Source organism: Lactuca virosa, chromosome 5, assembly GCF_052849685.1.
Source record: "Lactuca virosa cultivar CGN04683 chromosome 5, Lactuca_virosa_CGN04683_v6, whole genome shotgun sequence".
Taxonomy (NCBI): Eukaryota; Viridiplantae; Streptophyta; class Magnoliopsida; order Asterales; family Asteraceae; genus Lactuca; species Lactuca virosa.
In genome coordinates, this window is record NC_136430.1 from 330,610,184 (window position 1) to 330,682,272 (window position 72,089).

The 72,089-nt window shown below is 36.3% G+C and overlaps 1 protein-coding gene and 1 long non-coding RNA gene across 9 annotated transcripts; one reads left to right on the top strand and one right to left on the bottom strand.

Annotated features, from left to right (window-relative positions):
* Window positions 1-3,043: 3,043 nt before the first annotated feature.
* On the bottom strand, window positions 3,044-35,211 carry LOC145115529 (uncharacterized). 8 transcript variants are annotated; one of them, XR_013711597.1, is made up of 6 exons: window positions 35,142-35,211; window positions 34,719-34,792; window positions 33,548-33,616; window positions 29,473-29,562; window positions 28,920-28,957; window positions 3,044-3,233 (listed from the first exon to the last, which is right to left on the bottom strand). It is a non-coding gene; the product is annotated as an uncharacterized LOC145115529 (long non-coding RNA). The 8 variants fall into 8 exon arrangements; XR_013711595.1 differs by having other exon boundaries at window positions 29,473-29,580; XR_013711596.1 differs by having other exon boundaries at window positions 33,548-33,619.
* On the top strand, window positions 29,548-31,892 carry CYP707A4 (cytochrome P450, family 707, subfamily A, polypeptide 4). The gene is made up of 9 exons (XM_079051821.1): window positions 29,548-29,845; window positions 29,955-30,276; window positions 30,347-30,496; window positions 30,590-30,838; window positions 30,963-31,052; window positions 31,135-31,213; window positions 31,322-31,428; window positions 31,550-31,668; window positions 31,754-31,892. Exons 1-9 carry the CDS (start codon window positions 29,646-29,648, stop codon window positions 31,845-31,847), a joined length of 1,410 nt encoding a protein of 469 aa, XP_078907947.1. The 5' UTR covers window positions 29,548-29,645; the 3' UTR covers window positions 31,848-31,892.
* Window positions 35,212-72,089: the final 36,878 nt, after the last annotated feature.

The following is a 72,089-nucleotide window of genomic DNA, read 5'->3' on the forward strand; positions in this document are numbered from 1 at the left end:
AGCTGCTCCCCTTTTACTCATTTACGTCTTTACAACCTTAAGTATCTTGTTAAGGGTTGTGGTTTCTTTAATGCTATCTTACTTGTCGTTTCCAAAAAAAACTACCAACTTTTAATAGAAACAAAATTTTTCCAATGTGATGCCTTTTATAAATTAAATTACATAACAATTAATTCACAAAAAGCATGATGTCCAACGTATACATATAATCGATTGTCTTTACCCTCTTTACTAAAATCTGAGCACTATCATATTCTTCTATTTAATCATTTTACTTGATAGATTTTTTACTCTTTTTTACTAATTCTTAACTAAACTAATAACTTACAATAAATTCTAAAAAGAAAACAAGAAAAACATGACAAAAAGGCTTAGAATTTATGAAATGAGGTCGTTTTAAAATCATGTAAGGAATCGTGTTTGAGGTAATAAGAATTAATAAATATAACTCACATTATAATCTCGTTTAACTTGTTCTATTAAATTCAAACACGATTTTATAGATATTTTCGGGTTATTCAAGTTCTTTGGTAGACATTCGATAGACAATTTTTAGCTATTCAAGCTTTTGTCGGGGTTTTATTTATGTATATGTCGAGTTATTCAAGTTCTATGGTCGACATTCAGACATTAATATGACTTTTATTTATGTATTTTTTAGAAAAAAATAAAAATAAATCTGGAATAGAAGAGTAAAAACTGAAGAAAAAAAACCTAAAAACATGGGCAATTAATGTGAAAAGAGCAGATTTGGAGGATGAGAAGGGTAATGATACAGTGTTATCAAAAGAAGTCTCTGGAGGGTACATCGGTTGAAATAGACGATTCGGGAAAACAAGGGTCCCGCATCGCACGATAGTGCTTGTTGTACAACCTCAGTTTATGGTGCCTAATGTCTTGATGTGACAAAAATCACCATTCGATCTTATCATATTCGAATCTTCTATGTTTACATCCGTCGATTACATCTGGTCCCTCCCGCACGACCACGTGAATTCTCCTGCACCCTCATTATCCTTGAAAAGTCTGATACCAACACTACAGATTTTCTAGTTGCTACTTGCTAGTAGGGACGAGCAAAAGGACCGAACCGGCCGGAACCGGTCCGAGTCGGACCCGACCCGGAAACCGGCTTCGGTCAAAATCAAGAACCGAACCGGCCCGGCGGTTCTACCGGTTCCTACCGGTTCTTGTCGTGTCTTAAAATGTTGGAACCGGTCCTCGAAAAATAGCATCATACGGTTCCGGTTTTTGCCGGTGCTACCGGTTCCGGTTATATCGGTTCCGGTTCCTACCGGTTCCCGGTTCCAAAAATCCACAAAAATAACGTCCCGGTCCCAGCCCGACCGGTTCCATCGGGTTCCGGTTCCGGTGCCGGTTCCGGTTCCGGTACCGGTTCCGGCCGGTTCCCCGGTCCATATGCTCATCCCTACTTGCTAGTTACTAACCAAGAATTCGATTTTCATAACAATTGTGTCACACACACACACACACACACACACACATATATATATATATATATATATATATATATATATATATATATATATATATATATATATATATATATATATATATGTTCAGGTTCATTTGAGACCATGCTAATTTTGTGAGACCGTGAGACCAAATCTAAAAATAATTTTAAAATGCAAAATAAAAGGAAAAATCCGAAAAAAAAATTAATTATTATTTTCGTCACTTTAATTACCTAAAAAAAATAAAAAAAATTACCGTTTTTTTTGAAAAAATACGTGAAATATTCTAATAAAATATTACACTGTAAATATTCTAATGTGATTTTTAGAATGTTAGAATATTCTACTAGATTTGTCAGATATGCAGAATATTCTAATATCCTACTAGAATATGTAAAAAAATGTATTTATTATTTATTTATTATTTATTTTTTTTGGTATTTTTTTTGGAAAATATAAATTCCAAAAATAATATTTGAAATTTTTTTTTTGAAAATTTTCAATTATTTTGCATTTTAAAAATGTTTTTTTTATCTACCAAATGAGTGGCTAGGATTGCGTCTCACGGTCTCACAAAATTAGGCCGTCTCACATGAACGTAACCATATATATATATATATATATATATATATATATATATATATATATATATATATATATATATATATATATATATAGAGAGAGAGAGAGAGAGAGAGAGAGAGAGAGAATCGAATGAAGACTCTTATTTTGGTGAGGACAACTTAAAAAAATTAAAAAAAAATACAAATCCTAAAATCGAGCATACTACTATATCGGAGAGAAAAAAAAATTGGAAAAAACTTTTTGGAAAAAACTATGCTAGGTTATTATAGATTTTTTTTATTCTTCTCATTTTGTCAGAATGTTGTCAGAATGTTTATTGAGTCGTATTCTGTAAGAATGAAAATGAGTGAAAAACGATGCATGAAAACAAAAATGAATAAGAATTAGTGAGAATGCATGAAAATTATTATTATTACTAAGCACGAGTCACGAATAACCGTCTGACAATTTTGAGCCATTGGATCTCTTCAACTTTTGATCTCAGCCGCATAAACTCCCTATTTTACAGTTATTTTTACAGTTTCTTTGCTTCCTCCGCTTCTTCTTCCCCACGTTCGGCTAACCCCCTTCTCCTTCAACTGCTCACCTTCCGTTTTATTGGCGATCCATGGCAGTTCGTCGTCGCCCCATGTTCTCAACCATCGGCGGTTGTCTCCTTTAACAAGCATTCAATCGGTTAATCAGTCTCCTTCAAAGAGTGATTCGGTTATGGCTTCAACCTCCTCCGATTACGTCTTTAACCCCCACTTCTCCTTAATCCCTAAATATCAGGTAGCTGTGGTAATGGAGGAGAAATTGGTTGTTCTGTTGGTTGATCAATAATGGAGGAGAAATTGGCTTCTTTGAATGTATTCGATATTCGATATTCCATCACTTCAAATCTATCTATTGGTTGATCAATAATGGAGGAGAAATTGGTTGTTCTGTTAGAAGATTGAAACATCCCAAAATACGACCCAAAAATTTTTGTTTTAATATTACTAAAATCACATCATCGAATGTCATACATACTAAGAACCATAGAGTGAGTAACTCAAAAGTCAAGTAACTGTGTCAAAACAAATACTGTATCAATCATATCGAAATATCTGAATAAAACTCCCAGGATAAAACTGAAACTGTGGTGTGTGCCATGCCATCATCCCGAGCTCTTCCCTTTACTTGCGGAAGTACCTGAAACCAAAAACTGAAACTGTAAGCACAAAGCTTAGTGAGTTCCCCCAATCTACCACATACCATACAATAACATATAAAACAACTACTGGGCCTTGCCCACTACATCGGACCGAAGTCCGGAAACTGCATCAGACCGAAGTCCGGAACTAACCAGGGCCTTGCCCTCTGCATCGGACCGAAGTCCGGAAACTGCATCGGACCGAAGTCCGGAACTAACCAGGGCCTTGCCCTCTGCATCGGACCGAAGTCCAGAAACTGCATCGGACCGAAGTCCGGAAACTGACTGAACATAGCATAGCATAATCATAACTACTAACATAGCACATATACTGCATACTGCATCGGACCGAAGTCCGGAACACATAACACAAAGACATGCTTGAATCACAAAGACATCAAGCACACTGGACTACTGCATCGGACCGAAGTCCGGACTACTGCTAACTAAACGGGCCGGCATTGTGGTCGTAGACCCGTTCCTATTGGAAGGAAACTCACCTCGTAACGCTGGCTGCCGAGATGCTAAATCTAAAACTGCCTGACCGCTGCTCCGGAACTCCCCGGCTACAAATCCCATAAACACTAAATCAAATACTGATAACAAATCTCAGGGCAAAATGACTGTTTCACCCCTGGTCAAAGTCAACTTCCTGGTTAAAGTCAACTTCCTGGTTGACCGGACTCGCCGAGTCAGGGCATAGACTCGCCGAGTCCCTTCTTTACTAACACTGACTTTAACTCACCGAGTCCCTTTCCTACTCACTGACTCACCCTGGACTTACAAGTCGAAGAAAAACGGGGACTCGCGACTCGACTTGTCGAGTACTCGCCGAGTTCTGTCGTGCAGATTCCATACAGTTGAATTCTAAACCATTCCAGAGCATATAACTTGTAGATCTGAGCCCCTGGAACCATCTGAACACGTAAAGTTGCTAACTTCACGTGTATCTAAGAAGGAATGAAGCTATTTCAGTCAAACACTACTTTTCTCAGGAAAACTCATCCAACTCGCCGAGTTGTATGAACAACTCGTCGAGTCTGAGGCAATCTCCATCGGACTCGCCGAGTTGCTCATCCAACTCGAAGAGTTCACGGCTATCTTCATATGACTCGCCGAGTCAACCTTGAGACTCGCCGAGTCCATTCAGTCCAAATTCCATACATCCTGATTTGAGCCATTCAGCGGCTCCAAATCGCAGATCCAAGTTCCTAGGCCATGCTTATCACGTAAAGTTGCAAACTTTACGTGCATGCATGGCTTTAAAAGCTTCAAATGCCAAATCTAAGCTCTTAATGGGGTTCCAAGCTCAAAAGGGACCTCAATCATGACCACAACTGAAACTTTACACTTCTAGAATGCAATAAGGGTCCAGATCTGAAGTATAACCCGACCATAAGGCTTCTTCACAAAGGATTTGGGATTTTTGGGCTAAAAAGTAACAATTTGGGGACCAACAAGATCTACTAGATCAATAAGCAAGATGGAGACTTTATTACCAGAAAATATGGCCACAAATGAGTGTGTTCTGGATCTACTTCCCCTTCCTTGAACTCTTCAACCTTCTCCTTCTTCTACTTGCTCCAAAGTGCACCAAAAGTTCCTTCACAAGGCAACAAACACTCACACACTCTTTAAGGGGGCTAGGGTTTGGTAAGAAATGCTCTGAGGGTGATGGAGGCGAATTTGGGGCGCAATAAGATGTTTAAATAGGGTGCAAACCCTTAAAATTAGGGCTTCATCCAGACAGGCGGACTCGCCGAGTCCCAGCATGTGGACTCGTCGAGTAGCCGGCTCATCTTGCGTGGGCATTCCAACCCGATGGTTGTGGGCCGAGAGTATTCCATCCCGGGGATGATTGGACTCGTAGCAGGTGGGTATTCCAACCCGATGGTTGTGGGCCTGGGGTATTCCAACCCGATGGTTGATTGGACCCATAGTATGTTGGCATTCCAACCCGATGGATGAGGGGCCTGGGGTATTCCATCCCGACGGATGATTGGACCCATAGTATGTTGTTTGTTATTGTATGTGTATTGTTGTGTGTATGGGTATTTTGGGGGTAATTCACTAAGCTTTCGGGCTTACAATTTCAGTTTATTGTTTCAGGTTCAGCGGATGACCGTGGGAAGGCGAAGGCGTGACCGTACACTTCCTCGATTTATGATTATGATTTCTGGGAACTCTGATGTTTAAACTATTTTGAAAACAAATTGTAATAACCGAATGGTTTTATATGATTTAAAAAGTTTTAAATTGGCTCGAATTTTTGGGATGTTACAAGTTGGTATCAGAACCTTGGTTTGAGTGAATTGGAGGAATACTCGTGTGAATCCAGTCTCAAATCAAGGAAACATTTTCAAAATGGGTTTTAAATGGTTTTCAAAATAAGTAAAAGAGGATGCGAAGTGTACGATCAACCGGGGCCAGTAAGTAGACCCCAAAATACCATGTAGTTATTTGATATTGTGATATGTTAGAACAACATGCTAGTACTAGGTTAGGGATCTTCAGGAATTGCATGATAGAATTGCCTGATTACATGATGCCTGATAGCCTAGAGTTTTCCTTATATGAAATTGACATGATTACTGTAGTTGCTTAGTGTATGCATCACGACTGTACATAATTAAGATCTTATAGCCTGAGAATGTTTTGTTTAGCCTTATTTCCTGTTCTTGTATGATGAAGGGCTTAGGGTAGGATCAGGTATTCGAAAGTCTATAGGGTCCAGCGTTATGTATGGCTAGCATACACTAGTGCTGCAGGGTTGGTGGAAGTTTCATGGATGGGTGGGTAGTGAGAGGCTGGGAGGCCAATTATGAGATATTTAGCATTCCTCTAGGAGTGAGGGTTGAGCACTTGCTATGTATATGTATATTGTTAGGGCGTTGTGGTGATACTTGAGACAAATATGGGTAGGTGTGGAAGGTAGTATGGGCTCGTACTACTGAAAGCACAGGACCCATACGCGTAGCAAGGAAGTCACAACCCCTAGGGTTTTTGGTTAGGAGTTGGTTCCCGGATTGTTATGAGGAGTATCTGATATCTTTTCGGCATGTTTTTCAGCATGGTGATTAAACGACGATTCGTGACTGGATCCGGGTCAGGATCAGGAGAGGCGGACATGAGGCGCCGACAGCGCCCGAGACTATCGGCCAGATGAGATGGATGACAGGATCCGGGAGTTCCTGCATGATGAGGTTGCTGGTATGTTCCGGGCTTAGTTGCCGGAGATGTTTGGGTCTATCAAGACCGCTATGGTAGAGTATTTCGATGATCGCTATGCAACCCTCACTGAGGCGGCTGCCGCCGCAGCCACAACAGCTGTATCAGCGACAAGGGTTGGGAGCCGGGCGAGCTTTTCAGTACCGGAACTTCGATAACATGAAGCCCCCGACATTTGATGGTACTCAGGATCCGATCTTATCCATGAGGTGGCTATCCGACATGGAAGGATGTTTCTTCACATGTTCATGTCCTGCTGACCAGAAGGTCAGGTGTGCTCTGAACCTGTTGAGGTCCGGAGCAAAGGATTGGTGGAGGTTGATTACTGGATCATATTCGGATGAGCAGCACTCTGCGGTTACTTAGGATCGATTTCGGGATATGTTCCGTACCCGTTACGTCCCGCGGGTTGAGCGGGAGAGGGTAGCGCAGGAGTTCTTGGATCTGCGATAGGATGCAGAGTCAGTGACGGAGATCACTCGCAAATTTACTGAGAGGGCGATGTTTTGCCCTGAGTTAGCTTCGGAGATGGCTCAGATGACCCAATATCTGAGCATGCTCAATACGGACATCAGACAGTTCGTGTCCATGTAGAGATGTGATACCTTGCTAGAGTTACAGGAGGCCGCCAGGCGGCGAGAGTTGGAGATTGAGCTTCAGCTGAGAGAGCATAGACAGGCCCCGAGGCAGTCACAGCCTGCGCCGAAACGGTTTAGGGCCACTGATTACAGACAGGGGAGTCAGAGGGGTCGTACTTGTGGAAAGTGCGGCAAGGTACATGATGGGGTTTGCCGATCTTCTTCAGGATGCCACAAGTGTGGCAAGGAGGGTTACATCGCGAAGGATTGTAGGCAGCAGACTCCAGGGGATGGTGTCAGAATTTGTTACCATTGTGAGCAGGTGGGCCATATGAAGGCCCAGTGTCCCCTACTAGCTGCCAGGCCGGTGCAGGCTCCAGCGCCGACCACCCTGAGGATTACTGGTGGGGGTCAGGGTAGAGCAGAGCCTCCGAAGGCTCAAGGACGCGCCTTCCAGCTTAAAGCCGAGGAGGCCAGAGCAGTACCTGAGGTGGCGACCGGTATGTCTTTTCTCCTATCCATTTGTTTATGATTGTATTATGAGCTTTCGTTTTCTTTATGCATAAGTTATTAGGACATAGGAGAGGTTAAGGAGAATTTATTGTCAAGGGATTATAGATGGTTAGGATCCGAAGATGCATTCGAGGTTAAGGAGTTAGGGTAGATATCGCCAGCCTAAGACGAGTAGTGTATTCGGAAATTCAAAGGTCATCAGCGGGAATTCAGATTCTCTTGAAGTTCGTTACTTCGTATCGGGAGGATTGCCTTGCATGGGTTAACCCCTCTAAGGTTAAAATGGTAATACTCGGTTGGGACGGTTAAGTCGCATATCAGCTTCGCCACCAGTGGGTAGTGGTTAGTGCTCTAAGTGGGGGAGAATCAGGAATTCTCGGATGGGGCATTATCTATGGAAGATATTGTCTGTTGCGGTTCGGAGGATGGTTTCCAAAGTGGTTGGGTTGAGGCGGTCCATTCATGCTGAAGACTTTGTATGGGTTATATAATCGGGTACTGAATATATGTTATGCGTTGGCAATCAGTAAGTCTGTTTTCTGGTGGCGAGTAAGATGTATAGTGATAATAACCCATGGAATCGTATGTTATGCGCTTGCTAGTTATCACCTTTAGAATGCTCTTAGGAGCTGTCAATGGTTATGAAGGAGAGTTTGGAAACTCGGGAGTAGGAACTTATTCTATAAGTGGATGGTGTAGGGTGAGGTTTCAGTACTGTGTCGCATGTCGGTGTTGAAAAGGACATAGATTAGGCCCTCTTGGGCAATGGAGGAGGTGAGTATCTCCAGGATGGAGTGTTGGGCAACTGAAGTGACGACAACGGTGTCGATAGGTTATCGGGAGCATTCCAGTCATGAGCTGAGGGCCGGAGAGGGCATACTAGACTCATGTTGTGGGCTCAGAGGCAATCCAGACCTATGTTGAGGACCATGTGAGGGTATTCCGGTCATAGGCTGTGGGCATAGAGATTGTGTTGGTTAGGTCTCTGGTAGGAGCGCGTTCGGATTGGATGTATTGTTGAGATTCGGGAGAGTTGTACTCGATTGTGTCGAATCAGAGGATTGTGGATGAGACGCAAGGATAGATCCGGGTTATGTATTCAGTGGTATTCCAATCTAGGGTATTCCATCCTGAGGATGACTGGACCCTATGATTGATTGGACCTGATATGTTTGGTATTCCAACCCGAGGGTTGAATGGGCCAAACATGTGTGGGGATACGAGGGTATTCCATCCTAGGGATGACTGGACCCGTCGTAGGCATGCCTGGTATTCTAGCCCGAGGCTGATTGGGCCAGGCATGAGTGTTCGTGTTTATTAGTGGATTGGTTTGGTATGATATTTTGGGAGCTGAAGGACGCATTATTCTGTCAGCACAAAGGGGTTCGCTTCAGGAAGAGGGAAAGTTGGGTTTCCGATACTTTGGATCATCAGGATTTTGTTAGGTTGGCAAAGTGGCATGTAGGATAGACCTTTTGAAAGGTTCGGTTAGATTCACATCTCTTTTCACGTTTGGCAGCTGCAAAGGCGCATATTGGATGAGTAGGCGGTTGTATCGCTGGATGATGTTCAAGTCGGAGAGCACTTGAATTATGTAGGGAAACCAGTGGCAACATCGGAAAGAATCCGAGTAGACGTAGGAGCCAGAGTCCAAGATGCGGGAGCATTATCGTGAATGGTTCGCCGCAGCAGGCTTCGAGGACGAAGCCTAGTTTAAGCGTGGGAGAGTTGTAACATCCCATTTTTCCAGTAGCTCCAAATTCATCCCTCGAATTTTAATTAGGTCATTTTGGCCCTTGATTTAGAAGGAAGTGGCAAAAGGAGGCCCTAGTGGCAAAATGGTAAGTTTGGAGACTTAAATAGCACGTCGGGCGTACATATGGTACGCTAAGCGTACTAGGGTGCGCCCTAGTACGCTGGCGTACGTGTGCCAGAATGGAACCCTAACTTTTAGGGTTTGTGGAGTATTTAAGCACCTTATGGTCCATACCCTCTCATCTCTTTTAGCCTCCACACCTCCCTCAGCCGTCTTGAGAGAACCCTAGCCTCCTAGTGACCATTCTTGAGCTTATAAGTGTGTTTTGGTGCCTTCAAGAAGGAGCTTGTGCATCAAGGAGCCAAGGAGGGAAGATTGGCTTGTGGATCTTGGTTCATCATCTGTTTTGGAAGCTCCAGAAGGTAAAAAGCTTGGAACTTTATGCTTGTATGAGATAGATCTAGTCATTCTAGCTTTATGGAAGCATTCTTGTCCTAAAAGTCCCAAGATGGTGCATGTTATGTTTTGGACGAAATGGGCTGTCCTTTCAGACCCTTGTTGAGGTCTTAAGTGGTAAAAATGAGGTCCCAATGGCTTAAGATGTCCCATGCATGTAGTAGAAAGGTCTTAATGGATTAAGAGCTTTCTGGACGTCCTAAGTGATAAAGTTCGAGACTTTATGGTTCCCAGACACTTTTGGTCGATGGATCTGAAATATGGACTTAATTGCTTAAGCCATTAAGCATATAGGAGAGTTTTGGTTTAGTCGCGAGTACGCCCCGCGTAAATCTAGTACGCCCAGCGTACTGGGTCAACCACCCCAATGGTGGTCAACATCGAGAGAGTACACCCAGCGTACCAGAGGAGTACGCCCCGCGTACTTCCTCTGTTGGGCTTGTGTCATTTGGGCTTCGGGTTTTTGGTTGTGTTTGGACTAGATGGGTTTGGGCTTTGCTGGACTCTCTAAATAATTGGATTTGGGCCAAGTTTTGATAATGGATCTTGGATTGAGGCCCAATTAGGGAGTTGGGCCCAATTTGGTAAATTGGGCCAATAATGGGCTTTACATAAGGACTTTCAAGTCAAGGACTTGGTATTGGACTTTGAACCAATAAAGAGAATATACTTAATGAGTTGTGTGGATCCTTAGTCAAGATTGTTATGTTGTTCAATCACTTGGTTTTATTATATGGATAGTTCGGGATCATTGGTGAGGCGGCGATTCAGGAGTTCGACTCTTCAGTTCGGATCTGACATTGCGAGGTGAGTTATCCTCGGTGTACTCAAGGGTCTAAGGCACCAAGGCTGGCCCTTTGATTTGTTATTTGGAATTGATATTGTTATGCTATGTTAGATCGGTATCCTGGTAGATAGAATGGTTATATATTGTTATTCTATGTTAGATCGGTATCCTGGTAGATAGGATGGTTATATGTTGGTATGTTATGTTAGATCGGTATCCTGGTAGATAGGATGGTTATATGTTGGTATGCTATGTTAGATCGGTATCCTGGTAGATAGGATGGTTATATGTTGGTATGCTCTGTTAGATCGGTATCCTGGTAGATAGGATGTGATTATGCTTAGAGACCTGTAGTTGGTCTAACTGTTTGTATGTTGGTAGGAGATTACCTGTTATATGTGCACATGATTGATTGGTGGTTGAGGGTATTCCATCCCGAGGATGATAGGACCCTAGTATGTTGTCTCTATAATCTTTTATATGATTATCTGATATAGGTGCATATGTTTGATTGGTTATGGGCATTCCAACCCGATGGTTGTGGGCCGTGAGTATTCCATCTTGAGGATGATTGGACTCATAGTATGTGGACATTCCAACCCGATGGTTGTGGGTCTGGGGTATTCCATCCCGATGGATGATTGGACCCATAGTATCTGTGATATATGTATTGTGTCTGGGCATTCCAACCCGCTGGTTGTGGGCCGAGAGTATTCCATCCCGGGGATGATTGGACTCGTAGCAGGTGGGTATTCCAACCCGATGGTTGTCGGTCTGGGGTATTCCAACCCGATGGTTGATTGTACCCATAGTATGTTGGCATTCCAACCCGATGGTTGAGGGGCCTGGGGTATTCCATCCCGACGGATGATTGGACCCATAGTATGTTGTTTGTTATTGTATGTGTATTGTTGTGTGTATGGGTATTTTGGGGGTAACTCACTAAGCTTTCGGGCTTACAGTTTCAGTTTATTGTTTCAGGTTCAGCGGATGACCGCAGGAAGGCGAAGGTGTGACCATACACTTCCTCGATTTATGATTATGATTTTTGGGAACTCTGATGTTTAAACTATTTTGAAAATAAATTGTAATAACTGAATGATTTTATATGATTTAAAAAGTTTTAAATTGGCTCGAATTATTGGGATGTTACAATGTAGACCATAGGAATGTTAAGTTTCTCCTGTTCCATGGCATGTGAGTAAAGATCTTAGTATGAATGTCACTTTATGGGACATAATTCAGCCAATTGGGGCTAATATGATAACAGATTGACTTATAGGTTTGACATTTGGACAAAAAAATCCAAGTTTTCTTTCATTGACATTTAGGTTCTGCATTAAGCATAAAGGTTATTATTGTATTTTTTGGTTATTGTCAACTATTCTAGGATTTGCCAAGCATGTGTGATGTTACGAGATAATGGTTGGCACGAGAATTAAGGAGTTCCTTAGATGTTTTTAGATGTGTAGATTTACCATTGTACAATGCTAATATGAGAACATATTGACCTATACCTTTGACATTTGGACAAAAATCCATGTTTTCTTTCATTAACAATTAGGTTCTCCATTAAGTACATATTATAACAAGGGTATATTTGGTTTTTTTACAAATACGTTTATTGAGTGAAACAAAAATATCCTATTTTTTCTCAAATGACAAATGGTGTTTCTGTAAAGTACAGTTACTAGCAATTAACAGGGGTATTTTTTTTGTAAAAAATAGCATTGTAATTTAGGAAAATGTAATTTTAATCATCATGTAGTTTAAAAAGTTAAGCATTTCTAAACATTAATCATCATGTCATTTTGAAGTTATTTAAAGTTGTGAAAAATAGTATTGTACTTTATGCAAATTTAATTCTAACAATCACTTAATTTTATGGTTATCAGCTTATGGTCTCTCCACCTTCACAAACTCATGTTATCATTCTAACACCACATTATTAGGAACCGGGAAAAATTGTCCAAAATGATGTAAATATAAAAAAACATTCTGAATGTTGACCTAATAGGCTATGATCATCATATAAGTTACGCAAATTTTTATTCAACTTTAACTGCATCATTTGATTATGTTGATTTTACTATATAACTGTTTATATTTTGTTTGAGTTTGCATTTTTTTGTATTTGGTTGATTTCTGTATAAAGGAAATATGGAACCGTACAAATATTGTACATATCTGCTTATTCACCCATGCTTATATATATATATATATATATATATATATATATATATATATATATATATATATATATATATATATATATTATTACAAATGCAGGCAACCATTGATGAAGATGCAATTTGTTTATCGTTTGGTTAGCGATTTACGTCTTAATATAACAAATAGGTGGAAAGTGCATGTAATTGTTTCCCGATTTACTATTTGTTTAAAGATTCTGTTTTGTCTAACTGTTCGTTATTTTTAGAATTGTTGCATCCATGCAACCATTCCTCATAGATTGATATACTCATTTAATAACAAAATCAAAGAAGGAGGTGTCTACAAGATACATAACTTTGAAGTTCTTACATACGATACTTTTTATCGGCCACTACAGAAGGATACATACATTAAGTTCATGCCTGCTACATTAGTTTCAGATTCTCACCTTTCATCATAGTTGTTCCAACGATATTCTTTCAATTTCATTCCTTTCTGCAAGCTTTGTTCACGCGTTAATGATTCTAAATATCTATGAGGTTAACATTGAATTATTTCTTTTTCTTATTCAAAGATATACATGTTTCTAACATATACCTATTTTTAGACGTTATGGGACGTGTTTGTGAGTGGGGTTTTAGAGAAAAAATAGTTCAAAAAGGTCGTGTGTATGATTCAGACATGCGTAAAATTGTCATATCCGATTAAACGTATGTTCTATAAAACAATTAATTCCAATAATTTAGTTTATAAGATTATATATTAATTATGTTGTTTTTTTTAAAATAACATGTAGGGGTATGAAAGTTAATGTCACAGTATGGGGAAAACTTGCTACACAGTACAATGATGAAGACATAAGAAGCTATAAGGATAATGTAGTTGTCATTCTCACTTCTTGCTAAGTTTCTCTTTTCAGATGTATTTCAACCTTCCGGTCAAGGAGATTGAGTTTTTCAAGCTTATGTAATTACTTACATATTTTCATGAAATTTAAGCATAATATAACATGTCGATCAATTTATCTTACACGTCATGTTGTTGTTTTGTAGTGTATCACAACCGGTACGCTTTATTTCAGAGCAAAATAAAATTGAGGACTTCGTTGTGACTAACTTATCAAATGTTTATAGTTACTTACAAGATGGTGTTGTTGAGGTATTTTATTATACATATCTATAACTAAACTTCCATGTGATTTGCGAATTGACTTTTGGTTTTCCTTTGTAAAGGGAACACAATATACTATTGAGGGAACCATCGTCGATATAGATATGTTTAATGATTGGAAATTTGTCCAATGTGGAACATGTCGTAAGAAGGTTACTATGCGTGATGGTCGCTATTATTGTTTTAGTTGTCAGAAAAATGTTGATAACCCTCGTCAATCGTAAGTATTTTTTATTCAAATACTTTTTATATGTTATTCTTATCAACATTTTGTATATAGGTATAAACTGGTTGTGCGAATAATTGATAAAGGAGAAGAGATTATGTGTGTTGTTTTCAATGAAGCTGCTACTTCTCTTATTAGTTTTACTGTTGATGAATTGGTTAATAAGAGTTTATTAGAGGTTTGATTCTATATACATTTTTTTCTTTTATATACATAATTATATTAACTGTGTGTGTGTGTGTATATATATATATATATATATATATATATATATATATATATGTGTGTGTGTGTGTGTGTGTGTGTGTGTGTGTGTGGTGTGGGGGGAGGGGGGTGGGTTATATATATTAATATGTTTGTCATGTTTTCTTAGGGTGCCGGTGATCCTAATTGGGTGAAAGATTTTCTTCTCGGAAGCTTATGTGGTCATAAGGTCATTTTCACTATTAAGGTTGACAAATTCAACATGGTGCCAAATTACGTGCATCGTTTTGCTGTAACTAAATATTACAGTGACAAAAAGCATAATGATAAGGGATATAAGCTTTCTCCCACGATCGAGAAAAGTACGGTGGTTATAACAAATGAGGAAGATCATTATATAGTCGAAGATGAATATGAAAGTTTGTCTAAAATCACTGAATATGAATGGGAGCTCTTAGACCAAGCGTTATGGGGACCATGTAGTCATTTTATACCATCAACAATATCAACAATGGTAATTATTATTTCATATTGTGCTAAGTTATGTAAAAGTTATAGTTTATATGTATTAAACTTGATTTGTATTAATATACATAGGATACTTGTGATACTGAAGAAAATGATGGTGTTAATAAATGTATATCTGATGTCAATGATGCAGAAGCAGAAGAAGATGAAAGTGATAATATAGGGGTTAATTTATATTACTTATATAAAGTTAGATTGTGTTTATTTGGTATGTTTCTTATTAATGTGATTGTTATTTACAATTAGGTTGGTCATGATAATATTGAAGATCATATTTGTAACACGCATGTCTCTATCTATACTTTACAAGATGGTGAAGAGATTCAAGTAAGTTACATCATATTTTTTAAATTTTCTATTTTTCTTACGATATGGAAATAATTTTTCTTCAATTGTTATTGTTAGCTATTCTGTTACAAAAGTTTACTTCTCATGATTCTTATTGTCATGTTGGTATTTTTACAATTAGGCGTCTTTTGATGATATTGAAGGTGATTCTTCTGAAAAATCGTGTATCGGATCCTCAATAAGACCAAAGAAGCGTCGTCGACTTCCATGCTTGTGTGACGAGTCAACAGATGATGATATACCTAACCGACTTTAAAGTAATTAGCTAATAGATTTCACTTTTGTTTGTTTTTAACTTAATTTGATTTAATTATGTGTTAATCGATTGCTATTCTTTTTGTTTAATTGTCTTTTAATGCATTTTTCATTAATATGTTATTTATTTGGTAGATTTGTCATTATATTGTACAGTGCATGGTAACAAATTACATAATGATGATATAGAACAAACTTATATATATTAGTAAAATAATAATTATTTTTTATTAAACCGGTCAACTGTCCACCAGACGGGTATTAAACTAGTTACAATAGTTGTGAAGATGTCTGCATATTGCATAGAGGTAGGAATGTGAAGAACTCGAACATGACCAAGACAAACTTTTTCACGCACAAAGTCGATATCAATTTCCACATGTTTGGTGTGCTGGTGTTGGACTGGGTTTTGTGACAGATAGACAACATATACATTGTCACATTAAACAATCGTTGCTTTGTTTAGTGGAACATGAAGCTCAAGTAAGAGATTACGTAGTTAGGTAGTCTCAGAAACAACATTAGCAACACCACGGTATTCGGCCTCTACACTCGAGCGCAAAATCGTTGGTTGGCGCTTCGAGGACCAAGACACAAGGTTGTTGCCAAGAAAAACACAATAACCAGAAGTGGATTGGCGTGAGTCAGGACAACCGCCCCAGTCAGCATCAAAGTAGGCAGTAAGTGTGTTAGATGAAGATGCAGCCAACCGAAGACCATAGTCTATGGTACCCTGTAGATACCGAAAAATCTTCTTCATGAACTGAAAATGGGGCTCGCGCGGAGCATGCATGAATAAATAAACTTGTTGGAAAACATAGGCAATGTCGGGGCATGTAAAACTTAGGTACTGGAGAGCGACGACAAGAGTACGATAGAGAGTGCCATCAGCGAGTAGTGCACCGTCAGTGGCACTGAGTTTGGTGGACGTATCCACTGGTGTAGTGCACGACTTACATGAGGCCATATTAGCTCGTTGAAGGATGTCACGAGTGTAAGAAGCATGCGACAAAAAAAAACCATGCTTATCACGAGTAGCCGTGATACCCAGAAAATGGTGAAGCGCCCCAAGATCAGTCATAGCAAATTCCTGAGACAAAGAAGTGATAATGTTGCGAAGAACGTCAGGGTCAGAAGCTATGAAAATTATGTCATCGACGTACAGTAATAAATAAGCACGATGACAACCGTGTTGGTAAACAAATAACGAAGAATCACAAATGCTACTCCTGAAACCCCAAGAAGTAATGAACGAAGCAAAACGAGTGTACCAAGCACGCAGAGCCTGTTTAAGTCCATACAAAGATTTCTGGAGATGGCAACCCTGATTTGCTATCAATAAAACCAGGGGGCTGGTACATAAAAACCGTCTTATGGAGATTGCCATGGAGAAATGCGTTTTTGACGTCTAACTGATGTATCAACCAACCCTGTGAGACTGCGAGACTAAGAACAGTGCGTATAGTAGCTCGCTTTACGACAGGATTGAATGTTCTAAACAGTCAACACCTATTGTTTGTGATTTCCCATTGACCAGAAGTCGTGCTTTATAGCGGTCAAGTGTTCCATCTTGTAACATCCCGATGATAAGGTACTTCTAGAATTCCAATCAATCTTTAAAAGAATTAGTGAGAATGCATGAAAATTACAATAGTTGTGTAAGGTTAAACGTATTCACGTTACTAAACAACATATTCTCTTAGTAATTCTCATAGAATAACACTGTCCACACGTCCGTACAATAGTTGACCATCCACATTATAACCTAGCCCTATATATATATATATATATATATATATATATATATATATATATATATATATATATATATATATATATTAAGGCCATTTCCAACCGACCTCTAAACCCCTTTTACTTTTATGATTTGCATATATAGTTTAAGGCCATATCCAACCGACCTCTAAACCCTTTTTACTTTTATGATTTGCATGCCAATTTCAATCCAACCGTTCTTCAAAATCATCTTTATTTTTATGTTGTTCCATTTTAACATTATATATGAAATAATATGATTAGAATCCAACATTTTAAAGGTTGATTGAAATTTAAATATTATTTTGATGTTAAACACACATCATTGTTTAACATCGAAATAGTATCTGAATTCCAATCAATCTTTAAAATGATGAATTTTAGACTTTTATATTTGACATTTATGTGGTTCGAGAAGCTCTAATAGTTATATACTTATATTTTGATAGATATTAAATGATAAAAAGTACTCTACTTCAAAAAAAACTTATATCCAATTGTTATGTTATAAAAAAAAGTTTGTAAAATAGAACTTATGCATTAAATATATATATCTTATATTTTGAAAAAAAAATCAAAAGGGTATGGATTCTTCTATGGGATATATGCATAAATACACAACCAATTATACATGAATAGATAAAAACCTTTATATTATTTTTATGTTTAAAAAAACCTTTAATATTATTATTTACGTTTCAAATAAAACCATATTGTAAAATTTTAAGAGAAATAATCAACTAAAAATATGATATAACATACGTATCCCTTATATTTTATTGATTGTATGTAAAAACATATCAAAACCTACATTTATTTTGATTACTTTTGTTTGATTGTGTTCTCCATATAGATTTATACGATTGATTTTTTCCTCCTTTACTAATTGTTTCTATCATAATTAATATCAATGTCTTAGTAAAAAACAAAAATGTAAGCAACATCAGATTTATAGTTGTCAATTTCTCTTAAGAGCCCCATATTTTAGTCTTTTTCAAATGGTAACTATTAATATAAATGTTTTTTTATATATACATGTATAATTAGTTGTCCTTTTCTACCTATACCCCTTATATTTAAATTGATTAGATCATGTGTGATGTCAAGAATTCATTAGCTACTAGTGGAACATATCCGTTGTTTCCATTTTTAGTTAAAAGGCTTTAATAATTTAAGCATTTAATTCATGGTGATTGGGATTGCTTCTTAAATTAAATATATTACGACAAAACAAGTTTTTAAAAAAATGTTCCGATTATTTTTGTGATAACAAAAAGTTTTATAATTATAAAATGACCAAAAATAACATGAAAATGGGGAGGAAGAAAAAACAGAACGAGATAGTTCATTAAGGGTAGTATTGACATTTATCTCAAAAAATCACACGTTCAATAAGTCATAAATAAACTATTTCTTAAAAACTCATTTTTTATGGTATTAAAAAGTTGTTTTCAAAAAACATTTTTAAGGCCTTCCAGAATACTTGTCTTAACAGAGGTTCATGGTCACGATGGCAGGCTACCACGACCGTTGCACACGTCGTTGTGTGGTGGATTGTGGTCACCACCACATTTGACAACAACCAATTGTCATTCTTCTTCTCTCCCGCAACTTCTTATTCTCTCTTATTTTTTTTCCTCTTCTTCAATGGGGAGTATATCAACACCAGATGTGGTGGTTTTTGGTGGCGTTACTTCTTGAGGTGGAAGGAAACCACGACCATGGTCGTGGTGCCCATACCAGCTCACCTAAGCTTGCTAAACATTTGTTTGATTTATTGGCTTAGCAAAAACCAATAAGTCAATAAATTGTTTTGAAAAACAATCCCAGACACCCCTAAACAAATTATATACGACTGTTTGTTTTTTTATTTTATTATTATTATTTTTATTTTCTTAGAAGATAATAGCTTGATGAGTTAAAATCTAACTTAATGTAATAAGACATTAACCTTTTATATATTTGTTATTCTTTCTTTGTTCCACTCAACTATTTTTATATTAAAATTAATAAATATTATGAAATTTATTTTTTGAAATGTAAGGTAAAATATCATTTAGTATCATTTCATACATTTTATTCACTCGGGACAAAAAAACTTACTTTACTTTTACACCACTTTATCCGAATAAATGTCATTATTCATTAATCATTAAATACTTTATTTGATTTGTTTTTGTTTTTGTTTTTTTTTAAACAGCCAATGCATTAGAAAAAACACACACACCACCCACACCTAGCAAGCCGCAAGGCGGAGCAAAACAGGAACAAATACTTTATTTTTTATTTGATGGGGAGAAAGAAAAAGAAAAAGAAAAGGAACAACCTAGTTGGATATCAATCAATGCATTAGTCAATTTGATTCACTATCAATTAAGTAAGACCTAACGTTATTGATGATTACCACGGGAATACTTTTACTTATTTAGGAAAAAATTACAAATTATTGTGCAAATATCTTACACGTAGTTTCAATTTTCAAGAACTTGACAAATACATATGCATAGAACTGATTTAGGCAGTATATTCATAAATCAATCGGTGATATAGTGATATATTCATGTGTCATGTTCTTGAAATAAGTTTGTAGAAAAGGATTAAGTTATCATTACATGAAGTACAATATTGATATTTGTCAGTTTCAAATTGCACATGACTTGATTATAATCTAGATAAAAGTCTAAACTCCACTGAAGTTATTATTAAATCCATATACTTTTTCTTTATTATTAATAATTAATAAAAACATATATCTATACAAAAACACTTTTTCCTTAAAGATTTACACTTTAACCATATAGGAGAGAAATTAAGAAATCCACAAATAGCAGTATTCCCATTTCGTGAGGTCAAAAGTAAAAATAGAGTTGCAAAAATTGATCAATCTATCGATTCAACCTGAAATCAATCAAAATTAATAGGCTGAGTTGAGATTTTCAGTCCATTTAAGTTAAATGAGTCAATTTGTCTAACCAATTTAATTAAATAGGTTGAATTAGGTAAAAATTATCAACATGTTTTCAACCCGTCAAACCATGTAACTTTAATATATATTTTATTTCATATTTTCAGTATTAATTTATTAATTATAATGTTTTATTAGGGAGGAGGGAGTCATTCCCTCCCAACCCAGTGAACCCACTGTCACATCAATTTTTGTGAATCTTTTTTCTTCATCTTTTCGAACTCACAACACACGAAAATCCTAACTTTCTCAACCCACTCAATTAAAAAAAAATACAAAACAATCAAGCTAAAATCTTAATTAGCAATAGAGTTACCGCCGATACCACTTCCTCTTCAGCGGGTTGTTTAATTGGTTTCACTAACCCACTTCATCCTCTCTCTCTACTTTCTCTCTCTCATTTTTTCTTGTACCATATGTTTTAAAACTTGTACCTTAGTTGTTTTGTATTTTTTTAATTGAGTGGGTTGAGAAAGATAGGATTTTCGTGTGTTGTGGGTTCGGAAAGATGAAGAAAAAGGAGAGACAAAAATTGATGTGACAGTGGGTTCAGTGGGTTGGGAGGGAATGACTCCCTCCTCCCTTATTAGTATTTATGTTTATAAAAAAAGGCTAAATTGCAAGAAAATCACTATATTATCATAAAATTTCGGTTTTGACACCAAGTTGTTTTTTTTCTCAATTATGTCACTATATTTACAATTTTGTTGTAATATCCACCAAATGACCAGTTATTCATGTTCTCCCGGTAACCATTTTTCCCGAATAACAATAAAGTCACTAAGTTTACCATGGCCTTCCATACAAGTGCAACGGGCTACCCCCATGGTCTTCCATACAAGTGTCACGGGCTACCCTCGAGGTCTTTCAGTCAAGCAAACATATAGACAACTGTCATTTTGCATGTCAAGTAATGGGCTGACATTGGTGCCTTCGACCAATTGATATAGTGAGAAGACTCACCTCGGTCTGCTAATAAATACTAACTGCTCGGCTACTGATCCGGGAAATCCCACATTGGACATAAACAAATTACTCTAATTAGGAATGGGTTACAATCATGACTATGAGTCTAAAATTCCAATCCAATTCCTGAGGTCGAGGTCCCCCTCTTCACCTTACCCTTAACGAGCTTAACCAATCTTGGCCCAAACACAATAATGGGCCCTAAGGCCCAACTCATAACACTTAAGGCCCACAAAACAAGTCCAAAAACAGCCCTAAACTCCTAGGGCCCAAGATGAAGCCCAATACCAAAGGCCCAAACGTCTACAACCCACTGCTGAGTACACGGGGCGTACTCAAATTGTACGCTAAGCGTACACGCTTAAAGGCTTGTACGCGGCGCGTACGAGCTTGTAAGCCCAACATACTCCCCCTGATTGACCAACTTCACGTTTTGGCTCTTAATCGATTAAAACATTAGCCCAAAACTCAGACCTGACCTCCTTGAAGTGGTTTATCACGTAAAGTTGCCAACTTTACGTGCATGCACGACTTAATGAGGGCCTAGAGCTCAAAAGAGCTTAATGAATGACTTAATACTTGCATGGGGGGTCACAAACACCAAAACGTTTGCACCTTTAAGCTTAAGGAACCCACCAAACATCCAGATCTACAAGATTTAGCATCTCAAATGGTCTTAACTCCTCAAGACCAACCCAAAGGGACCAAAAAGCACCATAACAAGCTAAAGAAGTAGATCTAAGCAAATGATAGGCAATGTATGAACTTTATAGCTTCAAAAGTTTCCTAAAATGATGTAGATACAAGATCTTGAAGCTCCACCACGTCCAAGGCTTGCACACAAAGTTTTTCTTCTTGCAAACACACCAAAAAGGGCCACTAAAGTCACTTTCAAGCTCAAAGATCACACTCCAAAGCAAACTAGGGTTTTAGGAACGTTTAGAGGTGTGGAGGCTGATAATGGTGAGGGTCCAAAGGTTATAAATGTGCCTAAATAGTGGTCATGCCCGAAAAATTAGGGTTTTGCTTTTGGTTACGTACGCCCCGCGTACGTGGTTCAAGTCCGCGATCACTCCACCCCATGTACGCTAAGCATACATATATGTACGCCCAGCGTACGGAGGTACCTCTTTTGCAATAAAAACCATGACCCAAGGACTAAAAGATAACATACTTGAAACCGAGTTTTACATGTGATATGGAAGCCACGTAAAATTTTATATGATAGGATTGAATTTCAAATATAGGGTTTGCATCGAACTCAATTTCACATATCTTTTTAGGTCATCCAGTGATTCAAAGTCACCTAAAAGTCAACGAAAAAGGAGTACTCACCCTTTTAGGAGACACATTTTATTATAATGTTTAATGTTTAGTTCTTGTCAGAGTATTTCTTCACAACTGACATATGAAGGTCACTATAGTGGTTAAAATTCACTTAAAAGTTAGTGAAAAGAGCGTACTCACCCTTTCAGGAGATATTATTAGGGTTTACAAGCTCGATTTATACAATAAGTAAATGAAGACCCCTATAATGTCGATCCAATAGATGCTTAGTGAGTCTGAACTACTAAATTGGTCTTATAAGGATCTTCATTTACTTGATGTACAAATCGAGCTTCTAAACCATAATAACATCTCCTGAACGGGTGAGTATGCCCTTTTCACGGACTTGTAAGTGAATTTGAACTATTGGACCAACTATTTATGTTTTGTACAAATCGAGCTTCTAAACCACAATAACATCTCCTGAATCGGGTAATTGGTTGATATTGCAAACAAAATTCTAAATGTAATGACATAATTGAGAGAAAAAAAACTCGGTGTCAAAATCAAATTTTTACGGTAATATAGACTTTCTTGCAGTTTGAAACTAGATGTCAAAATCAAAATTTTGGTAAACTTAGTGACTTTATTGCAATTCGGGAAAAGTGATTACTTTTGTGGTAATAAAATGTTTTTTTTGTTTTTTGCAATTTGCCCTTAAAAAATGCAATCATAATTTTTTTTGTGCCGACAACACTAATTATTCTGCAAAATACTTCGAAATAAACATTTTGAATGGTTACTTTAACAGTTTATTTGTATTTATGAATTGGGATTATACTTTTTTCATACCAAAAGGATGTAATGTTTGGATAATTTTTATTTTATTTTAAATGAATTAATTCAGGTTTAACTAATTTATTTAATAGTTTGGATTGAAAAATACCTACATATCAATCCAATAAAAACTTATTTATCTAAAAGATTAGATTGGGTTAAAAGTATCAACCCAGTCAAATAAAAATGTCAGATTGAATTGAAATCTTGAACCCAATTAAAAAAAATTGAACCAAACCAACCCAACCTATTTATTGAAAGTTCTAAGTAAACGTGTGTTCGGATTTGGACCGTTATCACTCCATTAGAAAGTCATTAGTCATTACCATATCTTGATCACTTTGTACTTTGTAGTTGTTCCTCTTTCACTTTTTGTATTTTTTTTTAGTGTGAATTGAATTTGTAATTTCTTTTGTCAGCTAAAATAAAACTTAATATCATATGAAAATAAACTTATATAACAAAAAAGAGAAATTAAATATCTTTCAATTTTTGTTCCTATTTATCTTCCTAACCATTTGAAATTATGACAAATATATATATATATATATATATATATATATATATATATATATATATATATATATATATATATATATATTCAAAATATGACACTTGCTACCATTTCATATGGATAAAAAAAAATAGAAGAATATTTAATTTCTCACCAAAAAGAACATATACCAAGCATATTTCCGTTATACACCAAAGATAAGGTTTGGTACAAAGATAAAGTACCAAATCCTGTTAGAAAACCGACATTCCATTTAGGACAACAAAATCTAACCAAAACCAAAATACGGTCGTCTTTTTAAAACTAATAATAACAATAATAATAATATGAATACATATGCTTTAAAAAATTCAAGAACATATATTTTAAGAGCACGTATTCTAAATAACCTTCTTATTGTAATAGATAAATAAAACGTATTGTAAAAACTCACATTGGACCACTAGAAGTGTTGATAGTTACTGTTAGACCAGAGGGAGTGGGGTGCGGCCAGTGCCGCACTTTGGTGCCACGTGTGCAGGAACACCGCCCCCCATTGCGGTAAGGGTGCGGTAGAGAGTGCATTGTAGCCTTGGAACGGAGCACTCCTTGGGTAATTGTGATTGGATGGCTTTCTTACCTTTGGAACACAACCAATGAAAATTTTTATTTATTAAAAAAAAACCCAAGTGTAGCACCACTCCTTGAGTGTGGTATGAAACCATACGTTTGTGGTAAAGGGTGAGGTGGCGTCTACGTGACAGTGAAGAGAGTGCAACTTTTGTGGCACGATTCCCTCCGGCCTTAGTGAGTAAATCCACATTCTCCATACATAGGGCACTCAAACATAAAGGACATATTTAATGTTGAATAAAATGAATCAAAAGCATGCAATTTCTATGGTGATGATATGGAATCTATGACCATGATGATGATGATGATGATGATAATTCATGGTGTGGATACTATAACAAGTTAGAAAAAGGCGCAATTTTGGGTGGGCAGTAAATGCGAAAGTGGTCCTAATCCTGATGTCTCTTTCATATTCATGATGTCACACTGACAACATGTATGGATATTATGATTTATGAAATTATCATGGTCGGCTGAAATTTTTTTGATTACTCAAAAGTCGGTTGAAATATGATAGAACCAAATTAAATTTGATGTGAGCAAATACATGTGCAAATTAAAATCTTTCTAGTCGATGAACTTTTTGGGAGAAAAATCAAGAATTTGAGCTTAAAAGTTAAAACAATTATTCCAAGGGGGCCCTACAACTACCTTTAATACCATGCGGTAGTAAATGCGAATGGTTTTCAAACCACACAACTCTTCTCTCCTATTGTATTCCCAGTTTTTGTTTCCAAGAATTTATTGATGTTTTTTGCTTATTTGAGGCCAACTTAGATGCTCTAGTCGTTTTACATGCTATAGGAGGCAACTATTACTGGAGTTTTTAACCATAATGGGATAGTTAGAAAAAATATTTACCATTTTAGTGTCTTTTCAAAAATATTTACCAAAATGGTATTTTTCTTAATTTCTTTACTTTTTAGTTTTCTTTTCAGTTTTTTTTATTTATTTTATTTTAAATATCTTATTTTTTTCTCTTTTATTCACCTTATTATTTTTTTATATATATTTTCTAAATGACAGCTTTTATTTTAGCTTTCTAACCTTTTTTTTACTGTTTTAATAACAGTTTTTTTAATATTTTTTTTTCTATTTTTTTTTCCTTTTTTTTAAATATTTTTTTTTCTGATACAACCCTTTTACCATTAAATTTTCGCCATCAAAAATTAAAAATACAATATATTTTAAGGTGCAAAAACTCCAACATTCACGTACAATATTTTTAAGGTAAAAAAACAAACAAAACCTCAACATTGTTTGTTAAAAAAAACACCACAAAATAACTCCAACATTGTTTATTACAAAAAGAAAAAAAAACATCACAATTAGCTTGAATTTCAACCGGTAACAAATCCTTACCAGTAAAAAAAAAAAGATAATAACCACAATAAATACCATAAAAATATTTTTTAAAGTACCTTGGTATAGACGGATATTGTTTTAGATTATTCCCCGGTTGCCTACAAATTCCACAAAAATTGACATTTCTTCTTTCTTTAATATCCATACCGAAAACGATGTCCGTGTATGCCAAGGTAGTTTAAAAAAAATACTTTTATTGTATTTGTTGTGGTTATTTCTTTTTTTTTTTTTATTTTTTTTACAGGTAAAGATTTGTTACCGGTTCAAATTCAAGCTAATTGTGATGTTTTTTTTTTCTTTTTGTAATAAACAATGTTGGAGTTTATTTTGTGGTGGTTTTTTTTGTAATAAACTATTTTGAGTTTTTACACCTTAAAATATATTGTATTTTTAATTTTTGATGACGAAAATTTGATGATAAAAAGGTTGTATAAGAAAAATGTATATTTAAAAAAAATAGAAAAAAAAAGATTAAAAAAACTGTTATTTAAAAAAGCAGTAAAAAAAATAAAAAAAAACTAAAATAAAAGCTGTCATTTATATATATATATATATATATATATATATATATATATATATATATATAAACAATAAAAAGGTGGAATAAAAGAGAAAAAAAGATATTTAAAATAAAAAAACTGAAAAGAAAACTAAAAAGTAAAGAAAATAAGAAAAAACCATTTTGGTAAATATTTTTGAAATGACACTAAAATGGTAAATATTTTTTCCAACTATCCCATTATGGTTAAAAACTCCTATTACTGAATAGAGCTCATTAAAGAAGCAATCAATAATGCATGCAGAAGATAATGGCATTGGACCTTTAGCATGCATATATATAAAAGTAAAACTCATTCTCTTTTGGAATCTTCTCTTTTGGAATAGTACTTGCCAAAATATTAATCATCTTTTCTTACTTAAAGGATCTATCTTTAATATAACTATACGATGAGCATCATTCATAGTTATTTATTTATAGAACTAATCCGAACTCACGTGGTGGATAATATTTCTTGCACCTGAATCTGTTGTACGGAATGGAATTATGAAAACAAAGATATATACCCAATTAATTAAGAAGTTTATGAATTGGTATTTGTTTTCACCATTAAATTTATTTTATGAGTAACGTCCTGATTCAGAAAGTAAACGGGACCAGTGGGACTTCTAGATCAGCATGTTCAAAAGGAAACCCATACTCACTTCGCTACCTAGTACCTACTGCAATTTTTTATTTTCTTTTCACATGAATCATTGATAAAACAGACTGGATTTCAAGTTTAATATAGCTTGATTATTGCAAAAATAGAAAAAAGAATTGATAGCTACATTCACATATATATATATATATATATATATATATATATATATATATATATATATATATATATATATATTACGGCTATGTTTATGGTTGATTAGCACCATAAACTAGTTCAAAATCAATAATACACAAAAAAGGAAAATTTTAAAAAATATATATATTCGGTAGGTTGCCCAGTGATTCACATATGGCAGCCATTCTTTGTTAGTTGTATATATATTTTTTAAAATTTATCTTATTATAAATTAAACTTTATATATATATATATATATATATATATATATATATATATATATATATATATATATATATAGGGGCGTAGCTACCCATTGCTAAGGTAGGTCCTAGGACCTACCTTTTTTCTTTTTTAATACAACAATTATATATAAAAAAACATAAGGAACTACCTTATTTTTGCCAAAAGACTTATATTTTCATACATTTTTCCGTTTTATTAATATAAGGAACCACTTTAATTTTGGTTCTAGATTCGCCACTGTATGTATATATATATATATATATATATATATATATATATATATATATATATATATATATATATATATATATATATATATATATATATGTGTGTGTGTGTGTAACAAATCAATGAATAACACTCTTAAACCATAGAACCAATTTCATCCATAAAATTCTATTACAAATAGTGGACATGCATGCACATGAATATAAAAAAAATAAAAAATAAAATAAAACTCATTTTTTTATTTTTTAGTTTTTATGATTAATAGACATCCATACTGAATAAAAAAAAAAAAAGCTAGTTCAAATGCAAAATGTTAATCTCAAATGTGTATAATTAAAGTGTTTGACAACTACAATGTGAATCTCGTCATCTGATATTGATATGTGGATTATAGTAAATTTACATGTGAATTTGTGATAAATTCACTTGCAAATCTTGCAAAGCTAATTTATAAATAATCAAAATTTTGAAATAGCATAAAATTACAAATGAATATACTTCTATTCATATGTAAATACGAATATTTATTCAAATTTGGATGTGAATGCAAGTGGTGCATTCGTAAATTTCACTAAATGATTTCATGAATGATCAAAGTGTTAAATAACAACTCAGATTCACAGTGTGAACGCTAAAAACTGAATAATATATAGTTCAGATTCACAATATATATATATATATATATATATATATATATATATATAAAAGACAAAAAAAAATTATAAATTTTGGTATATTTACTTTTTTTTCAATAAAAAATATGAACTAATTTTTTTTTTTTAAAACACGTTTCTTTTGTTATAATCTGATGCATGTGTCTTCAACATCTAAATGTACAATCCTTCTTTTGGCCCTTATTAATCTTTTTCTCTCTACCGCCAACATTGGTTTCTTGATTCTATGGTTTAAAAAATCATTAAAGTCAATTGTGTGTGTGTGAGTACAACCGCATCGCAACTAAAATTAACAACAAAAACCGCAACCGATAAACCGCAACCGCAATAAAAACCAATGGTGAGGTTTTCTGTTTTACAAAAACCGCACATTTGTTGTGCGGTGCGGTTTTTAGTTTTCAAAAACCGCACCACACCGCATATATTATATACAATTTTTTTTATTAATTATTAATATATTAAATATTAAAAATAAAATAAGTTTCATGGATGAAAGCAAGATAAAATTTTAGAAGACAAAAGTGTTGGTTTCTGTTATGTTTAATTTTAGAAAATGTTTGAACTCTTAAAATCGTTTGAATTCTAAATTGCGGTTAAAAACCACACAAATAACCACATCAAATCTATGCGGTTAATAACCGAAACTCAAAAAAAAAAAAAAAAAAAAAAACCGCACCGCACCGCAAAAATTATCGCATCGAAACGCACCGCGCTCACCCCTAAAAGAAAGATAAAATTTTAAAAGAAACATAAAAATAAATATAATTTTATGTCCATAATTTTATATTTATTTTTATGTTTAAAATGAGCGGTTTAATTAGTTTGTTTTGAAATGAAATAGTTTCAATATATTTGTTATTATCTTAAATAGTATAAAGATTAATTGTTAAAAATAATTTGTTGAATAAAAGGCTTGGGTTGTGAAGGACGTATTATAAAACTGAAATCAGGTTGTTGTTAATGATTACACATGTGGACGAGAGAACATAATTTTTGAATGAAAGGTGGTGTGGAGTTGCCGATTTTTATACACTAACGGTATATACTATATACTTTTGAGGAAAAGACAAAAAGTCAATATGGATTTTGAACTAAAAAATAAGTTGAATTTAGAGAGGATAGTTGACCTTACTATTGGGTCCGTATATAAAAAGGTAACGTGTATATATATGATAGTTTGGATATTAAAAAAACGAGTGGCATGGAAAATACGTAAAATATATCTGGAATTTACCTCTTTTTGGTTGATCTGCCTCTATATAAACCCCATCACCCTTTTGCCCTCCCACTAAAAGGCTCTTCTTCTCCAGCAACACCAAGCATCCTACATCCGATATTCTCCCTTCATTAACCCAATAAACCAAACAAAATCAGAGAGAGAGAGATAGAGAGGTGTATTAAATATTAATGAAGCTTTTCACTACTATTTTTTATTTAATTATGTTTCTAGCTTCTCTTTTATCATACTGTTTATTCAAAAAAGATAAAAGGAGGCACAAGCAAACAGCCAGGCTTCCTCCAGGTTCAATGGGGTGGCCTTGCATTGGTGAAACTCTCCAAATGTATTCACAAGACCCCAATATATTTTTCGCCTCAAAGCAGAAAAGGTTTCGTATATCATATATCATATATCACATGCATATATATATCACACGTACGCATGCAGAAATAAATAAAAAATATGATATATAATGTTGTTTGATTTCCCATGATCAGGTATGGAGATATATTCAAAACCCGAATACTTGGGTACCCTTGTGTCATGCTAGCAAGCCCTGAAGCAGCTCGTTTTGTGCTAGTGACTCACCCTCACTTATTCAAACCCACATACCCAAAAAGTAAAGAAAACTTAATCGGACCTTCAGCCCTGTTTTTTCATCAGGGGAATTATCATGCTCGCATGAGAAAGTTAGTTCAAACCTCATTTTCTCCAGAAGCATCTAGAAAGTTGATCAAGGATATTGAAAATATCGCCATTTCTAGCCTTGAATCATGGTCAAACGGTCAAGTCATTAACACCTTCCTCCAGATGAAAAAGGTACGTATATGAGTATATCATTTTTAATTACATATATATAAGTATTTATAATTTTATATATTCTCTACAGTTTGCTTTTGAGGTAGGAGTTTTGTCAATCTTTGGTCAGTTGGAGAAGAAATATACACAAGAGTTGAAGGAGAATTATAGCATATTAGAAAAAGGTTACAATTGTTTCCCAACAAGCCTTCCAGGAACCGCATATCATAAAGCTTTAATGGTAAATATGATAAATAAAAATAAGAAAAGAATTTTATGATTTTTCATGTGTTATATAAATTATTATTTTATTGATTGATGTGAAAATGTGAAGGCAAGAAGAAGACTGAATCGGATTATTGGTGAGATTGTCCAAGAAAGGAAGGAGAAGAAATGGGTAGCAAGCAATCTCTTGGGACAACTCTTGAACTTCAGGGACGAAATGGGAAATACATTAAGTGATGAACAAATAGCAGATAATATTATCGGGGTACTTTTTGCAGCTCAAGATACAACTGCTAGTGTCCTAACATGGATACTCAAATATCTTCACGATGATCCAAAACTTCTAGATTTTGTTAAGGTGAGATTTATCTGATTATAGCAATGTACTTTTTCAATAATTTTAACAGATATTTATAACTCTGTTTTATAGAATGAGAATGAACTTACTGAAGAATTTCTACTGGTGGAATACATAATGGCAGGCAGAGCAGAAGGCACTATGTGAATCTGAAAATGGAGAGGAACGGGGGTTGACTTGGTCAAAGACAAGACAAATGCCTCTAACATATAGAGTATGGAGTTATAAAACTTGGATTTTCATTTTAATTTGTATAGTATATAAGTTAAATCTTAATTAATGGTAATCAATTTCAGGTAATACTAGAGACTCTGAGGAAGGCAAGTATTATATCTTTTACTTTTAGGGAGGCGACAGTTGATGTTGAATACGAAGGTGAGTGAAAAAAAGATTATTTTTCAAATTTAAAGATTAGACATATTTAGCAAGTGATTTTAATTAATTAATGTGTGATGATGTAACTAATTGTAAATAAACAAACAGGATATCTTATCCCAAAAGGTTGGAAAGTGATGCCGTTGTTCCGGAACATTCATCACAATCCTGAATTTTTCACGGATCCTGGAATATTTGATCCCTTTAGATTTGAGGTATGGAATGCAACACCTGCCCAAAGTTACAGTTTCAGTCCCTGTTGATTAAACCATTTACACAAAAGTTGATAATGATTTTTAGGAGTTTTATTTAATCTCTTTATTTCTGTTTTTGCAGAATCCTCCAAAACCTAATACATACATGCCATTTGGCAATGGAATACATGCATGTCCAGGAAATGAACTTGCAAAAGTTGAGATGCTTGTTTTACTTCACCACATGCTTACAAAGTATAGGTATATATTATATATGATGATGTTAATATGTTGAATAATTATGGAGGGTATTTTGGTAATTTGACCATGTTATGTTAAATAACAGATGGGAATTGGTGGGTTCAACAAACTTTATACAGTATAGTCCATTTCCAATTCCAGAACACGGGCTTCAAGCTAGATTCAAGAAAGAAATTTGACAGTTAATAATGTCTAGTGCATACTGCATGCCCTACTTTTTTACAGGGCTTAGCTACATGTATTTAATACTTTCTGTATATCACATTTGTATTGTATATATATATATATATATATATATATATATATATATATATATATATATATATATATATATATATATATATATATAACAGATGCATCTTTACTTATTATCATTGTGCCTATATGTATGTAACAATAAAGAGAGCTTTAATAAAGAAGATAAATATTTGCTTCCTCTCTTAACCAAATCTTCATACTTACTTTTAATCACCTATCTATTTTGGATTGTTAGAAGAGCATGGTGGGAATAATTGTTAACATTTAGCTTCTAATGTGATTTTACTATCACAACACAGATATTATAACCCATACAGTAACTATTATTAACATAAGCATCCAACTTCTATAACAAAACAATGTTGGATGTTGTAAACTTTACAACATTCAATATTGTTTTGTTATAGAAGTTGGATGCTTATGTTGATAATAGTTACTGTAATCATAATTAGAGGTAATCACGAACGTGACAAAAAAGGGAGGTGTTAGAAAAGCACATGATCATTTGTTTAGGAGACTATCAAAAATAACCACCCATTTCTCAGAATGAGTTATACAAAATTAGCTAATTACTTTTCTGGTCATTTTCAACAAAAAAAAATATCCAATTATATTACGAAATTATTAATATTTTGTGAAAATATGAAAAAAAATCAAAATATGAGCAATTTCACAATAAAACTTTGAGAAATTATTAATATTTAAAAAAAAATACCTATTATTTTGCAAAATAAATAGCAAATGGGGACCATTCATAAAGTAATTTTACAAATTAAAGTAATTTCATAAAACCCATTTTACGAAATAGGTGGTTATTTTGTGATAGTTTCCCAAAATATGGTCATTTTGTGTTCTAAAGCCTCCATTTTTGTCATCTTAGTGATTACCCCTCATGTTCAATATATTAACTTTTACAACTTCCAACTAAAATGACCAAAAAAGGTGATGGCCGGGTCGACCCAACATATCATGAACCATCCGGAAATTTGACCCATTTTGGCTCATTACCCACCCACCCACCCAACCCAATAATGGAAAAATGCTAGCAAAATACAAACTGAAATGGAATATTACATCCAACTATTTGGCAAAATTTTCTTGCTAAGGGAGCTACAAAGAAGAATTCACATTTGCTACAAGAATCACAAGAGTAGATACATAAAGGCATGTTTCAAAATTATTGAGCTCCATCACTATTATCAATAATTGAGATTTGTCAACATGTTGAAAGGTCCTTAGTCGTTGGTAGATGCATATAACATTATGAGTGATGGCCTACCATCATGGGCTTCATGGTAAAGTGTTTATAATGACATTATATGATACTCCCCTACTCAACAACTACATTGGAAAGAAAGCTATAGGTAAATTACTAAATTAATGTTGCAAAACATAGATGTTTCTAGGTTTCTAGCTTTAAAATATGAAGCATTGTGCAAGTTTTCAAGAAAATAAATCAAATCAATGCAATGTTTTCAAGAAATCACATTGATATGATTGTGATTATCAAGGAAATGATATTGACCATACGATACTAAACAATGACTATACGATAGAGTTTTTAACAATTACGCACATTACTTTCAATAGAAAAACACAACTCATACATCTATCAGCTTACCTGTTTGTATGAAGGAAGGCATTGAAGCATCAAATCAGAAACGATTTCGTCCCTGAAATGGAGGTTAGCCTCCTTGATCATATAAGGCCAAAAAAAGATTACATTAATCAACCTCATTAGTCATTTCTCAAGGACCTCAAGCTTTCAGGAATCTTCTAAACATTGAATACACCATATATTCAAGACTAATATGTCTAATCAAGATAAGGAGATACGGAAATAGCATGCCATATCTAATCTCATCACCTTGGAAGGACCACAAATAGAACATTTATTATTCTTCATGTGAACTACTGTTCTATAGTACGATCTAAGATCTTTTTCCAACATCTAAAACAGTATTTTCAATTTCTAAGTTCAAAAGTGTTAGCCTATTTTAAGCTCAAAACTTCAACAGGAGGCATATGTTATGTGATAACATATTAGTTTAATATCAGTTATGAGTTATGTGACAACATGAAGTAGAATTAATGGTTCCACCATGGTTTTAAAGTTGATTTTGAGTTACTAAGTTGCTTTGAAATTTGGGTGTTACATTTCCATTACAATCATCAGCCTTTAACAAAAACATTCCACATCCACTAAAATACTAAAACTGTTAAGGTAAATTTTGTAACATGATTTGTTATGGCAATAAACTACAAGCAACAAAATGAGATATGCTTTGCAAAAAGCAAAACAAAAACATTAACCTCTCCTAAGTCATGACTTTTGCTTGCCAAATTGCTTAATCTTTCAGTTTTATGTGCATATCAATAACTTTCAACTAACACAATCGCTCTAATCGGTTTTAAAGTTAACTAAGGCACTAATATTGATTTTGTACTAAGAAAACTACTAGCTTACATTCCACAAATCATGAGTGTAATATATAACGGAATGCATTACACATTCAACAGAATTCATGCGATTGATCATTTTAGATGTTAACCTATTGACTATAAGCGATTATGTCAGATTTCCGGAGACAAAATTTCATTCTGCAATTTTAAAATAATAAAAGGCACAAACTAAATGCGATTATAATTTCAAACCCAAATGTATTTCGTGAATCAATTTTAGGTCCTATTTTAGCATCTGAATACCATATGATATCATTGATCACTACGATCATCTGGAAGCGATAATCAGTTGTACGAAATCAGGTGGGAGAGTGCGTGAAAGAGCTTACGATGTGTTGATCAAATTGGCGGCAAACTTCTGAAGCTACAGAATCATCGTACCCCCCTCTGACCTGATTTGAAGCTACAAAATAAAAATACCTTCGCAAATCAGTTTCAAAAAAATAAATAAAATAAAATAAAATACCAGGTCGGGTTCTATTTTAACTTTACGGCCCACACCACACAGATCCAGTCCGACTCCGACCATAGGTTTTTGTTACTATTAATTTATTAGGTTTTTGACGTTTTTTTACAATCATAATATCATAAATTCATTATAGGCCTATTTTGGTAATTCCAAAATAACAAGTTTTTGCTTTAGTATTTGTACATTTTGCTAAGATGGAAGGAATAAGAAAGGTAGTTGACCAATGGTAAAAATATTTGATCGATGGTTGATATGGTGTGGAAGAGATTGAAATGATTCATACCCTCTACCCTTCTGAGAATCAAGTATTTTTGTTATTTTTGTTTGCTAAAGGAACCACAAGTATACATATATAGAGAGAGGCATGTTTCAAAATTATTGAACACCATCAATATATTATCAATAATTGAAAGGTCCTTAGCAGGTGCAACATTATTTTTGATGGCCTACCACCATGGGCTTCATGGTAAAGTAACTAATAATGACATTGTATATTACTCCCCCAGTCAACAACTCCATTTGAAAGAAAGCTATAGATTTGCAAAACATAGATGCTTCTAGATTTAAATATGAAACATAATTATGCAAGTTGTTAAGAATTAAAATCAATCAAATCAATGCAACGTTTTATGGAAACCACATAATATGGTTGTAACCGTCAAGTAAAATACCAATCAATGACTATACAGTAGAGTTTATAACAATTACACACGTTCGTTTAGACAGAAAAACACGGGTCATACATCTATTATCAGATTAATTACCTTTTCGTCTTAAAGAAGGCATTTCTATCGAATCATAAACAATTTCATCCCTGAAATGGAGGTTAGCCTCATTGGTCATATCAGGTCAAGAAAATATTACATTAAAATCAACCTCATTAGTCATTTTTCAAGGACCCAAGCATTCAAGAATCATCTAACCATGTGAATATTTAAAACCAATATGTCTAATCGAGATGAATAAATGGTACACCGTATCTAACCTTACTTCCCTTTAAGGACCACAAATAGAATATGATATGAGATAGATGTATCATGTCTTTGTAATGAACACATAAGATTGACAATATGAGCTAACCAGGATTTGTATAGCATCATTGCACTTATCAGATCCATCTAAGTAAGTTTAAAATCCATTATCCATCCCATAAAAAGAAGGGAAAACTGAAATTCGATATTAGAAATTCAGAGTAATTTTAATCCATTTTTAAGTTAAATTTTTGAAACTAACAAACCAAGGCGTTGTTGTTGATCTCATAATTCCAAAATTGCTAGCTTTGAATCAACAAATCACGAGTGTAATACATTTTTGAATGCATTAATTATCCATCTGAATTCATGTCATGAAAAAAAGTCATTTCTTTGAGTTTATCATACTCAAAATAACCATTAAAACCAATATCTAACATATTCATTAAAAGCAATATCTAAAGACAGTTGTGCACACGTGGAGCCTTGTTTATGCAATGAATCTTCCTAACTTGAACTTCAACCTACAAATGTTAAATTAGAGTAACGAATGCATATGTCAGAAATAATCTAGTTCGTAAACATTTATACACAAATAATTAGGAAAAAGAACCGGTTCAATTTATTCACCTGCTAAAAGGCACCTTTGATGAACCATTACTACTCCTTAGACCTCGGTATATGATTATTTGGGAATTTACGTAGCATAGTAGCCACCATCAACACACATTGGAGTCCCTCACCTCTGAAAACGATATAAACTTGTCCAATTCCACCACTGAAAAATGGTAGTGTTTGGTGCATGGACTAGATAAAATAGAACTGGGTAGGAGTGGACTTAACAGAACCAATTATATGTGTAATGTTTGGTAAAACTAGAACATAACAGAACAAAAGGTTAAAATACTAGATTGTACTTGCTAAAAATAACAAACATAAACAAAACCATATAATTAGTTAAAAACAAATACCTTTTTTCTTAATTCACGTAAAAGACAATACTTACCAAGAAAATCCACTACTAATCCAAATTTGAGGAGCCATTTAATATAGTACAACGAAAGCAACAACTTAAAGCAGCACAATGAAGCGTATGAATGTGGGTCTGACATGGGGACTCTTCATTTAACATACTATTTATTTTGCAAAAAAAGTGGAGAAAATTCATCAAATAACCAAAAGAAGAGGGTGGTTTGTAGCAAATAACCATGAAAAAGATGATTTTATAAAATGACCACGACTTCCGCAGGTCTCTGCGGAAGTCGTAAAATCACTGAGGAAATGAGGTGGCAGGGCTAATTTCGTAAAATCACCCGGTTTCTGAGTTAGGGCTATGGAAAAAAAACTTGTTTGGCCATTTGGGGGAGTCTAACTGTGAAACAAAGACGAGACTGAAGAATCGATCGATCGAAGAAATACGAACGATAGCTGGAAATCGATGGTGAGGCGATCGCGGAAACTGCAAGAAATAGACGACAATGTGTTATCAGATGGTTATGGAACTCATGTAAGTTATCATCTTCCTTTTGAAATTGTATGAAACTCTAGCTTATCAATCGGCAAAATAAACATAGTTTTAGAGTTACAATTGTTGTATTGAATCAATTAGGTGTTCGTAATGGTGTATCATAGTTAAATTGACAAGAAATCAGTTAGAAAATCCAATATGGCTAACTGAAGAACAGTTCCTCAGAACTGTTTGGATGAAGAACAGTTCCGCAGAGGGCCTTTCTGCAGAACCATATAGCCCTCTGCGGAATTCAATTTTTGTTTTTTAAAAGGTGGTTTTTTTATACGATTTGGTCCATTTCTGAATGCACATTACAATTACTGAGTATGTCAAAATTAAAAATTAAAAATTAAAAAAATTAAAAAAATTGAAAAAAAAAAAAACTGAAATTCCGTCCTTCCAAATTATTACATAAATATTTCAAATTCCTTTAAACGATATAGCAATGTACTTTGAAAGAGGGACAATTTCTGTAAAAAAAATTTAAAATAGGGACCAATTTCGTCATTTAAAGGAATTGTTCTTCATTCAAATCCTTCTTTCAAAGTACATTGATATATCGTCAAACTCCATAAAGATTACAATTTCGTTATTTACGGTCTTAATTTGTATATAAACAGAGACTGAGCTTGCTTTCAACATTTATATAGTATGAATTATTATACTATATAAAATTTAATGGATTTTGTATAAGTTTTCCATTTTTTATAGAATTTTATCATTTAATTCCTAAAATGCATTGCAGTTTAGAAATGTTCAATAAAACATAATACAAAAAATAAAAAAAATAAAAAAGCAAGGCAAGTTCTCATAAATTTAAAAGAAAAACAATACATTATTCCAGACAAAACTTATTACAAATTTACACTTTTAATGGCACAATTTTTTTGTGGTATCTTTTAGGTCATTTCTTTATTGACTTTGTATATTTTTATATTGCAATTACAATTTTATGTGTTCTAAGTTTTTTTTTTCTGTGCAAGAAAAGGTTAAAAAAAACGAAGAAACTGGAGTCTCGAAGCAATTAAACTAAGCTTTGTTTGAATGGATTCCATCGGATTGTCTTTCTCCACAATATCTACTACTTTTTGCTCCAATAAACTCGTTATTCTGAAACTTCACCACTGGCTGTTCATCAACTTCTTCACCAACCACCGATAAATACAAATGCATTGTCTGCTTTGTTTCAGACATTACATATCTCAGGTGAAATACATCTGATTCATCTGCAAGCTCCATGACATACCCACAGTCCGGGTGTTTAAAAGACAAAGATATATGACTATTGAACACACATGCTTTATTTCTAACCATTTGTAATAACATCTGATGGTCACAGTTAGGAGGAAGATTTAAACCAAAGTTTTTAACATTATTTCTAACGTAAACCTCATTTTCATTAATCAACTGTCCCAACCCATCCGTACACAAAATAATAAAACTCATTCTTTCGAAACACTCTCCGCATAGATAATGAAAAAACGAGTTCTAGTGATTAAAACATTCACAAAAACGAAAAAAAAAAGTTTCTAGTCACTAAAAATGTTAAAATACCGATAATTCCATTAAAAAACAAAAAAAAGTCATTAATAGTTCAAAACCGCTCCAACAACCATTTCCGCAGAAGAGTAATCATTCCTCAGAGGTGTCCATCGTTCCGCAGAGACCTGCTCTATGGAAATGTCGGAAAAAAATTAATGCCTTCAACTATCATTTTCTCAGAGAACATACATGGGTTCTGCAGAGGCATGGTTATTTCTGCAGAGCACCTCTCTGTGGAACGGTGTAAAATCACTTTTTTTGTCTTTTTCCCGACGAAGTTGATTCCTCAGAGCGATAGGACTTCCGCAGAGCCCCCCTCTGCGGAAGTCGTGGTTATTTAATGAAATTGTGTTTTTCATGGTTATTTTCTACAAACAACCCCTACTTTTGGTTATTTGATGAATTTTCTCATAAAAGTGATTCAAAATCCTTAATTAATGTTCGGATGATTTTTGTATAGTTTCTATTTTATTTCACGTTATTTAATGTTCTTAAAAACTATTATAACGTTCATATAGTGAATGGGAATAAAAAATAGTTATGATTTAGTAAATATTTAGAAGGGTTTGAAGATAATAAAAATGATTTGATAAATATGTAGACATGTTTAAGGGTATTTTAGTCTAAAAATTGTTTGTTCCATCTTGCTCTATCTTTTTGTGTTGTACTAAAATTTTGAATTTTAGTCTCATTTGATTTAGGGGTTGTTTGTTTACCTCTTAATTGGAAAATTAAGAGGCAAACTCTTAAAAATTAAGATTCAGCTTGTTTGTTAGCATCTTACTTTTTACCTTTTAATTTTCTAAATACCTCTTAAGCTTTTAGATGTGAAACCATGCCTTAACTTTAAAAATAATGCGTCTTTCCCTTTGTGTCCTAAAATTTGAACGATTGTTATCTTCCTTCACCTCCACAAGACCAACGACCACTTCTCCCTTTCACCCTCTCCGAGCTGCCTCCCTCCACCAGCTACTTCGCCAGCGACAACTCCTCCAACTACGCTACATCCTCTATTGTCGGCTCCCTTCTTCAAAGTAATAAGTTTTCTAGTTCCAGGTGAGAGTTTCTTCATTTTTTCCTCAAAACTCGATAATAAGAGTTGGAGACTATTTTCTGGAATGTTTTGCTTGTATTTTCGATTGTTAATTTCCTCCTCCCTCTGAAAATCGATTATCGGATGCTATTTTCTTTTTCTTCCTGTGAAAATTGAGTTCGAGATATTATGGCTGTTTTGATCTTTTCGATTTCTTCTGATATGGTTTGTTTTTCCTCTGAAAATCGAGTTTTCTATGTTGAAATTGTATGTAGTTTGTTGTGCGGCTTGAAAATCACAGCTGAAATTATGTTCATTTGTTGCAATATCGTTGGCTTTTTCAGTCAAACAGTCGATTTTTGGTAAGATATTGCATATGTCTATATGTAATTAGTCTGAGTTTGCATCATGTATTTCTTTATTCCAATAATTTATATAAGAATGAAGAGTTGTGTTGTATTTTTTAACTAAACAAATGTGATAGTACTGTAGCTATACATCCAAAGTAACACATATAGTTGGACAGGCCTTGCAGTTCCTAACATCCATGGGACAATTTTTTGGTTGTCTTCATTTGGATTATTGGTTTGATTGGAATCTTACAAATGTCATGTGGATTGTCCACTATAATCTAATCATTTTCAGTTTCCTGATGATCAATTCAATTTTGAAGTCAATGAAAATACCTCCATTAATGATTGTGTCAATGAAAATACCACCATTAATGATTGTATAACTTTCCATTGAGCCTATTTGTTTCCTTGTAGAATTTGGATTTGCAGGTTGAAATGTTGGAAAGAAAAATGGAGTGGCTATTGAAGGGCATGTTTGATGTAATGATGGAAAGAGTACAGATGCATTTGTTTACCTTGAAAGTCCATTTGTTGTTTTTCATATTGTACATGTTTTCTTTTCCTTTGGGAATTCAATAGTTTAATCTTTTTTTGTTCTTTTAAATGTTTCTAGATTTGAATAATTTTGATCAATATAATGGAGTTTGTTATCATGTTTTTGTGTTTTTGTATGGTGTTTATATATCTTTTATGATTATTTTAAAAGTTTGTTACGTTATTATATAAAACAGAAACATTGAATTCAAAATAATATAGAAGGGTAAAATGGTCATTTTATAATTCAGCACAACAATTCAGAGGTTCCAACCAAACAACATGTTATAAATTCAGGTCTTAAAAATTCAGACCCTCTTAGAAATTCAGAACTCTTAAAAATTCAGATCTTAAAAATTCAGATCTTAAAAATTCAGATCTTAAAAATTCAGATCCTGCCAAACAGTCCCTTAGTCTGTGTTTTATCTTACTCATGTTTTGTCGACTACCTTTAATGATCTTGTTCTATCTTGTCTCATCCAATCCTAACTCCACATACCAAACGCTACCTAACAGGTGATAGCTTATTTTATTTCCTTATTTTTATTAGTTTATTTTAGATTTTTAGATATTTCTATCATTATTGCATTGTATTTTATTTATTTTTCTTTAGTATGGATCGTACCGGGTGTTTTTTATGTTGCATGAGGAATTTTGCAGGGTTTTGGAGCTCATCGCGATAGTGGATTAGAGTGAAGACGGACTTGTGGGCTCTCGAGGCGCTAGTGGGCTTGGCGGATCCACCAAAGGAGATTTGGGCTTAAAAGATAAAGGCTTGGATGAGGTGGGCTTGTGAAGATGGATCATGGATAATTAATTTTGGGTTTGGAGCATCCACATTTGAAGATAAAAGATGATTGGCTGATTTGAATCTCATAGATATGGAGGGGACCAAAGGAATCGTTGGTAGTGGAAGGGTGGAGTGGTGGAATGAAGGACCAATAGTATTACAGAAACATTTGCGCGGGTGGAATTTTTGTCGCGCGGGTACCCGCGCAACTGCCCAGTTTGGGCATTTTGGTCATTTGGCTTGCCATTACCTTGGGGGATCAGACCTAGCAGCCATAACTTCGATTTGACACCATTGGAGACCTGGAGGAGGCGATTTTGAAGCTCAAGACTCATTTCTCTTCATCTTTCCAAGTTATTTGGTAGTTTCTTTGTGCAATTAGACTTTTGTGATTGTTGTTCTATTGCCATGAGTGGCTAAACTCTTTATATTGGTTAACTTTGGTTAAAACCTTTGAATGTTTGTGGGTTTTTGAAGGATTCATGCTAGATTATCAATTATCTTATGTTTATGGTTCTAGATCATATTTCTTATGCTTGTTTAATGCTTTGATCATGAGCTTGGCACTTGAATGAGCTATTGTTAGTTTATTTCTTTGGTTTTGCATTGAATCATTGAATTAACTTAGAACAAGGGCTTTATGATGGTAAAAATCATCTCTAGTTTATGAATCATAGCTCCTTTATGGATGTGTAAGCATTGACATCCTCTAGGAATTGGGGATTCCTTCTTTCTTAAGGTTAATTAACTTCTTGGGTCCAATTGCTTCAATTAAACCCTTGATCTTGATTAAGAAGGTGTGTTGTGGGCTTCCCCAACCTCCATACTACCTAAGAGGAATCTTGGCATATCATGCTTCATGATTGCTATAACCAATTTGGGATGAATGATAAGCTTCATGTTGGATCCTAATGATAAGCACACAAATGTTCATTGTGTTGAATTGCCTTGGTTAACCAATTATTCCCAACATTTGAGCATCTCACTATCTTGCTTAGTTGCAAGTTTTTAGTTATTCAAGTCTTTTAGTTTTCAAGCAATCATAACATCCCCCCCCCCTTTTAGTTTAATTGTAGTTAGTTAGTTTATTTACACTAATTCTATTAGATTGCATTGGTGATTGAATACAACCATTTCCCCGAGGATCGATACCCCTTTTTACCATTATATTACGTTTTATTTGCAAACAAAGGGTGTAATTTGCTTGGTGGACTTGACATCCCACCAACAGGGCTCATTGTGGTCCACACTCAACATGAAACCATACCTTTTTTAAGTGGAATGACGTCATAGTTAGCAACAAGAGGATCAACACCGAACATTGTCACAGCTAGATGCAACGGTGGTCTAGTGGAAACATCTACTTGAAGACGTTAGAGTTTTTCGACCTTGACAACACCCCTTTTTGCTGCTTTTTTGTTGGTCAACGGTTGTCACTCAGGTTCTAAGAGGTCCATTGTAGGTTGTTTAGGATTTGTAAAACCCTAGAGTGTATATTATATCAAATTTTAAGTCAAAGAAACTACAAAATATTAAACATACAAAATGAAACTATGGAATAAGAATGTACCTTGGAAGGACAGGAACCGAGTACGACAACACTATGAAATTCTACAAATACTTCGGTAAAAGGTGGACTAGTATAAAAAAACGGAGCTCGTATGCGAGAGTTATGATTTTTCTAAGTCGGAAATGAGTTGTACGAAATCGGGTGACGTGGTGAAATCCAGGCCGTTGCTTCCTCCCCAAAGCTAGCCACCAGATGGTGACAAGTGGCATTGACTCGAAGAGTAGGTCCTCCTACTCAACGAGTAGATCAGTCTTCCAGCCTATAAATAAGGGTTTCGGGTGAAACCTTCTCCTCACACCTCCCACTTCTACTTTCTCTCTCTAGCTCTCTCTCTAAGCCCCCCAAACCCCCCAAAGCCTAGGATAACTCCCTAGCACGAGGCGGAAGCCCCGGAGCGCCCGACGGCTCCGAGAAAAAGAGCTTTTCGGCTCAGAAACGTTTCTCCAACGAAGCCCGATTTTTAATAAAAACCCGTTGTAAGTGAGATACGCCTACCGCACTTTAAATATAGCTTATATTTAAATATAATATCGTTATTATGAACCTATAAATAAGATTTATCGGTGATTCAAAGTCGTTATACTGATTGATCTACTTACGGGAATGATGTCTAGGCTGTGATTTAATGAGGTGTTTAAAGTGGGATTTCCAAACAGTATACTTCGTATACCAAACGGACCCTACCTCCGATATGATCCTACCTGGTTGTTCCTTACTTGATAGATCATGAAGTAGACTCTGAGTTAATGACAAATCTAGACTAATGATTAGTCACGGTAAATATTAGACTAAAATCTAGTGGTAATAATACTAGGTGTCGTCGAAGGAAATTATATTGTTAAGAAGCGAAGCGCTGTCCGAGTTTGGAATCATCACTTTAACAAGTGAGTGCATAGTTACTTTCATCTTACACATAGATATGAAGTATTTTATATAAATTACGTGCTATGTGTGCATATTATTTGTATACTTGTTATTTATGCTGGATGAACGATTTTATACATGTTTTAAATTATTTAAATTGTATATGTATTTTATATCTACAAAATATGTTGGGTAAAACATGGGTAGATGAAATATGAGTTGGATGATGAGATGAGAGGTGATATAGACCATGAGATAAGGGTGAGAGGCGAACAACGAGAGAAGCCTTTTATCCAAGTGTTGGCCCCATCATCTAGCAGAGTATGGATGACAACCACGGACTATTCTAGACAGTCCAGTGGAACACTAGTAGGCTCGCAACCTGTAGGTGTTGTGGACGATGTGTTCACCGGTGTACTCTAAAACCCCATTAACATGTATTGAGAGTGGACTCTCGAAAATGATACTGTCAATAAACGAGATAAAACCCTGGCGACTATGCAGACTTAGTGCCTAAACCTTGGCATCAGAGCCTAGAGGACAATATTTGCAGCTGTGCCTAAATATAGAATGTCATGATTCTGGCAGCTGCGCCTAAATGATAATATTAGCAGTTGTGCTTGACAGCTGTGTCATTGACAACGACGGACTTCGTACCTATTCCTTAGGATAATCCTTAGGAATAAATGAACGAGAAATAGCTGATTCTTAGGGTAGATCCTTAAGAGTAAAGAAGATAATAGGGATGGGTAATTGGGTTGATTGTTTGATGTTTAAACATAATAATTATATTATTGTGGGTTGAAAACCCTATGTACTCACCAGGTTTCCCAACCTGCCCCACTCAGTTTATTTGTATCACAGGTGTCTATATGAAGTTACATTACACTGAGAGATTAAGGAGATGTAAATCACTGGTGATAATCAATGTATGTTTTGTTTATGCTTATGTTTCTGTATTGACGATGACATCCCAATGTTTTAAAAATGAATAAAATACATTTCTTCAGAAATGTTTGATAACGTATTTATCATGTTTTTCTGGGAACAAATTCTGCAACACTTTTCTTTAAAAGGTTACTCTTATTTTAAAATAAGCATAAATATAATTTTTTTAAATGACCGTGAATTTGGGGATGTCACAGTTGGTATCAGAGCATTAGTTTAAGCGAACTAGGAATATGGATTTATTTCTAGACTTAAACTTAGAATGCTAAGCGATGATTGTGAGGAGTGTGTCTAATAAAATTTAGTTAATACACCTGAATAGACACAAGCACTAGCTAATTTAGCGAAAATGCCTAACATGCTTTTATGTGCTGCTTTATGATGCTAAATGTATGATCGGATCTATGGTCTGTTGCCGACCGGATCTGGAAACTTTATGTGTTCAGATTTCTAAACGTTTAAATACGGTATTAGAACTGGCATGTAACCTTTCGGAGTGATGGGGAGGTTTACACGTCGATCGTAAATAAAATTTCTCATATCTTAATTTTCGTCATTACACACCCAACGTATGATTTGGTGTATAGCTCGAAATGGCAAGAACCCGAAGCGGAGTTGGGAATGCGAATGGAAATAGGAATCAACAACCTCAACCCCAAGTGATTGAGCAAGTACCTGTAGTGGTAGCTACACCTAAGCCAATCACGATGGTCGGAGTGCAAGCAATGATCCAGATGATGTTGGATCGTCAAATGGAAGAAACAAGGCGTTTACTTCAACAGAATCGGAATGAACCTACAATGCCTGTTGAACAACCTGAACTGAATGAAGGTCAGACAGAAGAAGGTAACTATAGTAGAACCGTTGGTCCAGATGAACCGTCAGTGGTTAGGAGAAATAACCAAGACAAAGGAATTGAAAGAAACAGATGCAAGTACAAAGACTTCACGACTTGCAAACCATCAACTTTTACTGGGAAAGAGGATCCAATCGGAGTTATGGACTGGATCTCGGAGATGGAGTTGGATTTCATAACATGTGGATGCAAAGGCAAACTACAAACCACATATGCAGTACGTCGGTTCAGGGGTGGCGCTGTTCGCTGGTGGAACACCTTAGGAAAGATCATGAGCCCTAATGAGCCACTGCAACTGACTTGGGCAGAGTTCCTGGTGCATTTCAAATGAAAGTTCTGCTCAGCCCAAAATCTGCTAGAGCTAGAGAACCAATTCCTAACATTGAAGAAGGGCAACATGTCTATTGACGAATACACCAATTCCTTCACCGACAAGATGGAGTTTGCCTTGATCATTGTCCCTGACGAACTCATGAAAGTCGATAAGTATACAAAGGGACTACCGTGGGAATATGATGTGCCAGTACGCCAGGCACCTACTCTTGAGGCGGTTATCTGGGCTGCTAAGTCTGTTGAAGAGATGATCAAGAGTAGAGCAACCAACAAGGTCGAAGTTGGCGAAAAGAGAAAGTTTGAAGGATCTTCAAGGTCCAACGAGAAGAGAAAATCTTCGAAGTCTGGAGGAGGAGGAAGTGAAGCAATATGATGCGAGAAGTGCAAAAAGAAACACTCTATAAAATGCGGTGATGAGGTGACTTGTTTCAAGTGTGGAAAGCCTGGGCATTACGCCAACGAGTGTACGTTCAACAAAAGGGTGTGATACGGATGTAATAAAGAAGGGCACTTCAAGCAAGACTACCCAAATAGGGAAGGAGCTACAAATCAAAATGCAGCACCAAAACCGAAGGCAAAAGCATTTCATATGATCCTTGACGAAGCAGATGATAATGCAAGGAATCCGGAATGAGGATTGATACTCGAAGATCAAGTTGTGAAGTAGCCATGCGGACAAGAGGTGTAGCCTATTAGAGGAATAGTATAGGTTGAACTTGAACATCTGTGTAATCGTTTCAAGAAGTAATATAAACCTTGGTTTTGTTATCTGGTGTGTTAAGTTGTTATGTGATTTTCTTGTATGGTGAATTGGAATACTGTGAGACAATACTTGGGACGAGTATGAGTAGGTGTGGATGGTAGTAGAGGCGTATACTACCGGAAGCACAGGACTCATGCTTGGATCAGGGAAAGTCACAAGGTTACCAAGAAGCTACTAATTGATTCTGTTTTGTTCATGTATGTCGTTACCATCGTTTCGGTAATGACTAAGAAGATGATTGTTATTTCGACCCTAGAGATCATATCATATCGAGTCCGACTAGGATGAGTGTGTTACATGGTTCAGAGAACCAAGATCGATGTAGCATCTGACTTAAGCCACACGATTGAAGTAAAATCGAAACGATCAAGAGAAGTATCACGATCATTGTAAGAGCTTTAGAAGTGCTACATGTTAGAATGTGATTATATCACATTAGAGCATGAAGGAAGTTGTCTTCAAGTCTGGAATTTAACTCTAAAAGACCTGAGTCTAAGCGTTACGACACACGATGAAAGGTCATTAGAAAGTGACCCAGTGGTCTATTGTGGAAATCAAATAAATTAAGTTGTTAAGAAGAAGAAGGAGTCTCCAATAAGGATCGAGATTGTGACTTAAATGTCATAATTTGGAGTCTAACATGGGATAGAGATCGGGTGCAAGATCGAGCACCGCCTGCAGTCATGAAGTCCAAGAGTTAGATACTCGTTCGAAGAAACATAGAAGTTACGGTTATTACCTAGGATGAAGAGATAACATATGGAATCATTATACAGCCATGTTTCGTTGATGATTCCGGGATATAATCATCCTAAGGGGGAGATAACTGTAACGCCCGCAGCTTCGGGCTAGTCAATTTAGAGACAATAAGCGTCAAAAATGACTTTTTATTGAAAAATTATTTAGAATAAATAATCTTATCCAAGTTATAGTATATGTCACAAGGGTTCCGTACATATAAAGAACGCCGAAATTCGAGTTATAACGAAGAAGTTATGACCTGTCGAAGTTTTACGGCAAAACCGGCACGGCACCGGGAATCGAAAAAAGTGATTTTTTGATAAAATACTTTTTAGCCTTAGAGATCTAAATGAAAGTTGTAGTATACGTTAAATCGAGAACATACATAAAAAGAACGCCCAAATCTGACTTCGTATGAGGAAGTTATGATTTTTCTAAGATTTGGCATAGCAGTGCATAGCCCGCAATTCGAATTTTAGATCGAGCGGTTTTTGGCCAACGCGACCTAAATGAGAATTTAATATCTCATTAATAGGAGCTCAACGATAAAAAGACAAAAGAAAACGGAGTCCGTATGTAGAAGTTATGAATTTTACGCGGTCATTTAACAGTATAATCTTCTTCTACTCTTAAATTTAAAATCGGTCGAGAATTAGCCGACGGAGTCAAAAGGAAAGTTGTAGATCTTGTCTTTACCTACGTGTGAATATAAAGAACGTAAAAAACGGAGCTCGTATGCGAGAGTTATGATTTTTCTAAGTCGGAAATGAGTTGTACGAAATCGGGTGACGTGGTGAAATCCAGGCCGTTGCTTCCTCCCCAAAGCTAGCCACCAGATGGTGACAAGTGGCATTGACTCGAAGAGTAGGTCCTCCTACTCAACGAGTAGATCAGTCTTCTAGCCTATAAATAAGGGTGTCGGGTGAAACCTTCTCCTCACACCTCCCACTTCTACTTTCTCTCTCTAGCTCTCTCTCTAAGCCCCCCAAACCCCCCAAAGCCTAGGATAACTCCCTAGCACGAGGCGGAAGCCCCGGAGCGCCCGACGGCTCCGAGAAAAAGAGCTTTTCGGCTCAGAAACGTTTCTCCAACGAAGCCCGATTTTTAATAAAAACCCGTTGTAAGTGAGATACGCCTACCGCACTTTAAATATAGCTTATATTTAAATATAATATCGTTATTATGAACCTATAAATAAGATTTATCGGTGATTCAAAGTCGTTATACTGATTGATCTACTTACGGGAATGATGTCTAGGCTGTGATTTAATGAGGTGTTTAAAGTGGGATTTCCAAACAGTATACTTCGTATACCAAACGGACCCTACCTCCGATATGATCCTACCTGGTTGTTCCTTACTTGATAGATCATGAAGTAGACTCTGAGTTAATGACAAATCTAGACTAATGATTAGTCACGGTAAATATTAGACTAAAATCTAGTGGTAATAATACTAGGTGTCGTCGAAGGAAATTATATTGTTAAGAAGCGAAGCGCTGTCCGAGTTTGGAATCATCACTTTAACAAGTGAGTGCATAGTTACTTTCATCTTACACATAGATATGAAGTATTTTATATAAATTACGTGCTATGTGTGCATATTATTTGTATACTTGTTATTTATGCTGGATGAACGATTTTATACATGTTTTAAATTATTTAAATTGTATATGTATTTTATATCTACAAAATATGTTGGGTAAAACATGGGTAGATGAAATATGAGTTGGATGATGAGATGAGAGGTGATATAGACCATGAGATAAGGGTGAGAGGCGAACAACGAGAGAAGCCTTTTATCCAAGTGTTGGCCCCATCATCTAGCAGAGTATGGATGACAACCACGGACTATTCTAGACAGTCCAGTGGAACACTAGTAGGTTCGCAACCTGTAGGTGTTGTGGACGATGTGTTCACCGGTGTACTCTAAAAACCCATTAACATGTATTGCGAGTGGACTCTCGAAAATGATACTGTCAATAAACGAGATAAAACCCTGGCGACTATGCAGACTTAGTGCCTAAACCTTGGCATCAGAGCCTAGAGGACAATATCTGCAGCTGCGCCTAAATATAGAATGTCATGATTCTGGCAGCTGCGCCTAAATGATAATATTAGCAGTTGTGCTTGACAGCTGTGTCATTGACAACGACGGACTTCGTACCTATTCCTTAGGATAATCCTTAGGAATAAATGAACGAGAAATAGCTGATTCTTAGGGTAGATCCTTAAGAGTAAAGAAGATAATAGGGATGGGTAATTGGGTTGATTGTTTGATGTTTAAACATAATAATTATATTATTGTGGGTTGAAAACCCTATGTAGTCACCAGGTTTTCCAACCTGACTCACTCAGTTTATTTGTATCACAGGTGTCTATATGAAGTTACATTACACTGAGAGATTAAGAATATATAAAGCACTAGTGATAATGAATGTAAGTTCTGTTTATGTTTATGTTTTTGTATTGATGATGATATCACAATGTTTTAAAATTGAATAAAATACGTTTCTTCGGAAATGTTTGATAACGTATTTATCATGTTTTACTGGGAACAAATTCCGCAACACTTTTCTTTAAAAGGTTACTCTGATATTAAAATAAGCATAAATACAATTTTTAAAATGACCGTGAATTTGGGGATGTCACAACACGCGTAGCAGTTTTTAAGTTAGAAGCCTTCTAAAAAACAAACAACTACAAATGGCCAAGTGTTGCGCGTGTGCTGCGTGACACAGCAATAAATGGTCTGAAGTGGTTTTTTTAGAAAAAAAAACACACAGCACCTTAGTAAACTCTCATTTTGTGTTCAAAATATATACTTATGACTTGTTGTAGGTTACAACCTAAATGGCATATATGTGGTACATATGTGGCTTTTGCAAGTACCGGTACATAATATAAGGTCATTCTTCACTTCTTCCCTTATTTGAGCCCTAAAACTAGACAATCGATCATGCCACCTTCTTCTTACTCTTCCAAACGAAATCATGAAATGTAAATTGCAATTTCGTGCATATATGGGTTACCTTCTCGATTGAGGACACCCCGAACTTACAAAAACCCCTAGAAGACAGTCCAAAGTGTTCCCTTGGTAAATCAAGTTATGCCTTTTTCGTATTTATGTTCATTCTTTAACCCTTTTTTGCAAGTATCAAGGAAATGTAACTTATGGGAGTGGGTTGATCCAAAAGATACAACACAAGAACTTGAATTCAAGGAAGATATGTGATATGGAAGCTTGTGATCTTACCATGAAATTTGTTGCATTAGAATATGAGATAGGCATATACAAGATCAAGATGGACTACGATGCTTCGGTTGTTAGAGACGCATTGGAGTCATTGAAAATGGGAGTTACAAATTAATGCTATTTGTGTGGTTTATTGTGTTTGTAGTTAATTTACTTGAATGTAATCAAGTTATGGATTAACGACATTTAGTAGTGTGAAAACGCATTAAATCCCTTTTCCTCTTTATAGTGGGTTTCATTGGTAACCTTCTCTTTTTTTTTTCCTTTTTAGGGGGGAGTCAATGGATGGTGAGCATCAACATAAGGCCACATGGAATTACCATTAAGTGGCCTAATAGTGTGCTTGTAACAGTTTCCAAACATGGTTTAGTAAACCATGGTACAAAAAATTCCACTGCAAGATTGCATCCTAGTTAAGATATGATATAGCTGTCATAGCATGCAAACATAGAACATATGTTATAAGTCCTAACGCCTAAATAATCTTAATTATTTTACAAGGAAAACTATACCTTTGTTTAATCGGAGATCTTCTAGGATTCTTCTAATTGAAGAGCATATTTTAAGTCCCAAGTCTATCCTTTTCTCTTCTGATTATACAACCTATCCATGACCAAAAACGAAAATCTAATTTCTTCCAACATAATGATGATTAGTTTCTTCCCGACCTCTATACTTGCAACATTGAAGATATCTCATGTATCATTTTCAATGGCATCACAGCCTTTACCCACCAAAATGAAAACCCATGACCAACTCTTAGGTTCCCTTCCTATTAGATATTTATAATCCAACGTGTTTATTTGCTTGATTTCATTCATTATTTATTCAAACTTTTCATGAGTTGATGACTTAGCAGTAATCCATAATAGCTTACAAAAATGTTCACTTGTAAATCTTTTCTTGAAGTTAGCATATATGTGCCTTGCACATGGTAAGTGCATAGCTTCTGGAACCCTTTCTTTAACGGTTTATAAAAGACCTTAATCACATGACATGCAAGACGTTAATTAAATTATTAAAGAAACCAGCTGAAAGAATATTGAATAGTATACCCTATGGTGGTCTGCATAATTACTCAATATTTGTTTAAATTATGTAGGGTTTGGGACCTTCATACCTAAAATGGGCTCCATTTTAATTATGCCATTCCTAATTCTCATCATGAAATGCATACACATTTGTTTACTTGTCTTCACATTCATCTAGGTCACTATTAATTTCAAACTCGACGATTAGATTTACCACATAGCTTGTTCAAAAATGCACCCCCAACTGTCTTGTCTAATGATGCAACCTCTTCATCGTCTTCATGATCACATGAAAAATGATCAGAAAGCTGAGAACCAACATTTATGTCTTATCATTCTTCTTCAGATTCTTATAGTTCCTCCTCAACCCAGTCAAGTATGGGTTTGTTTTGGTGGCCAACATGTTTGAAAAAGTAGGGTTTGTAATGGAGATATGGATACCACTTGGATTGTATGAACACTTTCCAAACTGATATTTCTACCATATGTTTGGGTTGCAAGAAATTCAGCCTAGGATAATCCAAGTGGACACTTACGATTCTAGGCACAGAAATCGTAAGCCAAATTGCTAGAAGAATTCTGTGAGTGTTTGAAGAAAAACGAGAGCTAATTTCCGTGCGTCTCTTCTCAAAAGGAACAGTCGTTTATATAATAAACGATATTAGGGTTTCATTAGGGTTGGGCCGTCATGAGTTGCTTTGGAAGCAAGTCAGGGTAATCCGGATTTTAATGAGGATTTAGGGTATCCGAAACTAACGAGTTTCGTTAGTTTTACCATAATCACCCTCAAGGATTTAGGGTATCCAAAACTAACGAGTCTCTTCTCAACGGGACCCCAGCCAGGGGCTCTGCCCCTTGGACCACGCTAGGGGCGCCGCCCCTTTGGAAACCTTAAACCCAGGGTCGCTGCCCCCGGACCCCCGACTTGTCGTCGAACCGGTTTCTAATTCGATCTTATACATGCGTGCACTCCGCACAAACCCGTACAGAGTACAAATTATGAAGCCACTTAGCTCACATGTTAGTTCCAGTTACATAAAATGACATGGTGATACTAAAATCACCAACACAATATACACACTTATCTTATTGTCTATTTTGATCCAGTAATAGGTGATTATTAGATCTGTACAGAAACACCAAACGATAATCAAGAACAGTTCTTTATTAATATAAGAACCAGTTCAGAACTTTTACAAAAGTAAATCTCACTCTAATCCTATACAAATCACTAAAACCTAACTCTTGCTGTCCACATATTCAAGCCATATAGAAGCCAAACAAGAAAACATATTAATGAAAGGAATCATAATAAATTAATTTGTATATCCAGTGAAGAGGGCTTTAGAATTTTTTGTATGAAGGAGACGACACATTAGTGTTAGTTTTTTATATCTGCCCCATTTTGGTGTTTATATTCTCCAGACTTGTTACACTTCTAGTCCTCCTATCTTCAAGTATATCAGCACAGCCCTCCAACTTGTAGTCCAATCCACATCTATCAGCATATGTCCAACTTTCACCATTCTTTATATTATTAAACCTACACACAACACTTAAGACAAATAAATGATCCCTTTGATCTGGGAACCTTTCAAGTATAGGTTGAATGTAAGACAATACTGTTTAACAAGATCAGACCACGAGATCATACTTTGTCCGGTGAGTTGTGATTTAAAAAATGGGATACATAGCTATGTATAGTGTTACAGATTTTATATGCTTTATTATGTGTCAGTTTGCTAAGTGATCAATTATGTACATACTGCAAAGTAAAGTTATGTGTTATTTTAGCATGGTTTATATGAAAGAATGTTTTCGATGCTTCTGGATCATAAGGTTATGACGCTTGTACATTGTAGTCATTGGGTTGCGATCAAACATTACAAGGCGACCAATAACCGATCAGAAGCTCAATTATACCATTGGTTTGCGATACAACAAAATGTTTAGCTACATATTAGATTAATGATCCATATAGTATCTAGTTTTACATATTAAAAAATGGTAAACTTCATGCATCACTAGGCTCTATTTTATAATATTAAACGTTGAGCTCACTAGCATAACTAGCATATGTTGATATCATGTATCTATTCTTCGGAAATGTCATAGCATCAAACTCTAAAGGATTGAAGAAAACACAGAAGCAAATCCAGTAATTTGGAATAATTGAAGCATAGACCAATCAATTTAAAAAGTCAACAAAACAAAATAGGGACTTTTATCATGAAAATAAAATCAAATGCGATATCTGAATTTGAAATGGAAGGCAATTGTTTTTTATTGTTGTTTGAACTCAAAATTGCAGACTGGAAAGCCCTTGAAACTTGGATTTCGAGTACAAAATTTCCAATTATTATTGCAATCCCAGGTTCCTAGTGTCGAAATTAATAATCTAGACTTAGTATTTTCGATAACTGATTAAGGATTATTATGCAATAATACTAAGACGTATGATCAGAAAAGGATTGCTATGGTTGGACCATGGTATTTGATCGATTTGGGCCAACCCAGTCGGGCGCAATATTGGCGTCTCTTCCAATAAACAGAAACTGAATGAAGGGCTGCGATCTCCACAAGAAAGGGTGCGATCAAAGGGACATGATGGTTCAGATTGGCCATAGAGTTCTGATGAAGGGTTGTGTTGATTCAGCGTCTCAATCGATTTCTGATGTATATATATATGTGTGAATGTAATCTATAAATGTAGTTCTTGAGTTTATACTAAAATCGAACTTTTGTGTTCAAGAACCCATCTTCTCCTTCTTCATATATATGTATGTATGCAGAAATTATTTCTGCATGTTTATTGTTTTCTGGGTTGTTTCTCCAAGACCTAGTTACTGCAAGAAGATACCAAAAACCTGATTTCTGATATGTAGAAGTCTTTATTTAGTGTTTGCAGCTCTAAATAAGCTATATCGTTCGGCGATTAACCTGCAAAAATTCCAAATTTGGAATGGAGGGTCTAAGTTTTCAAACGGGACTAAATTTGGGGTGGGTGGAATTGCAATTTGCAGCAGTAGGAAAGGGAGAGAACGAAGGAGTCGTGAAGTGAGGGGTGATGGGCGGTGAGCGGTGGCGTTTTTGGTTATATCGGCGGTGGGTTGGGTTGGTGTGATAAGGGAGGAGGCTGGCGAAGGTAATGAGGGTTAGGCGGTGGTGTGATGTTGTCGGGTGTTGTTCGCCTGGAAGACAGAAGTGGAAGCCGGCGGAGATTGTTAATCTGAAAAACACGTTTCATAAAACAAGCAAAATTAAATGCAAACATATTTATTTTCCGAGATTCTATCATAATCAGCTTTTGTTTCCCTTAAAAAAAAGGTTTTAAAAAATAAAAATAAAAAATAAAATACACGTCATATTTTATCATATAGATACAAGAAGAAAGCGTGAGGGTTAAGGTTAAGGTGGTTTGACTTGCCAAAGTGCCAGTTAGGCATGGTCAAATGCTTACATTGTCAAATTATGTGAAAACAGAAAACCACCTGAAAGAAACCCTCCAAAAGAAGAAACTTGCTAACCTGGAAACTCAGAGAAGCTAGAAACGTGTGCTTATATAAATCACATGCTTGCATGACGTCACTATCTGAGTCCAAATTACCAGACCACCTCATCTATAAATTGTCATGTGTACACCAAGCAAAAAATATCTTTTAGTCCAAACGTAAAAGGAAAATTCAAACCCGTGTGTGAACAGCGTCCTAGCTGGCAGCCACGTCGACACACGATTCGTATAAATAGTTTGACCTTACTTTTTTTAATTAATCACAAGCCAAAAAGCAGCGGTCGGTTTGATGGAAAGATTGACAAATAAACTTAACCACGAAGCAAGCAGCAGTGTTCAACAGCAACCCTCAATGATGCAGTCCGCGCCATGGAGGGGGCTCGCCGAGGATGAAGAAACTTCAATCATGGTGGCTGCACTCAAGAATTTCATAACTGGAAGCACAGAGTATATATACAACGACCGTTAATAACCAATTACCAATGGCAGGACCAAGGACGGTTCTAAGGGGTTCCCGGTGTGGCACCGGCAACACCTAACTTTTCTGGCCGCAGTGAAATTTTTTTCGATTTTTCAATTTTTTCTACCTATTTTTCATGTATCGGCAACACCTACTATGATCTCCGACAGAGTTATGCTCCGGCAGTCGCGTTAGTAAGCCGGTGGATTCTTTACTGGCGGTTCCTGTTCCGCAAAGGTATACAGTTTGTGGGATTTGCGGGTGCTTGGGATGTAAGTGTTAGTGGTCCGATTAAAAAAAAGAAGAACCGTAGAGGATGAGACAACAGTCGTCAGGAAAATAGGCATTGAAGTTCAAGACTGGAAAATCTCCATAATAGCCTTATTATTTTGGTCAAGTTTATGAAAAACTCCTAATTTTATTTTGTTGACTCGATTACCGGATAAAAATTCAAATTAACCATTTTGTATCGGTAAATTATTTTTTACTCGGTTAACTCGGGAAAATCTCATTATTTGATCCAGTTATGAAAAAAATCCCAATTTTTTATTTTATTTAGGATCTTTTACTCTTTCAAAAAAAATCTGAAAATTTCTTGGTTCTAAAAAATTACATGTACCTAACCGTTTCTTACACTTTCACGATTATTTTCTATGATATAAATGAAAAAAAAAACATTGTCTTCTTTCGTTCAAAATAGATCGAGTGCAAGTCCATTATTGCATCACTTGGCATAGTATAAAATCACAATGTTATATATTGGTATGCCAACTAAAACATAGCTTCATTTTAAATATTCATGTGTCAAACTAAAAATGATCGGAGAAGCGGATCCAAAGAAGAACAAATACCATGTTTTTACGGTCTTGGTGTTTTTGAGCTCCAAAATTTAAAATTGTTGACATGTGAAGTAATTGATCTATGAAGAAATTGTTCATATATGCTTAAAATGTAAGGATAAAAATCATGTTCTTCTCTAGAATCCGTACAACCTCACCTAACCTACTATTGTTTTTTTTAACGGTTGAATGCATTAAAAACCACACGCTAACAAGGAACTAGAGCAAAAATAAACAAATTACATCAAGTTTAAAAGAGGATCCAAAAGCCAATCGTTCCATTTAACTTGGAACTTCTGCTTCCTATGAACTACCCAACTAAAAACAATCGAAACTATGTCATCAAACATTCTATTCTTTCTTGGTTTATTTGTATTAAAGACACATCTAAATCTAAAATTCCAAATTGTCCACCATACACTGACTATGATCACCTCGAGAACTACTTTATGAGCCATATACATATGCAGCAAATCCAAAAAAGCCATGTAAATCACAAATAAGAATAAGATTAGATAACTCTATATCACACCAACGACTTATCTTAAGAAAAAAACTGGGATGCCACTTCACACTCAATGAGCACATGTCGGATATCTTCTATTATATTGATTGGTTTGTCATCAGTCAATGATTTCTTATATGAACATAATAGTTGGTTTTCCTTTAACCTACTTTTAGGTAGATTATAATAAGGTGTTCAATACATAATTTAAATATCTTATAATACTTGTAATATAAATATGTATGAGAAATGGATTAATGGACGATGATAAGTTCAAAATGATGTTAACACCGTTGTTTTGTGACAATTAATTGGTTATATAGGACTTTGATCCTTAGTGTAACATATCAAAAATCAGGGTAAATTTAAATTTTTCAAAAACAACCCATTAACCATAAAGTGTTTACAAAAAAATGTTGTTTCAAAAGTATAATCATAATCAGAGTATCCCAAAATCCAAATAACATAAATCTGAAGGATGTGTACGATCACACATTCACCTTGCCATGGTCATCTGAAGTACCTGAAACAATAAACTGAAACTGTAAGCTAAAGCTTAATGAGTTCCCCCAAAGTACCGTCATACAACATAACATATACAACAACAAAATGCATACATGAGCCTTCAACATGACTGGACCGCCTCGCAGGGCCTACAGCCTATCCAGACCGCTCTCCGGGTATCTTGGGCTTCAGCATAAAGCAAGATCGCCTCAATCCAACAAACCATAACAAGTCGACATATACAATAACAATCAATAACCAGCAAGTACATGTAATCATACAGATCTAACAATCTAACACATACTCAATGAACACATGTAATCATACAGATCTACAGATCACTACCGTATAGCAACATCCTATATACCACGATACAGATCTAACAGATCACTACAACATGGTAACATCCTATATACCAGGTGTAACACCCCAGGTATTTTCATATTCGTCCCTTGGTTTAGATTATAAGTCAATTTGGTCCCTAAGTCCAAGAATTTTACCTTGAAGCCCTAGTGGCATTTTGGTAATTTTGAGATAGAGGAGTACGCTAAGTATACATGTGTGTACGATGTGCGTACTAGGGCGCGCCCTAGTACGCTGGGCGTACACTCACGTACGTTGGGCGTACACACGTCAGAAGGAAACCCTAAATCTATGTGTTTTTGGTCCCTTTCCTTAGTGTTAATGAGTATATGTTACTCAAAGACCAAATGATCCATCCTTTTTGAAGAAATGAGGTGCAATAAGTCATAAAAATGCCATCTTGGTCCTTTTGGTGCATACATGAGGTCTTTAGTGTTTAAGACAAGATAGAATCTTGATGTTGGGCCTTATTAAGACAGGTATGACCATACAGTTGGAAACTTTATGGTTTGGAACACCTCTTAGGAGCTAGATATGAAATTTGGACGTTGGACTGAGTGGAATAAGTCCTTAATCCCATTTTGCATGGCCACCGCGTATGATGGGCGTACCAAGGCATACGTTGGGCGTAGGCGGTCAAGGGCGCGTTCTGGTCAATGCAGTGTACGCTGAGCGTACAGTTGAGTACGCCCCGCGTACTCAGCCTGGTGGGTTTTCGAGTTAGGCTTCAACGTTTTGGGCCACCTTTTTAGGCTTGAGTGTTTGGGCCTTATTGGTCCATCTGTTTATGAGTATTTTGGGCCAAGTGAAGTGTTGAACCTAGGAGTAAGGCCCAAATAGGAGTTGGGCCCAATTTGGAAATTGGGCCAATTATAGACCTTGTGTGATTATTTTGTTGGGCCTTTTGGATCAGGTTTTGGGCCTGGGTCTTAGCCCATCTGGGAAAAGGGTAATGGTGGCCATTTACCCTAAGTGTGATTGTTAGTCAAGGATTGTAATCCAATTATTAATTGGATGTTTATTTTGTTGTGTTAGTATGGGGATTTTAGTGAGCTAGCAGCCTGAGACTTTCAGTGTGATTCAGTAGTGTGAGGTGAGTTTTCCTCACTGTACTTGCGGGTCGAAGGCACCAATGTCGGCCCTTGGATTGATATCTTGTTATGCATGTTATGCTATAGTGTTATGTTAGATCGGTATCCTGGTAGATAGGATGATGCTATGCTTAGTGATCTGTAAGATCTGTTTATTTGTTTGCTAGCTAGTTAATAGTATGGTTATCTTTATTATGTGCACATGTTTGGTTAGTGGTTGAGGCTTCACTACTTTGTGTGTAAGCCAACAGGCCAGGGCATTCCAACCCGATGGTTGATGTCCTAGGGTATTCCATCTCGAGAATGATTGGACCCATAGTATGTTGGCATTCCAACCCGATGGTTGAGGGGCCTGGGGTATTCCAACCCGATGGTTGATTGGACCTATAGTATGTTGGCATTCCAACCCGATGTTTGAGGGGACTGGGGTATTCCAACCTGATGGTTGATTGGACCTATAGTATGTTGTTATTGTATATGTGTTATTTGTTGTGTTGATACTTTGGGGGAACTCACTAAGCTTTGGGCTTGCAGTTTTAGGTTATGTTTCAGGTACCTCAGATGATCGTGGGAAGGCAAAGGCTTGATTGTGCATCTCCTCATGTTATGTCTTGTGTCTTTGGGAAAAATCTGATCTTAAACATGTTTTGAAAACTACAATGTAAACAATGATGGTTTCTGGTTGGTTTGAAAAAGTTAAAATTTTTATGAAATTTTATGGATGTTATAAGTTGGTATCAAAGCCTTGGTTTGAGTGAATTGGAGGAACACTCGTGTGAATCCAGTCTCAAACTAAGGAAAAAGATTTTCAAAACAATTTTCAAAATGATCGAGGAGGAAGCAAGGTGTACGATCAGCCAAAGCCAGTAAGTAGACCCCAAAATACCACACTATTATTGATATTGTGTTATGTTAGAATAGCATGCTAGTGATAGGCTAGGGATCTTTAGGAATTGCATGATAGAGTTGCCTGATTATATGATGCTTGATAGCCTAGGACCTTTCTTTTTATGGAATTGACATCATTACCGTTGTTGCTTAGTGCATGCATCATGGTTATACATAACTAAGATCTTATAGCCTGAGAATGTTTGGTTTGGCCTTATTTCCTATTCTTGTTTGATGAAGGGATTAGAGTAGGATCAGATATTCGAATATCTATAGGGTCCAGCGTTATGTATGGCTAGCATACACAAGTGCTGCAAGGTTGGTGGAAGTTTCTTGGATGAGTTATGTGGGGTCAGTCGGTCAGTTTTGAGATATATAGCCTTCCTTTAAGGTGTGAGGATTGAGCGTATGAGTATGCTAGCATGTATTGTTAGGGTGTTGTGATGACCCTTTGAGACATCTACGGGTAGGTGTGGAAGGTTGTATGGGCTCGTACTACTGAAAACACAGGACCCGTACGCGTAACAGAGAAGTCACAACCCCTAGGGATTTGTTGGGAGTTGGTTTCCCTGTTATGTTATGCGTATTATCTGATATATCCCTGGTGTATTTTCAGTATGGTGACAACGAGACGAGTTGAGACTGGATCCGGATCGGGATCAGGAGCTAGCAGGCAGATTTAATTAGATGAGTTGGATACCAGGATTAGGGAGATTCTCTATGGGGAGGTTATGGTCATCGTCCGGGATCAGATACTGGAGTTGTTCGGGTATATTAAGACCGCGATGATGGATTTCTTTGATGACAGATACGCAGTCGTTGCTGAGACTGCTACTGCTGCAGCCTCCGTAGCCGTGGCAGCTACAGGTGTTGGACCAGGTCGGGTTTTTCAGTATCGGGACTTCGACAATACGAAGTCCCCAACTTTCGATGGAGAGCAGGACACGATCATTTCCACATGGTGGTTATCTGACGTGGATGGATGTTTTTTCACTTGTTTGTGCCCTGTTGACCAGAAGGTCAGGTGTGCTCTGAACCTTCTGAGGACCGAAGCGAAGGATTGGTGGAGGCTCGCTACCAGTTCCTATTCTGCTGAGCAGAGAGCTGCTGTGACTTGGGAGCAGTTCTCTGAGATGTTCCACTCCCGTTATGTTCCGCTAGTGGAGCGAGAGAGGTTGGCCCAGGAGTACCTGGATTTTAGGCATGTATCTGAGACGGTGAAGGAGATCACCAAGATGTTCAATTGTTCACGGAGAGGGCTATGTTCTGTCCTGAGTTTGCTGCATCCGAGCAGGCTCATATGACCTGTTACTTGAGCATGCTCAAGATGGAGATCAGGTTGTTTGTTTCTACTCAGCGCTATGGTACATTGTTAGAGATTCAGGAGGCCACCAGGCCGCGTGAGATTGAGATTGATTTGCAGACGAGGGAGTTGAGACCGGCCCCGGCACAGTCGTAGCCTGCGTCGAAGCGGTTTAGGGCCGCTGATTCTAGGTCGGCGAGTCAGAGGGGCCTCACTTGTGGGAAGTGTGGCAACGTTCATGATGGAGCTTATCGATCTTCTTCGGGTTGCCACAAATGTGGCAAGCATAGCCACATTGTGAGGGATTGTCGGCAGCAGACTCCAGCTTCTGGCGCCAGACTTTGATACCATTATGATCAGGTGGGCCATATGAAGGCCCAATGTACTTTGCTTGCTACCAGGCCGGCACAGGTTCCAACGCAGGCTACTTTGAGGATCACAAATGGGAGTCAGAGCAGGGCGGATCCTCCGAGGGCTCGAGGTCGCGCTTTCCAGCTTACCGTCAAGGAGGCCAGATCAGCACCAGATGTTGTGACTGGTATGTTTCTATCCTTTATCCTGTTGATTATGTTTTGTGTTATGCTTATGTTTGTACCTTTGTTAGGTACGTTCCTAGTGAACTCTTTGCTTTCTCTAGTATTGTTTGACTCAGGTGCGAGTCGGTCTTTTGTATCTCGATCGTTCAGTAGGGAGTTTGATATTCCCATTGGGGAGTTGGAGTGTCTGTTGTGAGTCTCTATCGCCAACGAACATGGGGTTTCTGCGCTTTCGGTATATCAGGGTTGTGTTCTGGAGATCTTCGGGGTGCCTTATCTGATCGATTTGATCCATATCCCCATGGGGGATGTCTGTGTGATTGTGGGTATGGATTGGCTGAACTATTTCGGTGTTATGGTCGATTGTGAGGGTCAGTGCTTGGTAGTTCGAACCCCAAGCGGGGGAGAATTGGTTATTTACGGAGAGGACACTAGGATGGGCTCAGGGTTTTGTTCAGCAGCCAGGGCTCGGCAGTATATTCAGCACGGGTGTGCAGGTTATTTGGCTTATGTGGTGGATACGCGTATTGGGGATTGGGTTTCAGTTTCAGAGGTCTCGGTTGTCAGAGAGTTTACCGACGTATTTCCAGACGAGTTAGCCGGTGTGCCTCCTGAGAGGAAGGTCGAGTTCAGGATTGACCTCATGCTAGGTGCGGCCTCGATTGCCAAGGCGCCGTACCGTTTGGCACCGCCTGAGATGCAGGAGTTGTCATCTCAGTTGCAGGATCTGCTAGGCAAACAGTTCATCAGACCGAGTAGTTCTCCGTGGGGAGCACCGATTTTTTTCGTCAAGAAGAAGGATGGTTCACACCAGATGTGTATTGATTACCGGGAGTTGAACAAGGTAACGGTGAAGAACCGGTATCCCCTTCCGCGGATTGATGGTCTCTTTGATCAGTTGCAGAGTGCATCTTGCTTCTCCAAGATAGATCTGAGGTCCGGGTACCATCAGGTCAGGGTGAGAGATGAGGACGTGGAAAATACCGCGTTCCGGACTTGTTATGGGCATTACGAGTTTGTGGTTATTCTATTTGGGCTCATCACGCGCCTGCGGTATTTATGGATTTGATGAATCGAGTATGCAGGTTGATGATCGATCGTTCAGTTATCGTATTTATTGATGATATCTTGGTATATTCCAAGACCAGAGAGCAGCATGAGGAGCATCTTCGCAAGCTTCTAGGGGTTTTGAGGCGAGAACGGCTTTATGCTAAGTTCTTAAAGTGTGAGTTTTGGTTGCGAGAGGTTCAGTTCCTTGGACACCTCGTTAACCAGGATGGGATATTGGTCAGTCCGGACAAGATTGAGGCTGTGATGCAGTGGGGTTTCCGAAATCTCCCTTGGATATCATGAGTTTCTTGGGTTTGGCAGGGTACTATCGGAGATTCATTCAGGATTTTTCCAATATTGCAGTACCCCTCACTCGTCTGACAAGGAAGGGGGTGGATTTCCGATGGTGCCCTGAGCAGCAGACAACATTTGAGACCCTTCGGCAGAGACTATGCGAGGCCCCAGTTTTGACCCTCCCAGAGGGAATTGAGGATTTTGTGGTTTTCTGTGATGTATCCATCACTGGTTTGGGGGCGGTCCTCATGAAGAGAGGATGAGTGATAGCTTATGCTTCGCGGCAGCTGAAGCCGCATGGGACAAGATATCCCACGCATGATCTTGAGTTGGGGGCTATGATTTTTGCCCTCAAGATTTGGAGGCATTATCTTTATGGGGTCTGTTGTACTATCTACACGAAACACAAGAGTTTGAGGCATATTATGGATCAGCCGAACCTGAACATGAGGCAGCGCAGGTGGCTGGACATAGTCAAGGATTATGACTGAGAGAACCTTTACCATCCGGGTAAAGCGAATGTGGTGGCGGATGCGTTGAGCCGCAAGTCGGCTGGGTCTTTTGATGGGGTATCATGCATGAGGATATTAGTGGATTCTCCGCTTGTGGGATTGATTAGGGAGGCGCGGGCCGAGGGTGTTTGCGAAGAACACTGGAAGATTGAGAGGATCAGGAGTGAGATCACCATATTTGTTTCGGATAGTCGTGGTTTGTTGACTCGTTGTGGTCAGTTATGGTTTCCTATGTCTGGTGGGGTCAGACAGATTGTGTTGGAAGAGTCTCATAAGTCTCGTTTTTCTATCCATCTGGGGGCCACCAATATGTATCGGGATCTGAGATTGAGCTATTGGTGGCCGTGTATAAAGAGGGAGATCACCTAGTACGTTGAGAGATGCTAGACCTACAGGATGGTCAAGGCCGAGCACCAGAGGCCGCATGGCAAGCTGCAGCCTCTAGAGGTTCCCATGTGGAAATGGGAGTAGATTTTGATGGACTTCATCACCAAGTTTCCAAAGACGGAAAAGGGTTTGATGCTATTTGGGTCATCATGGATCGATTGACCAAGAGTGCCCATTTCCTGGCAATTCGGAAGAGTTCTTCGGCCGAGAAGCTGGCCGATGTGTATATTCACGAGATCGTTGCTCGCGATAGAGTTCCGGTCTCCATTGTTTCAGACTGTGATGTTCGATTCTACTACATACAACCTTATCGTAGTCTGTATTAGTATTTTTGTATTAGGGATTATATGGAATAGTAACCGAGCTATATGACTTAAGCTTGCCTCCGTGAAGCACAATGAAAAATAGGTTGGTGCTTGTTGTCCCAACGACGCTTCATCGATGTCGTGATAAAAAGAGTAAGATAAAAACAAAAAGTTATCGTTCGTTTTGTCTTGTCAAACGAAGGTTGTAGCTAGCAACCACAGACGGGGGTGTCATCTCGTATAGATCTATATACACATTCTTCACTCAAAAATGATTAATGGTTATTATAGAGGACTTCACGAAGTTGGTGTTCTTAGTTTGATAAATGAGAAACTTCCACAACGATCCCAAGTTTTAGTTACAATTCCCAATTGGTTATGCTTGGAAACTTTTGGTTGTAAAGCTAAATGAACCGTAAGTATAAAGCTACAAACGTTTTTCTATCCAAATCGGGCAGCATAACGACTACGTTCCGATTAAAACTAGTTTTCAACCTAAGTGAAACCAACCAAAACTTTAACAATCTAAACTTGTCTAGCTATAATAGTAAAATGCGTGCTCAAAATAAAGCAATTTAAAAATGTACATACACAAAGCAAACATTTTAACGAACACATATAACATTTCTTTTTATGTTTTTTTGATATATATATATATATATATATATATATATATATATATATATATATATAACCTTTTTACATATCAAAATGTATGTACATATTTTATTATCATCTGGGCGATAATATATATATATATATATATATATATATATATATATATATATATATATATGAGAGAGTATATGTTGATCATTTTTATGTAAAATGACATATACTTCTATACAATTATTTTTGTGTATCTTCTTTGTATAAAACGTGTTTATATATAAACTATAACTATTTTATATATAAAACGTGTTTATATATAAACTATAATTAATTTATGTAACAAGTGACATAAAATGATATAAGTATATATATATATATATATATATATATATATATATATATATGTGTGTGTATAACTTTATTAAACGTGATAACCGTTAAGAATTGGCGTAAAATGTTTGTGAATATTAACGAATAATGTAAATGAACGTAACATAAACAGGAACGTAAATGAACGTAATTTATAATGTGAACTTAAAGTTGAGTGTACTCTCCCCCGAAAGATTTAAAAAGATAAAAAGGACCGTAAAGCTTACCCTGGTCGTGTGAATTTCGTTTGAATCAGTTTTCAGGATTTAACTTGGTTTCTTTTCGTTTTTCGACCGGTGGACTTTTTGAATGAAATAACTCCCGAGACTTAATCAATAATATACGAGGAACATAAAAAAATAGATTCTTAGACTTAAAGAAAGCTAGTGGTGTTCGTCGGAGGGTACACATGTTACGGGTTACGGTGGTGCGTGTTTGATGATTTTGGACCCATTTTGGGTTGTTTTGTGACAGAAGAAGAAAAATAAGAGTACTTGATAGTTTCATTTTATTTACTTCTTTTCCTAGTTTATTTTAGCATAAATCATCTCATTTTAGTTAGTCTTTATGCATATTTTCTTTTTTCTTTTTTATCTTTAATCGGGTTCTTTCTAGTCTTTGAGTATGATTGGAGATTTTTAGAAGACTAATATGGAGCGGAAATGTTCAGGATTGTCGGATTCAATAGGATTCAAGTATCGAGGAATTATGGGTTTGATGACTTTTATGGAGATGATGCTAAAGTGGGCTTGAGCTTAAAAGAAAATGGAAGAAATATTTGATTTTGCAGGATTGATTAATCGATCGAGTATACAAGCTTTTGAGGATTTGGAGAAGACAAATTAAGCTTAAATTAAAGAATAATGAAGAATCATGGGCTACAATCCAAGGGAGAAGAAGTGGATCAGTGGGTTAAGGCAGTGCAGGCCCAATAAACGAAAATGGCTCATTCTCAACCAGTTCATGTGGCCCGCACATGAATCAAGCCAAAAGTCACGCGGCCCACGTGACTTCTTGTAGGGGCAATTTCGGGATTTTATCTTGAGTGCTATTTGAGGAAGGTTGGTGTGCATCTTTCGCACACTTCTTGACATCCAAAAATTGGTCATTTCTCTAGAGTTTTTGGAGCTTTTGGAGCACTTGAAGAACATCAAAAACATCATCTCTTGCTCTTGATTCTTAATACATGTTGGGTACTTTTAACTTTTCTTTTGTTATCATGAGTTTAGTCATGCTAAGCTAAACTAATATTGGTTGATTTTGGTAAAATCAAGGATATTTAGTTGTTTGAAGAATATTATGAACTTGTGATGATTTTTATGAAAGTGTTTTTCATTTGAACATCTTACCATCTATATGTCTTTATTCATGACTTTAGATGTATGTTTGGTAATTAGTTGGCTAATTTCTTGATTAAGTAATAGATCCTCAAATTAGCAAGCAGCAAATGATTATTGTGTTAGTTTTCACTTCATACAATCATAAAAACACTTTCTCCAACATGGTAGTGAAAGCATTTGAATCCTCTTGGATTTGGTGACTTTTTAGTCCTTAATGATAGTTAATTTTCACTAATTACATGCTTAATGGAAATTGTGACTTTAACTAAGTAAATATGTTATGAGCTTCTCTAGCTATTTTACTAATTAAGAAAAGTCTAGGCGACCTCAAGCTTCTTGGGTTGCTATAGCCAAGTTAAAATGAAATCACAAGTCTTGCATCATAATGTCTAATGATAATCAACTAATTGTCCATGTGATGAATGCTAAAGTCAACAATATATATCTCATTGATTTTACATCCAACTCTTACTTTTATTAAATTGTTTGTTTAAATCTTAGTTTAACTCTAATTTTCTTTCAAGTATTTTAAAAGAAAAAAAAACCATTTTTATTTTTAACTTAGTTTCACAAGTATTTGTATAACAAGATTTTTTCATAGAAGTAACAAATTGAACCAATCTCCATGGATTTGATCCCTTTACCACTATACACTATTTCAGTGTACAAGATTTATTATTATTTATTTTGTTGGCTTCGACAACCACCAGTACCTTACGTAGGACTTTTGTGACAAGTTAGAAGATGAAAAGAGGGTTGAACACAAGTAGTTTTGAAGAGCAAAAGATGGAAACCTCTTGATCCTTTTTCCCCTCGAAAACAACCTCTTGTGGGTAGTCTTGTATCCTTGAAGACAGCAGCAAAACAAGAGTTTTTAGGTGAAAAATATGGCTGTTTTTTGAGGTTTTATGCCACTCGAAAATAGCTCTTATGGGGATGTTTTGGTCTCGAAAAATGGCAGCAAAACATGAACTTTTTGTGGGTTGTATGTCACTTGAAAAACAACTCTATATAGGGTTGTTTGGATCTCGGTTTTTCAGGAAGAAAGCAAGGAAAATGAAAGCTTTTTGAGTTGGTTTATGTGCTTAATTGTTGCAGCAACTAAACACACGTTTCAAGAGGTGTTCTAGGCATTCAAAGCTTGCCAAAAAGATTAAAAAGGTGTTGAAATGGATGGCTAAAACCGAAGGGGAAACGGCTTCATCCTGCCCTCGGTTTTGATGGTCTTCAAAGGGAGGAGGGGTTGAAGTGAGGGCTGATTTTGAGTGAACTCTAGAGAGCAAATGGGTGAGTGTTGGGAGAAAATAGTAGTGAGGTAATAAATAGAGGGGGTGATCGAGATATACGAATGAGGGAGGAAGAAGATTGCTTGATATCTTATAAGATATGAAGAGATCTTTGAGATATGAAGAAAGATCTCTTGCAGTTTTGCAAGATATGATAAAATCCAAGAGATTTGATTAGATTTACCCACTTGCCTCTTGATGATCTAGTTGGTTAAAGATAGCTTAGTAACTAACTAGGTAGAAGTTAGTTTTTAGTTTAATCTAGTTATTTAGGAGAGGGAGAGAGAGAAAGAGAGAGAGAGAGAGAGAGAGAGAGAGAGATATAACGTCATGAAAATGAGGGAAAATAGAATAGGGTTGCAAGTGTCTTACTAGATTAAGTGCTTAACTAGTTGTCTTGGCACTTACCTCAAGTATTTCAACCTTTTTACCTTATCTCATGGTGAGTTAGACATATCATTCCTTACTGGCATCACTTTAAGTCTTATACCCATTCTTGCCAATTCTTATATATTCATACATATGTATATATAAATGTATATGTAACACCCGTAAAATTCAAGCCAATTTAAAACTTTTTAAACAATTCAAAACCCATTAGTTAGTACAATATGTTTTCAAAATAGTTTCACATCAGAGTATCCCAGGAACAAAATCGTGAAAAGTGAGGAGCTGTACAATCACGCCTTTGCCTTTCTGCAATCATCAGATGTAACTGAAACAATAATCGATAAATGTAAGCTCGAAGGCTTAGTGAGTTACCCCTAGAATACCAATACACATACGGTCCACACAACAATATCAACAATATCATAACATAACAAACTGAACAGCATGCAACGGTCCACAGCTTTACAGACTGAATTACCCTTGGCCCACAGTGTGAGTCTGGATTGCCTTCCGGGCCCACATCTCACATCTGGATTGCCTCCGAGCCCACAGTACAAGTCTGGTATGCCCTACCCGACCCTCAGCTCGTATCTGGAATGCTCCCGAGTCCTCAGTATGAGTTTGGCATGCCTTGTCCGGCCCTCATCTCATATCTGGAATACTCTAGGGCTTGTTGGCTACCGCACGGAGCAGTACAACCTCAACCCAACCCACATAACATGTCAACATATAACATAACTAATGCACATACAGGTAATCAGGTAATAACACAGGTAGTCCTACAGATCTACCAGACTAGCATAGCAACTGACATACATCACTAACTCATACTCAACATATCAATAACTACTAGGATATCAAATCCAATGGGTCGGCCTTGGTGCCTTAGACCCCTTAGTACAGTGAGGATAACTTACCTGACACTGCTGAAGTCCCGCGGATAAAACTCCAGTTGCTGGTTGACAGATTCCCGAACTGCCAACATCAAACAATACCCAATTAATAATTGGGTTCCAAGCCCAAGGTCCAACTCATACTACAAAAGCCCAAAAGTCAAATAATGGGCCAAAGCCCAACATATGGCCCAATTTTCCAAATTGGGCCTAGACCTCCACATGGTCTTTCCTTAAGGCCCATCCAATTATTCCAGTCTAATTCCCATGGCCAAAATATCACATAATCATAAAGGCCCAATTATGGCCCATCTATGGCCCAATTTTCCAAATTGTGCCCAAGTCTCCCACATGGTCCTTATCCTAAAGCCCATCTAATTATTCTGGTCCATTAACTTGTTCTTGGATAGCCCCTCAATAGCCAAATCGCCAAAGCCCAATAGGAAGGCACTACTCAAGGCCCAAGTGAAATTAGGGTTTTCACATGAAATGACGATTAGGGTTAAGTGTTTCTTACTTAACCCATTAAGGACTTAACCCATTAAGTCCAATATTGCCTTAGGTTAATTTGCCAATGATTATTATTTAATATTTCAAGTTTATTAAATAATTCACGTGTGTGTCCCGATCAATTCCTAAAAATTAGGGTCTTATACCATTAGGGTTTTCCAAACCCTAATTAGGGTTTTTCCAACCCAATACTAGCCCATTAGTCAATTGGTTGTGCTTTTAGGTCACTTTGGGCCTCATTGGGCCCGTTAGGGTTTCATTGGTCCCACTAGGGTTTCGTCAGGCCCATTCTGTCCAAGCATCCCAACCGAGTCAAAACACAACAAGGCACACCGCCACCCAACACGGCGGTTGTTGGCGGCAGGAGGCGGCAGCCACCACCTCACAGTGGTGGTTAGGAGTTTCTTTTTCATTAATCCGACACGGTTACAAATTTTATAATGAAATACCCTATTAACACACACACACTAAATAAACACACACACACACACAGCCACCCTTGTGGCGGCCGGTGGTGGTATATGGTGGCAGCCACCACCTCACGGTGGTGGTGGTGGCTGTTATTGCGATTCCGGCCAAGACAAACCCCACACACATGAAATAACACACACCACACGTATTCTGCTTCAAGACGGAACCCAACCACCCCCTGGCAGCGTACGGCGACAGCGGCGACTCTGAGTGGCGGGCAGCAGCAGCGTCATCTGCGACAGCCACCATGGCCGGCAGCCATGGTGGTTTTCTTGGGTCTTTTCTGGCCAAACGAACAATTACACCCGCATCCCTTCTAACCACAGCGAGCTCTTACGGAAGAAGCATCCGATCTCAGCCACCCCTGTGGTGGCATGAGGCAGTCGAGCGGAGGAAGGATAATGCAACAGCAGTAGCGGTACCGGCCTCATCTCACGGTTTCCAGCGACCGAAGCGGAAACCCTTGCTGTTCACGACATCACTAGCGGCTGCAACACGAACGGCGACATTCCCAGTGACAACAGCAGCGATTATCAGTCTCAATGTGACAGTAGAGTTGTGGTGCATCTTCAACCGATAGTGATAGCTCCTCCGTGGGTTCGCTTCTCCGGTAGGAATAGTCGTGGTTTGCCGGTCGGAAAACGAGAGTAAAGGGGGTGGTGGTGGCGCCGGAAGTCGAAGAAGGGAAAGGTGGCGGTTGGAATTGCATAAGGGTTAGGGTTTAGACGATTAACGTTATATACCCGCCTCATATGAAACATCTTCCCATATTGACACAACCGGTCCTTCCTTCTCCTTTTCCTTTCAAATTTACTCCAAATGTTACCATTTCTACCCTGGCTTCATGAATCCTTTTCAAATCTAATTCGTAATTTACCAAACAGCCCCTCCCTCAACAAATCATTTTCAACATAGGTCCAGAATTTACTCTTTTAACCCCAGCCATCCAAAACCCTTTTATTTTAAGTCCAAATGATACCAATACCCCCTGACTACTGAAAATCTTTACAAAATAAATCTCAACGTTACACTTTAACCCCCGAAACTAACATTCGATAATTATTACTTTTTTTGGGCTATAATAATCAAAAATAATAATAATAATTACTTCTCGGGGTTCCGAGTTTATCAATTAATTATTCTACTTTAAATGGGATGTTACAGTATATACATATGTATTGTTTTTTTAGAAACGGCTATATTATAAAAAGGTTCTAGCAAAGAACTAGAACAACAAATATATACATATGTATTATGTTTGAGTAAAAATAACAACGTAGTTTTTAATTATTCGTGTTCAACTTATTTTATTTGATAGATTTTGCGAACCGATTATAAAATTTGGATTAAACATTAAATACAAGTCTTATTTTCAAATGAATTTTCCACTTTTCAAATAGACATGATTAATGTTTTAATCAATTTTAGATATTAAAACTTTTATTTCTTATAACTAATATATGACATCACAATTGTTCCTATTTTAACCAATTGTTACAAATATTGCCTAATAACACGTATTAGTCCAAAAACGAATTTACATGTATGTTGTTAAAAAAGTGGGTTTGTTTTACAGAAATAGAAGTTGTATTCCATTTACAGAAGCTTTCAGAATTGCGCCTGATTAATGTAAAATCGAATTACATAAATTTGTAAAAATATTTTTATTTTATTTTTATGGTAATGTATTAAAATGTTGTTGGAATTTTGTTTTGCAGA

What these genes read in the sequence shown, in the direction of transcription:
- CYP707A4 (XM_079051821.1), top strand. Translation starts at nt 29,646, where the DNA reads ATGAAGCTTTTCACTACTATTTTTTATTTAATTATGTTTCTAGCTTCT. An exon ending in AAATGCCTCTAACATATAGA is followed by an intron (nt 31,053 to 31,134) that starts GTATGGAGTTAT and finishes AATCAATTTCAG; the next exon opens with GTAATACTAGAGACTCTGAG. An exon ending in AGTTGATGTTGAATACGAAG is followed by an intron (nt 31,214 to 31,321) that starts GTGAGTGAAAAA and finishes ATAAACAAACAG; the next exon opens with GATATCTTATCCCAAAAGGT.